This window comes from Parasteatoda tepidariorum, chromosome 6 (genome assembly GCF_982258835.1).
Source record: "Parasteatoda tepidariorum strain Cologne lab strain chromosome 6, Ptep-v5.0, whole genome shotgun sequence".
NCBI classification, from domain to species: Eukaryota; Metazoa; Arthropoda; class Arachnida; order Araneae; family Theridiidae; genus Parasteatoda; species Parasteatoda tepidariorum.
In genome coordinates this window covers 111,977,361-112,049,449 of record NC_141760.1, presented here as the reverse complement: position 1 = coordinate 112,049,449, position 72,089 = coordinate 111,977,361, and the positions used below count along the sequence as shown (strand labels likewise).

The window sequence follows — 72,089 nt, the reverse complement described above, 5'->3', positions numbered from 1 at the left end:
TTTTTTTTTTTTTTTTTTTTGTTATTTTTTTTTTTTAGTTACTAAAAAAATAGTTGGATATTTTAATATAAAGAAATTATATCTAGCATTAGTGCGAAAAATGAATTTCTGATAATGCTGTACGATTTTGTGGTCACCATTTTAATTTCATATGTTGTTGTTAATTTACGTCGCACTAGAGCTTCACAATGGGCTATTAGCGACGGTCTGGGAAACATCCCGGAGGATGATCTGAAGTGATGCCATCACAGTTTTTGATCCTCTGCGGAGGGGATGGCACCACCGTTTCGGTAGCCCGACGACCTGCGCGCGAAGTCGAACACTTTACGATAGCACAGTTTAACGAGGACCAATACCGCACACCCTCGGTCCCTACACTGATCCAAGTGGTCACCCACCCGCACACTGACCGTAGCCAGTGATGCTTGACTTCGGTGATCTGCTGGGAACCGTGTCTTAACGATCAGTCTACTGCGGGACTAATTTCATATGTACTCTGAGTACAGTTTTATACATTTTTAAAAAAATACATCCAATTTACGTCCCTCAGTGGTCTGACACGGTTTCCGGTAGAACACCGAAGTGTAGTATCACTATCTACTGTCAGTAAACGGATGGGTGACCACTTTGATCAGCCTACATAGTGACCAAAGGTGCGCGGTATAGGTCCTCGTTAAACTGTTCTACCATAAAATGCTCGACTTCGCGTACAGATCATCGGGCTATCAAAGCGGAGTCATCCCCTTTTGCAGAGGATCAAAATTGTGATGGCATGTCTTCGGATCATCCTCGGGGATGTCTCCCAGACTGTCGCCAATAGCCCATTGTGCAGCTCTAGTGCGAAGCAAATAAAATTCCTACACACATACATACTATTTGCACTTTTGTAATTGCAAAATGACTTATAAATTTAGACACCGTTTTAAGTATGTTTACCATAAATTGTTGGGTAGAAAGGATTAGTATAAGATTACTTTAAAACAAAGAAACTCCACTTTTAGGTCTAAGACTTTAATTTGGAATAATAACCAAAAATTTAAGAAGGAATTTTTATAATATACTATGATACAATAATATTAATGGTAAACACGTTTTAATTAGTGACAATTCCCGCAGTGGACTGATCGTTAAGACACGGTTCCCAGCAGATCACCGGAGTCAAGCATCACTGGCTGCGGTCAGTGTGCGGGTGGGTAACCTCTTGGATCAGTCTGCGTAGGGACCAAGAGTGTGCGGTATGGGTCCTCGTTAAACTGTTCTACCGTAAAGTGCTCGACTTCCCGTATAGGTCGTCGGGCTACCGAAGCGGGAGTGCCATTCCCTCTGCAGAGGATCAAAACGGTGATGGCATGTCTTCGGATCATCCTCAGGGATGTTTCCCAGACAGTCGCCTATAGCCCATTGTGCAGCTCTAGTGCGACGTAAATTAACTACAACAACAACAACAAATTAGTGACAAAAAAGATTTAGAAAATTCCATGAGTAAAATTTGATTCACAGGTTAAGGATACATAATTTTTTTGTGCTATTTTTAGGTAATGTTTTGCAATATTATGTTCAAACGATATATTTAGAATATTTCAAAGAACGGTTTTTTTTCAAGTGATATCAGTTTTTCTAACATATATAGACGTTCAGTTATAACTCGTGAAAGGCAGCACCGACTTGGATCGTGTTTTTACCATAGGAGATTCAAGATCCGACTTGGATCTTCTATAGTTTGCAAATATTTATGAGGTGGTTTGAAGACAAACATCACTTTCTGTCGTCATTCAGTTCGAATGCAATGTAAGAAACTGGCCTCTAGATGGCACACTAACTTTCTTTTAGGTTTTTTTTGTTTCCAAAGAGAGTGGAGTCGAGATTATTAAAAAAATGATAATGGCGGTATTTTGATAAATGTCTTGGTTAAAATTTTTCTGTGATGTGTCGTTATTTATGTCTGTTTTGTGCATCTCTAACTTGTGAATAAATCATTTAAGATGCAAGTTACTAGTCTTTTTTGCGAAAGTTTAAGAGTCTTTACAGCAATTTTGAAAATACGAAATATCATCATTTAAAACCATTATTACAAATTTATGTATTTTTTAATATCTTTTGAATGGCTTTTCACCGTTGATCAAATATGCTAATTGATTAGTGCAGACGATATTTGAATTTACTAAATCAGACTCAAGAACGTACTTTCTCTGTATAAACATAACTTTTTTCGACGGCTTTCTGTCTCCCCAAAATATAGAGGGTAATCACAATCTGGGAGTGTAAGGAATACAATTTCTTAACCTCATCTTAAATAATCTAGTTTTACTTGGCAAAATATAACATTTGAGAGAAATTGGTTGAGTTGTTCCGGTGAAATCGAATTTTAAAAAAGTCGTATTTCTAAAACTTGATTTCTGAGAAACGATTCAACCGATTTCGCTCAGATTTTGTATCTTGCCATACAAAACTAGATACTTTAAAACGATGTAAACATTTTTACACCTTACAAAATGTTCTCGACTGAAATAAAACAGTAAAAAATAATAAACATTTACTAAAATTTATAAACAACGTGGATATTTCATTAGTCAGTAATATCACCAAAATCATACCGCATTCTCCCGTTTTGACAAGAATTACGACTGTTCGAATTTCTTATACTCTAAGGTAATCGAATCAAACTCATTTTATGATAATATAAAAAAGTTCTAGATGTACATTCCCTGGTCAAATTATTAGACGTACTATAAGATTCTATGTAAAATCTTAATTATCACGTGATACTATACAGCTTTATGGTTTTGCACTTGTTTACGTTCTTGTATCAATTAGTTAAATTAGACAATATGTAATATAAATTCGACGATTGATTAAATTAGACGACATATTATATTAATATAGAACATTTATTATATCAGTATATTATAATAATTACATCAAGTTATTATACGCACTGCAGTTTTTTAATAATGACATGATTTGCACGAATTAATATGCAATACTTTTATATTTAAGCAAACATGTAACGGGTTTTAATTCAAGAGATTATTTTCATATACTTCCCATTTGTATTTATTTTTAACGTATTGCATTACAATGTTAAACCATTGATACGCGAACATAAACAAGTGCATACCGCGTAAAAACAATACAGCTGTATATAGTTTCACCTGATAATTAAGATTTTACATAAAATCTTATAGTGAGTCTGATAATTTGGTCACGGATTGTAACTAAAGATATTAATCTAGGTAATAAAAAAAAATCAGGGTGTTACTTCAATAAATCAGTAAGCAGCAAAAGTAGATGCAAAAACACACACGAAATTTTAGAATATTTTTAATGTGAGAAGAGCTTATAAATGCCTAACGTTTTCATAACTGAACTATAAATCGATATTCGGGACCTCCTCACATTTTCCTAAACAATATTTTTCAAAAAGCTAGACGGAAAAGCCCAATATCAGTCCCAAGCTCAATTCGATTTTCAGAATAAAGAATATATAGTTCCTTTTCGATTCACCCTTCCCAAAGATAACACTACATCACTGTAGAAATGTTCGATTTCTTAGAAGTGAGACTGTTGATTAAGTCTTAGCTTTTCGGTTTATCGAAGAAATACGCTAGGGAATTCCCTCCCTCCTTCCACAGTCGCACACACCCCCGAAGCACAGGGGAAGGGAAGAAAGGAAAAGAAGTTTAACAATATTCAAATCTGTCCAATACTTCACAATAAGGGGATAAAGACACTTATCATAATAATCCTATGCAACGATTTTTAAAAATCAAATACTTTGATTTTAATTCAGAAAAAATTAATAAAGAAAACATGCAAAAATTTAAAAAATATATGATGAAAAAGCATTGTGGTATTTATTTTTTTGCAATATATATACTAACCAACTATGTTTTAGGACTCCATCTTAATGGTTCGAGGGGTTGACCTCAAATATGATAATTAATTGGTACAGTAAATATTTTAATTTCAAATTCAGGCATAAAAAACATATTTTCTCTGAATAAACATACTTTTTTTTCGATGGATTCAAAATTCCTGCCCCCAAAATATAGGGGGCAGGGTCAGTCTGGGAAATAGGGTCCTTATTGTTTGGTCAGGAGACTAATCTAAAATTTGGACCCCCTATTGCTAATTTAATTTTTTACGTATTTCGCCTATCTCGAGAAATTTTTAAGCAAATTGAAAAAAAAATTTCTCACAATTATAAAATTTGCTTATCCAAGGATAATTAACATGCAAAATACAAATTCTAGCAAATATTTATTATTTTTAATTGTTTTATTTTAGTCGAAAAAGTTTTGTAATGTATTAAAACTTATACGTTTTAAAGTATCTAATTTTATCTAAGATGATGTAAAAAATTGTATACCTTGCAATTCAAATTTCTTTTCGAATTATTTACTAACCAACTATTTTTAAAATTAAATACTAAACTTTTGATAAAATTTGATTTCAGTAGTGTGAAAAATAATAACGAAAATATATTTTAAAAAAATTAAAAACTATGATAAGAGCGCATATTTTTATTGATTTGCAGCACTTTGAAGACTTTCTCATTGAAATCCCTCGCAATAAATTTTAAGAGTAAAATACTATAATTTCAAAAATGAATGAAGAAAATAACATAGCAGATAATGAAATTGAAATAATGAAGAAAATAACATAGCAGATTGGTCCGTCATCAAAAACTCAATTACCGCAAATTTTGCACGATTTTGGGCGTAAATTTAATTAGAATGAAGCTACAACATTTTTTTTAACTGTGGCCACGACAACTTATCTGAAAGCCCTTTAGTTTCATTTATATGAACGCAGATTCCGAAGCAAGTAACATTAGTTTTGCGCCCCTTCAGAATTACTCATGCATTTGAACCAGACATGCATTTTTCGACCACCGTCATCTCCTTGGTTGCCACGGTTTCACTTGTTACCCTCATCCATTTGCTTACTTATAATTTTTTTATTTTATATTATAACCGTCGTTGAACAGCCGACCCAATTTTGTGTTTACGACTACTAATGTTCAACCTCGTAGCCTTGTCATTTTGAACCCATCCAGAAGACAAGGAAACTCCCAGATCAGTACCCCCGAAGGCATGATTTGTTACGGGAACAAAGAGGATTTTGTGACTCGACAGATTTAACGTGCATCAGTCACCATTTACTACACGCGGAGTCTTCGGCAGGCGGGGATCGAACCCATGAGCTCTTGGTCCAGTGCCCTATCAACCAGGTTATTCTGGTCCATTTTTTTTATTAACAATTTAATTTTTCTTGCTTCTAACCAGCTCTATTTTCATCATTCATGTGCTTTCATCTAGAAAACGAGCGTCGTATTCAGGCGCTCGAGACTTGTCTTCTTTAAAATTGCAATTAGGAAGCAAAAGAAATTTTTTTCCGATTTTTAAGTATATTTTCCATTTAAGTTTTCTTGAGACTTTAAGAACGTTCTACAAAGGACAAATACCTTGTAAGAATCAATCTCTATAGAGATTCGATCATAGATCTAAAACTGTCAAGAGATTTTACAGTTTTTTTTTTTTCGTTTAATGAATTTCTGATTTTTCCTATTGCAATGTTATTTAATGATTTCCTTAACACATTAAAATTTCGCGAGAAATATATTTTTCTTTAAAGCCAATTTATTTTAATAATCGAAACAATCTTATCTAATATGTTTAATTATATACATAAAGACACTTAAAAATATATATAATATTTAAAAATATTCTTGAATCATTAACAATTCAAAGACATTAAAATTCATCAGACATTAACAATCATTAACAATTCGCAATTCTATCATTTAGCATCTTTCAAATTCTTTTTTTTTTCTATTAGTAGTCATAGATTTTCCCTGCTCAAATTTCTGGAATTGCTCAAATTCTGTCTGGAAATTTTTCTTCTTCCGTCAAATCAACTGTTTAGACGTTTTTTTTTTTTTAAATTTAACGTCTGCTCTCTTTAAAGAACAACTAGAAATGTCTCGAAGATTCTTAATAGAGGAGTTAATAGAGTGGGATTCTTATTAGTGTGAGATTCTTAATAGAGTAGATGTAATAAGGAAGCACAAGAATTAAACTGGAAATGTTTTTATTTTAATTCAAAATATATTAGTAATGATGCGTTTAAAAAAGTTGCAATTTCAACGAATTTGTAGTTTATGCATTATTTAATACCCGTGTCAAAAGTCTTCATTATGACTTTGCATATTGATATTTTTTGTACGAAATAAATTGGGGAATTGTAAAAAAAAAATACCTAAAATTTATTTTATGGTTCATTTAAAAAATTTGTAAATTTCTAGAACACCATGCAAAATGCTAAAAAACCAGAATTTAAACATAGGAGACTAAAAGAAAAACACCACTTTTGTCTAAAATATTATTAAACATTAAGTAAACAAACAAAAAATTACATCTTATTTTTGCGATTTTATTCCCCTTTTTTCAAAAATATTTTCTGGAGTGTTTTCCTAACTCAAAAATACTCTCTTTTTTCAAACTAAAACAATTTAAATTTATTTCGAATACTTTTTTCAGAGAAAATTTCAGAACATTTTTAAAGTACTATTTCAAGAAATGATTCTGCTTGCTTAAAATGTGTAAGTTTTCGAGATACAAAAATAGGAATTTATTTTCTGAACTGCCACACGAAGCATTAAAACTAACTGATTTGAGATTTTAAAAAAATTTCTTCTCAATCTGAACGTGTTATTAAGAAAAATTATTACAGGTTCCAAACATGTTGGCTTCCAAAGGCTAATTTAAAAATTTTATTCCTAAAGTGTCTCTAATAATATTAAATTCAATTTACACTTAAACTTAAAATTTCAGAATCTATATTTACTACACTTTCAAACGAAATCACTGCTCTACACTAAATAAATGGCAATATTTAGTGTTAATGTTTGTTAAAAAAAAAAAAAGTGTTTATCTCCTATAAAAGTTGAAATTTTAACTTGTTACAGTAAAGTGCCAAAGTGTAAAATAACATTTTTAAGAATGAATGCTTCAAAAAATACTCATGCGTGAAAAATGTATCTTTCGCATTGCAAAGTTGCCACCCTCAACATTAAAGCAATGTTAAATTAAAACTCAACATTAAAACTATGTTGAACTATGTCAACCGCGGCCTTCCCCGCTTTTTTGCTCCAGTGGGTCTAAAAAGCAATATCTTTTTTTATTGTATTGTCATCACTCATTCGAATCACGTGGGCCATCCAATTATTTTTATGTATTTAATAATATCGGGTTGTTTATAACTCTTGTACAGTTCAAAGTTAAATCTTCTTCTCCTGTTATTGTTTTCATTTACACCACAGAGTATACTCCGCAAAATCTTTCTCTCAAACAGTGCGATACAATTTTCCTCCAGTTTTGTCATCGTGCAAGCTTCAGAAGCAATGTTTCAATTAAGCTGAAAACTACCGTATTGCGGCATATTTATCCAATTTTTAATTCGATTTACTGGATTTAATACCATTTTGATGCTCTAAGACAGGGATGGCTGGCGAGCCAATGGCACGCATGCCATTTATGGCACGCGACGCAATATTTTGGGCACGCCACCGATCACAATTGTTATTGCACTATGAATTGTTATCACACATTGTGTTATGAAGCATATGTAACAATTAAATTAAAATTCACAAAAAAAATAATAATAAACCAATATTAGTAATAAAATTAACAATTTATGCTAAAAAGAATTAATAACCATAAAAAACAAGCTAACAATAAATAACTAGCAAAAAAAAATTAACAGTTCTGCTTAAACTAACATCTTACAACCTAATATAAGTTATTTGTCATCTAATCTGCAACAACAGAAGTCACACTGATGTTACTTTAAGTTGAATTACGCGTATAACTGAGACATTGCAAAATGTACTTTTTTTTTCAATGTAAATAAAGAGTTTTAGTAATATTTTCCCAGTAATCACGAAGTCAAAATTATTTGACGGCACGTCTATGACCTCATTAAACAATTTTTGTAGAAACAATGGCACGTTGGTGTGTAAAGGTTCGCCACCCCTGTTCTAAGAGAAACTAAAATTGCTTATTTTCTTCTTAAAAAAATAATAAATAAATAAAATAAATAGCTTATATGTTCCTTTCTATTCCTTATTAAATTCCTTAAAGTAAGTATTTCCTAAATACTTACTTTGCCTTACTTACTTCGCTAAATACTTAAGTAACCACAATTTTTAACTTTTATAAAATACAACTTTTTTGCACCGAAAATTCAGAAAAAGTCTTAATTTTATTTTAATTCCTTTTGATTGTCAAAAAGAGATATCGAGAACAAAAATTTTAACCTCTCAATTACTTTGAAAAAAGTAATGGGATTCAAAATGGGATGAGTGTAAACTTTGAAATTCAATACCGTAATAATAAATCATGGAAATGTGTTTAAATTTTTCTAACGTTTTTTTATTAGAAAAAAAAGGTAGCACCACAAAAGAAAACAGATTGTATTTGAAAACAAAGGGCTCAATATTGATTTATACAAACATCCATCAAAATGGAAAGTCACACAATCAAATTGGAATAAAGTGCAACTGAATATTCTATTTCAGAACAGCTCTCCTGCGCTGTTCTTTTTCGATATTCCACACTATATACAGTATCAGGAGAGGCGAAACAGTCATTAAATATATATTTTCTAATACCTCTCTGGATTTGATTTTACAAAAGTTGCGTTTAAAAATTTTTAAATTCTTCAGTGACATTATGTAGAGCGTTTTTGGCAAGTAGACCATAAATTTTGAATACCACAAACTTCAGATTCCGAAACTTCGAAATAATAAATAAAATCAAACTAAATTTTAAATGTTTTTTTAAACAATTTTATTAATTCTCTGATAAATTATAAAAATATATATTATGCATTAATCATATCGGTTAGACCACTACATGAAGAGTTCGTTTCAAAAAATCGGGAGAATGTCGACTTTCACCGATGAATGTCAATAATCACTTTTGTGAATGTCGGAAATATTTGTTATATCTTTTTTTTGTATTAATTTATTCGTTGGTATAACTATATTTATTCGATATTTTAATATCTGCCGAGGATAGACTAGGAGAAACATTAGTGTGCTGAATATCGGTTAAATTCGTACTGAGCAGTGGCACTTGATCTTAAAAAAAGTTGAGGTAGGGCATACCGGGCAAATGTAGACCGGGCAATGGCACTTGACCTTAAAAAAACATATGGCATACCGAGCAGTGGCACTTAACTAGACCTAGTACATTTCGTAGATTTACCAAAGCGACTGTGTGATTGTCAACATTCACCTTGAGAGTGTTAAAAAACAACAAGGTATTTAATTTATTTAAAAACAACCGGATTTAAAACTAATATTGAAAATACTGTATTATCGAATGGTAAACATATAATAAAACATTTGAATTTAAGCAGGAAAAATATTTTGCCAATAGTCAGGACCCAAATTTTTCTTAAAACAACTGCTGCAATTGCAATGTACAATGATCTCAATTTAATATTGTGTTTAGATTATGGCAAATTTACACCATATCTATTCATCCCTTTATCCAGTTTTTATGATAGTGTAACATACCATAATAGGTCAAATGACCGTTTAAGAACGTTTGCATTGAAAATGCGCCTGTCATATTATCGCTTTTGACACATTTGACTTCATGACTTTTTCCAACAATTATATACAGTTAATGTTCCATTATTATTATATCTTTGCATTTTGTTTGTTTGAATATATCTATTACCTATTTCTACCTACACCTATTTCTGCGTATACCTATTTCAACCACAATCGGTCATTTGACTGGGAGTACAATTTATTGCGTTATAAGGTTATGAGATCAAAAGTTACGATGTAATGCGTGTTCAACGTATTGCATTCGATGAGTTGCACATTTATGCAAAGACTGTTGCGTATTTTGTTCAATCAGAATAACTGAATTCAAATTTCAAGAAAGTGCCAAAAATTTTAGATTGGCATTTTTGTGTCAGAAGAAGTGACAAAAACTAAATGTTTTGGTAAGTAGATTATATTTTATTTTGATAGCTTTACTTGATTTTTAATTTAACTATTGGTTTTCACCCAGAAAAATGTCGAAACAATTAAGACAGCACAAGTTAGAAAAAATAATATTAAATACAGGAATAATTACAAGAATTATAGAAATAATAATAAGTAGAATAAATATGTTTGTGGAAAATGTACGATGGAAACACCCTGTATAATGTAAAAAATGCGTTGAGTAATGAATTAAAAATTCTTATTCTTTGTGTTTGTAATGCATAAAAATTGGCAATATACAATTTTGTTTAAATATAATAGATTTTTTTTAGTTTATTTCCTTTCTAACATCCATATTTCATGTTTTCAATCAAGAATCATGTTTTCAATCAAGAATTTCATGTTTTCAATCAAGAAAATACCGTAGCTGGTCATTTGACCAGCTACGGTAGAAATAGGTGAACATTAAGTATTGGTATGTTTAGTGTTAAGCACATATATTTTTAAAACTGCAAAAAAGTTAAACCAGCTTTAAATGTAACTCGGTATATTTTATCTAAACATTTCTCCAAATTTCATTTACACACAAATATTTAAATATAAATTGAATGTGTCCATATGATTTCTCTGTTACGTTTCTTCAACAACAAAAAAAAAACAAATATCCGATTTATTTTGCATTGATTTATTGGAGTCCTTTCAAGTCAAAAGCAACTTTCTGAAATCCCATGCATGATGCATTAAGCTCCCCTAACTCGAATATTACATGTTTTGTGCATCGAATTATTTAAATTAGCGGCTGGTAAACATCAATTTGAATCATCCCACTATAGAAGAAAATGTAAATTTTCTGCTTGCTAACTCACCAATTTTCAGCTTTAAGTTTACAATCTGAAATCAATTTAAATATCTTGCTCGGTATAATTTTGAGTTTCAGTGATTGTATTTTTACAATCTTGTTTTAGTTCAGAATAAGAAATAAGTTTCATCCATTTCACAATTTAAGAATTCTAACTTAAAAATCTCTTTTCATTACAAAACAAATTACACACAAAACAATTATTAACAAACAGAATGAACTAAAAACGTATAATGTTCCTCTTTTTTTCGTTCGGCTACATTTCAACACACTTGTTAGTCTGTATGAAAGCATTAAAAGTATGAAATATGAATGTCAGGAAGGAAATAAACTAAAAACACTTTATTATAATTAAACAAAATTGCATACTACCAATTTTTATGCGTTACAAACATAAAGAATTAGAATTTTTAATTCATTGCTCAACGCTTTTTTTACATTGTACATTTTCCGCAAACATATTTCTTCTAATTATTATTATTTCTAAAATTATTATAATTATAAGAATATATACGAATTATAATTTTTAAAATTATTCTTATAATTAATATTATCTCTTCTAAGTATTTGCGCTGTCTTGATTGTTTCGACATTTTTCTGAGTAAAAACTAACAGTTAATTAAAAATGAAGTAAAGCTATCAAAATAAAACATAAGTTGCTTATTGTGCAATTTATATTATAAACATCTAAATATCCTTAACCAATTTCTTTCATGGTTTCTAAATTTTTTTTTATCAATGCTTGATTTTGGTAAATTAGGAAGAAGGGCCGGGATAGCCTTGTTGGTAGGGCACTGGGTCCTTGTCCAAGAGATTGTGGGTTCGATCCCAGGGGGTACTGATCCAGGAGTTTCCTTGTCTTCTGGATTGGGTTCAAAATTACAAGTTTACGGAGTTGAACATTAGTAGTCTTAAACACAAAATTGGGTCGGCTGTTCAACGACGGTTATAAAATAAAAAACTAGGAAGAATCTAATATTTCCATGTTTACGATTCTCCTTCTTTAAATATAAATATTCCGTCTATCTCGAAAAGTTCCATGAATAAATTTAAGCAGGGGTCAAGATAATTTATGAAAGTTAACTAACATCACACCAGAAAGATTTCAACAATAATCGTCAATCAAACAATAAGACAACAATACTTTAAGTAGCTTTTGCTAAAACGATACTGCGATTGCGAACTGTTCGTACAGCCAACAACATTTATGTTGTTGGCAGTTCAAACAAAACGAAACAATCTACATTATATAACAATCTATCTATATTATATAAAACGCTAATACGTACGTATGTATGTATGTATCAATAAAACCGATGATATTTCTTTTCTCGCGCTGGCAACAGTCTTCATTTTTAATTGATTGGATTCGGCGCGCAAGAGCACGTAGTGAGCAACCAGATAACAATAACAAGAGTCAGCATTATCAGGTTGTTCAATTCAGATTCATGCACTAAAAACATGACAATATTTAATTTAAACTCAATTAGGAATTAATTAATTAATGGAAGTGAGAATGCTTTAAAAGGCCGCTGTTGAATTGATATTTTTCTACTGGGAGCTACCTAAACGTCTAAAAAACGTTTAATTGTTTGTATTGAATGCATTGAATTTTTTTTATATTTCGCGTTTATTTATGCATTGAATTTTCACGCTTTAAAATGCAGAATATTAGTGAAGCAATATTTGATAATTTATTTTGCTAATATGTTTCTTATTTAGCTAATGTTTAGATTTTTTCACCATGTACAATCTAAATAACTAATATACTTTTTTAAAAGCCAATAAGAACATTGGTAGAATTCTTCTACATAAGTACAATACTGTGTCTTTGATGATAAAATACTATGTCTTTGATGATAATATATTATGTCCTTGTGCTAGAACATTGTGTTCATTGGCGAGCGAGCGCAGCGAGCCATGGTTCACGGAGTGAACCACATAGGATTGCGTAGCAATTCTCGGGGGTTGGCGAGCGTTAGCGAGCAGGGGGTGAAGCCTCCTAGTAATTAGTAAACTAAAAATATGAAACAATAGAATATTGTTGGCAGTTCCAAACGAAACAATAATTAAACTACAAGAACGGAACAGCAAAATAAATAAAACGAAATAATTATTTTAATAAGCTTTCAATAATTACGAAAATGATAGTTTGTTAATTTCATTCACTGAAATTGAATGGATGAGGTCGAAAAGCAGTTTCTCCACTTTTTTTCGAAATTAAGATCCTTGCATTTTTAAGTTTAGCTAACGTAGATACATAGTTAAGATATTAAGTTGCACATACGTTATATATTAATAGTTATATATAAGTTATGTATTAAGCGTACATAGTAATATACTAAATTAACATGTCATAAATTTCGTATTTTTAACACAAAGTTCACAAATAACACTGACACTAAGTTGAACATTTATAATAAGCACAAGCTTCCAATTTAAGGTAAAATGTAGGGAGAATTGTTATCGACAATGTCAACTTTCATCTATGAAAAGGTACCCCAACATAGAATAGAGTTAACATGTCTTATATACTATGGAATTGCAATTGTATTTTTTGTAGTGGTATACACACTACAGTACTCCCCCACCTGAATTATAGCTGTGAATTATACTATTCGATGAAGGGATACCACTAGTTGATTCATTGCTATTTTGTGAGACGCCGGGAGAGCTGTATAAAGATCATCGTACTTTTGAGTGCTAATTGTGAGAGCTGTATTAAGTTCACGGTCGTGGTCGCTCTTGTATTGCCATTAGCAATAGAGTGTACACGTTGTACGTTGTGTGTGATCGAAACTGAGTAGCGACAGCATGAGGAGATGGATAATGTCGCAGTCACAAGTAGCAAGTCAACTGTTCAATGTGGATCATCCATCGATGTAGGCGTGTTCAAATCGAAACAGGAGTTTTTGTCAAGACAGTAGTATTTACATCACGTGCAGGTCACCCATAGGGGGAGAGTAGATATCGACAATGTCAACCTTTATCTATGAAAAGATACATAGAATCGAGTTAACATGTCTTATATGCTAGTGAATTGTAACTGTATTTTTTGCACTGGTGGACACACTACATGAAGTATTTAATCCGTTAAGAAATAATGTTTATCAAAGTTTATTTATACATAATATCTATATTTTTCTTCATTTCCTTTTATTTCAAAAAGTTTAAAGAAAAGGTTAAAAGTAAGTAGGATAAAACCTCTCTTAAGTTTTTTTTTTCAACACTCATCTATTTTTTTATCATCATTGTTTTAAAAGAATATCATCACTATTTTAAAGAAGGAAGAAAAAAAAAGAAGAGTTAAGTTTCCGATAAAGCTTTCTCCAAAGATTCGATTACAATAAAAAAGAATTAAGCTTAACTGCAAAGCTGGGCAAAAGAAATGAACGAATATTGTTGAAGAAACCTGAAAGATAGGGAAAAAAAGCAAACATTTTCAGGGACTTATAGAGAAGTGATGTATGGGAGTTGTTCCCCATGCTGACAGCAGGTAAACACCTCTCACAATAATCAATAACAGACTTTGGAAGAGAAATGTATTTTAAAATTCAGGAGCTTTTACATCAGAAACCTTTTTGTTCTATAAAACAGGCAAGAAAAGCATTTGTTAACGTCTGTAACACACAAAAAATAGCATTTGATTTCACAGAATTTTAACTGAAATGTGTAATAAAAAAAACGAAATGCATGGGTAACCTCTAATGATCGAAGTTTCAGGCACAAATCTGTATGTTTCGAGTGGTTGATATTATCAGTGCAATCACCAAAGTGTAGCTAATGTTAAGATTGAGCTGGGATGGCTCAGGGGACAGAGCTTTCGCCTTCAAATGAGGTGAACCGGGTTCGAATCCCAGCGATGGCTGGTCAATACGAAATCCACATCCGGGTTGCACCGACCACAGTGCTGACGTGAAATATCCTCAGTGGTAGACGGATTATGGGTTAGTTTCCCTTGCAGTCAGGGTAACCGTCTGAGGTTTTCGTGGTTTTCCTTTCCATGTAACGCAAATGTGGATTAGTTCCATCAAGAAGCCCTCCGTGAAGGCAAATTTCTCCTAATAGTTGATTTAAGAGTTCCTTTGTTTTCTGGATTGGGTTCAAAATTACAATGCGACGGAGTTGAACATTAGTAGTCGTAAACCCAAATAATTCAACAACGGTTATAAATTAAAATAAAATGTTTTATTAAAAAGGTTTGTTTTATAAAAGATTTATTAACAAGGTTGACCCTTTAAATGACCAGAAATTCTTTCATTTCTTAAATTATCTAGTTAATCTGCACATTACCGAGATGATGTGCGCATTAACTATTAGGCCCTCGTTAAAGTGAAAGTAAGATAATAGCTGAAACAGCGGCAACGTTTCTGCGTGCTTAAATTAACATAATAGTATTATTTTTTTCACTATTAAGAGAATCAAATTGTTACAAACAATTAATGAGTATGAATCAGCAATCACTTTAAAAACAATAATACAAAGCATCAAAAATAGTTTGAAATATTATTACAACTAAGGAAATTAACATCACACCATTTATTTGTTTATCCATATCTAAAGAATCGAGTCATTCAAACATTATTACAACTAAGAAAATTAACATCATAACATTTGTTTTTTCATAGCTAAAAAACCGAGTCATTCAAACATTATTACAACTAAGAAAATTAACATCATACCATTTGATTTCTCATAGCTAAAGAATCGAGTCATTCAAACATTATTACAACTAAGGAAATTAACATCATACCATTTATTTGTTTTTCAATAACTAAAGAATCAAGTTGTTCAAACAATTAACAAATTAGTTGATAAAATAAGATAAGTAAACCTTTAAACTTTAACGTTACGAAAAAATTCAATGTTCACATTAACTAGGTAAATATCCATCATTCTGCACTTTAACTTATTACTCTAGCTAATCGGCAGATTAATTAAGTAATGTGCATAATAACACCCCCTTCCAGCATTAAAGGTCACAAACAAACATATTATTAAAACAAAAACATTCTAAATTTCGAAGTCAAGAGCAAACGATATTTTCTCTGAATAAACATTTATCCTTTTTGGGCAGATTTTTCACTTTCAAAATTAGTAATTTTTACCTCAATCTGATTTTTAATGTAGTTTATTTAGGAAACCAGGTGAAATTTACTTGCCAGTGTTCCAATGTTGAACAGTGTACAAAATAAAAAATGAACCACCCTGAATAACTTTCGATCTAATGATCGGATCTTACCGCTCTCTTAGACTCAATCTTAATGGTTTGAAGAGGTGAACTCAAATATGCAAATTTAATTGGTGCTGACAGCATTGTAAGTGACGAAGTCAGACACAAAAACGTACTTTCTCTAAATAAACATACCTTTTTTTTCGATGGATTTCTGACTCTCAAAATATAGTGGTAGCCGCAATCTGGGAAATATGGTCCCAATAGTGTGGTCAAGATAGCGTCCAAAGTTTGGGCCCCTTAGAGTTAATTTTACTTTTTGCGTATTTCGCCGCATCTCAAAAACTTTCAAAGCAAACTGAAAAATAAATTCCTTATAATGAAGTGAAAAATTGCATTCAAATTTTTTCGACTATTAATAAATAAAATAGTAAAAACTAATAAATGCTTACTAAATTTGTTTTACATGGAATTATCTTTGGATAAATAAATTTTATGAATGTGTGCAAAAATTTCTCGATTTGCTTAAAACATTCTGGAGATATGACATAAACGCAAATGGTGAAATTAACATTAAGGTGTCCAAACTTACAACCGCTATCCTGACTAAACTCTTGGGTTTATAATTTCCAGATCGCGTCCCCCCCTGTTATGAGGATCAGAAATCTAAATATTTAAAATATACATATATTTAGAGAAAGTGGTTTTTGTGTCTGATTTTGTTATTTAAAATATCGTCTGCATCTATTAATTTACATATTTGTACTCACCCCTCGAACTTATAAAATTGAATCTTAGAACGTGAAGATCCGATCATTAGATTGAAAATTATTCTGGAAGATCAGTTTTTATTTTGCTCACTGTAGTTTTGGTTTTGAGAAATTAATTCTATTGAAAATCAAAATTAGCATTAAAAAGCTAATCTCCTTAGTAAAATTTCGTCACATACGAGCAAATAGACAGACAGATTTACAGTTTTTTTCTTTAGTACATACATAAAAAATTGTTAAAGAATAATTGAAAAAACTTCAGCGAAGTAATTAGCAAAATTGCAGAAGTTATATTTAATCAGTTTACTTCTGAAATATGCGGTGTTAAATTAATGAGCAATAGTTATATTCTACTAATGTTACATTTGTGAAAAATGTATATTTTTTGTTTATACTAATAACTCGAAAAAAGATGGATTTCTTTACTTTAAATATTTAAATCTTAATTTTCCTATATTTAAAACTAGTATATTTGATTTTTTTTTGTATAGTTTATTCCCTGTTAAGGAATAATAAAAGTTCAAAACCTCGTTTAGGAGACAGAACATTTAATAGCAATCCCGCCTGCGTTTTTAGAGTAAAAAATGGCTTTTATATTAAAATAATCTCATTAACTTATTCTGCAGCGAAAGGAACATTTTAGCTTAAAAGCAGATTTTAACGAATAATTCGTTAAGAAAATAAAAGAATAGGTAGGAAACTCACGAAAAGATTTTGGAGCACTCATTAAAGATTAATTTAATTTCTAAATATTGGGGAAGAATTCTTTGAGAGAAGATTATTCTTATTTTTGTTTAATACCTCTCTGCCTACAAAACAGCAAAATGTAACAATTAGATTTTTGAAAAATTTCCTCCTCTTTCAACTGAACTATAAAAATAAGAGAAAAATAAAAGTTTAGCAGTATAGCATTTTTTAAAATTAACCTTTCACAAAATAATTGAATTTATGGCTCTGCTATAATGTTGATCGTAGATTTAAAATTTGCATATTTCGTAACTTAAAAAAAAAAGGACAAAGACGGAATATAAAATTCTGGAATATAGATTTATACGGCAAATAAATAATAAAGCATTTAAAAGCAAATTAAAAAGTAAAGGGAATATTCACCTCATATCCTAAAATCTCGAAAATTTTAACTTAAAGTGAAATAAATTTTTTTATGAAATGCATATCGTATACCGTTATTTTAAATGAGTATAAATGTGTTTAAAGCTACAAAAAAATTGAGTCAAAGAACAACTTCATTTAAACGTTTATGTGCTGAGTTCAAAATGCAATCCCTAAAACTTTATCATTTATCTATACATAATAATAAACGCGGCTGTGTGTGTGTGTCTGTAATCACAATATATCGCCCCAGAAGCCTCGCCCGGGCACGAAACTCGGCCCATAATTGTGTTTTGACATAATAAAGAAGTATTTTTTTTCTTTTTCAGAAATTTTGATTAGTTATTTAGTTATCAGTCATTTTGCAAGTCTATGCTTTTCGTCTGCTTTTTCGTCTTCAAAGAGCCATATTCAAAAAACTATTAAAAAATACATATACTTTTCCCCACTCTTATAAATGTATGCTAATGCGAACCTCACAATTGAAATATTAATTTTCGACAACTTAAACCAATAATATACGAAGGAATTAATAATTTAACTGTTAAGTTCGCATTAGTTTACATTTATTAAAGTGGAGAAAAGTTTAACTTTTGTATTAAAAATGTGGCAACATATTCGATACGTAAATAGAACGCTTCGCTTTGATATATTTGTCGCTGTTCATAATTGTTATAATAAGTTTTTCTTCTTCTTTCCACGCTCTATTTTTTTTTCTTAAGGCCTGGTTTCTTAGGACAGGACGCCGTCCGCTGGAAATCAGCGCTAACCTCTGATTGGTCCATTTGTGAGTTTGATAGTATACGTCATCGAACGCTCATCTTGAACTACAATTGCCGTCCAACTCAACTGCAGTTGGATTACAACGTGACGTTAACCACAGAAGCAATGGCGGACAACATCCAACAGCACATTGAAATCAGCCAAGATTTTGATTTTGACATTAAACATAGCTTCTTCATTAAACATAGCACTCTTCAGTTAGCTCAGCTATAATGTGTTTTTTCTTAGACAAAGTCATTATTTGTTCTCTAAAACGCTGGTCGACAATAACAAAATCAATGCAAATTCAAAATAAATATTTGTTTACGTTATTAACGCATGCGCAATGAGAGAAAATGTCTGCGTTGGACCGACTGCTCACGCTGAGCTAACAAAAAAGTATTTTTTTGGCGTCAGATCTACGTCAACTTTCCGCTGACGCCCAGATAAGGCGCTAGTTCTAAGAAACCAGGCCTTGAGCTAACAAACCAGTATTTTGTTGGCGTCAGCGTGACGTTGACGTCCCGCTGACGCCCAGATAAGGCGCTTGTCCTAAGAAACCAGACCTTTAAGCGAAGACGATAATTTTTATAGCGATATTGTAGTACTTTGTACAACTAAAAATTCTTTTCACAACACTTTAAAAATATTTACTTTATTTTCTTTATATATACAGAGAACAGTCGGCAAAGAATTCGATTAGGTTGAAAATCATTTCGCTAAAAAGGAACGAATTCCAAAAGAAAAAATAAACAACTTAAAGAATAAAAATGCTGATGCCAGCCAATTTTTTGAAAGTTAACTTAGAAATAACAAACCAAACGATGTTAAATAACAAACCAAACGATGTTCACAAAATGACGTAGAAAGCGCAACTAGATCAAAATTATACAAGCGCAACTAGATCAAATTATAATACCTGAGTGCTTGACGTAACAGATATAGAAATAGAATTTGATACCATAAAAAATTATATAGAAATAGAAATTGATACCATAAAAAATTTATTCGTTTTCGTGTTCTTTTCATATATTTAGCATTTTAGTTTTTTTTTTCCTTAAGCGTTGTAGCTATATAATTTCAAACATCCTCAAGAGCTATAACACATCTGCAGCAGAACTGGATATGAAGACAAAATTGCTGGACAGGAACACGTTAATTGTCCACTAATCTTCAGATTTCCTGCTATGTTTTAAAAAACTTTATTTGTGAAAACCTTCAGCGTGGCGGACAGATGGCCGCCTTAGGCGGCTAGTTTAAAAATAAAATTAAACAATTTTAAAAAAGAGATATTAGTTTGTTTGTTTTTTCGTAAAAGTTCTGATAGAGATTTCTACGAAAATGGACTCTAGTTTTTCTTCCCTAATAATACAGAACGTAGACTGAATGACGCGCCTCTTTAATTTATGAAAATCAAAAATTTCTACGATAAGAATTTTTATGCAACATGTGTCTAAATTGTAGCAAGTTTTTGCAAGAAAAAAAATAAAATATATAACCTTATGACATCATTGATCACTGTTACGTTTTGCAATAAGAATTAGATAATTTTTGTATTGTGGAGAATGAGGTAAAAGCGTTTTTTTTATGTCTTCAATAACTTTAAACTTGTACAATAGAACTCTAGTTTATGTTTAGAAATATGTAGAAATTCTTGTATTTCTTTTAAGAATTTGGTTAAATAAAATATAGGAGTGGAAAAAATAGGGTATATTTCTTGCCGTACTCAACAATCATAGTTAATGTTATTTTAAATTATAAGCTCTCAAAGCGGAGAATAAAGGACCACGATAAATATGTGTATCAAAAGGGACGTTCTTATGAAATGTGCGGAAGGGTCTCTAGAAATGGAAGGAGAACTCAGCCGGTGGTTAACCACACATTGCTTTATAAAAATACGGACTGAAATTTATAGGAAGCAAATGATTCGTTATTATCTTCTTTGTATTGATACCAATAAAAGAAATGTCTTCCATCAAAATCTCATTGCTCACTTAAACAATAGAATGTATAACCTAAAAAAAAAATTTGTAACAGCAAAAGCCAAGTAATGCTTAACTCATTTTATTTTATAACCATCGTTGAACAGCCGACCCATTTTTTTTAGGTTTTTAGGTGTTTTTTTTTTAGGTACGACTATTAATGTTCAACTCCGTAGCCTTGTTATTTTAAACCCAATCTAGAAGGCAAGTTTTGAGAGAAATTTGCCTTTCGTGGAGCAATTTTTGATGAAATTAACCCCTATTCATGCTACATGGAGAGGAAAAACTGACAATTAGCCTGACGGCAAGGGAGCTCTAACACATGATCCATCTAACACTGAGGATATTTTACGTCAGCACTGTATTCGTTCCATGCCGGATGCGGAATTCGTATCGACCAACCATCGCTGGGATTCGAAGCCGGTTCACCTCATTGGAAGACGAACGTTCTATCCCCTGAGCCATCACGGCACATGCTTAACTCATAATTGAAATGCACTATTTGTACCCTTAAAATTGGAATTTTGGCAATGACTTGGAAATTTAACGTAATAGCAAACTTCTCGCGCATTAAATCAAGCTTTTAATACATGTGAAATTCAAGACAATATCTTACAAATTCTGTAACAGCGATTTTCCATCGTAAAAAAATAATTATTTTTTAATTTTGCTACCCATTATGTTCTTCCAACGAAAATAAATTTTGACCAGTTTGGCAACTATGTGTAAATTTAATGACCGCGTCGAGTCAATATACTAATACTAACAAATTATGATCAAAGGCAAGTTTAGAAAATAAGTAGTTGTGCTTTATTCATAGAATATATGTCAGTTTGATTTATTCCTCCACCGATTTTTAATATGTATTTAATAATAAAAAAAAGTTGAACTTGAACTCTTGATTAGCCAGATTAGCAATAAAAAAAAACTAATTATAATATGACTTACCTTATTATGCTTGTCACAAAACGCGAAGTGAAAAATTATCTTCAATATTACCCTTACAAAAATTTAGGTATTTTTGAGGTTAATATGAGGTTGTTTTGAGGTGTCAAGGTTGATTTAAGGTTTATTTGAGGTATTAAAAAAATCCTTAAGAGATCAACCTCCCAAGGTGTATAAAATTGTTCACACTTCACTTGATTGAAACTTGAGGTTGATTGAAATCTACTTTAGAGCAACCAGCTTAAGGAGGTTGTTTTAGAGGTGCAGGTTATTTTTTCTACACGTCAAGCAAACAATTATATCTGAGGTGCGAATAATTTTACCTCAACTAAAAGTATTGCTCAGTTATACATGCCGTTCATTTTATGAACTGTAAATGAAGTTGTGAAATTGTTGTTCATTAACTAAGTTATTTTTGGCGTTGAACATTTCATACTTCTGGGAAATTTTTTACATCTGTCAACCTCAAAAGCACGTTATTTTTTTTGTAAGGGTAAAACAAGGTTGCAGTTTTATTTAAAATTATTCAAGCAGCAAAAATCCGGCAGAACCACCATGAAATACGACGAGCATGCTGGAGAATTTTATGCCATAAATCGCATGGTCTTGCAATTTTTTAAAAATTTATTTATGGTAATGCATTTGTTGTCAGAGCACGCACAGGGGATGGTGATAACTTTTACGACGAAAAAATATTTTTTATCAAATGCAGTTCCGTCTCGATACAGTAAACAACTGAAAAAATAATTAGTTGTAATACAGCCTAAGGTACATCATCCGTATACAACAACATAGTAAACGTGAATTAGTGAAGTGACGACTACTTTTAACAATATATGATTTTTATACAAATTTAGTTATGGTACGCACAATGAATAACGTCACTTACGTTATCTGTAAAAAAAATATGCCTGTTGCCAACACAAGACCGAAATTTAATTATGTTAATTCAATAAGCTCAGAGAAGTAACATAACACTCCAACAATATATAAAAACAAATACATCGTTTGTTCTTGCATCTCTACACTTTAGTCATCGCAAATATTAACATACTTTAATTTAAAACAGTAAAAATAACAAAACCACAATTGATTACGGTTTATAAAACAAAAAAAAGTTCTAAATCGTGTGATTTTTAAACAGGTGTGTGGCGTGGGTAATGTTGCTCGCCTCCGTGACTTTGGTTCACAGGTGCCCACTGGGTAACGTTAAATGAGTAACAACTCCGGCATCTTCTTAGGCAAAGAAAAAAGTTTAGTGCCTGCCGTTTGAAAAGAAAATAATAATTTGTCCAGGGACTGTATATTAATCCTATAAGTTATGTATGGTTTATAATTCAGAAGTTATTTATTTAAAAAATTTATTCTGCTTCTCTTAGGAATAAGAACAATTTAGATTCAGTGCATAAATAATAGCTGCTTCTCAATGACCACTCTTAGGAAGTATATTTTTAAATTTTCAGCGGAGAAAAAAAAAAAAATGTGAGAAGAAAAAAAAGCTATCAGATTTAACTTAGCAACAGTGAAGAAGGCGAGACTGATAATGTCACAACTTGTTTGATTGCTGGAAAAAATACAGTAAACTCCTGATTATCGGTTCTTCACTATTTTTCTTTTTTTTTTTTTGAAATGATGAATAATATAGCATATAGACAGTCCCTGGTCAAACTATTAGACGCACTGTAAGATTCCATACAAAATCTTAGTTATCAGGAGATACTTTACAGCTTTATTGTTTTTACGCGACTAAACCCGATCTGCACTTGTTTACCCTCGTGTATGAGATCGAGGATTTAATACATACGATATATTATATAAGTATATAATATTTATTATATCAGATATTGTATTATTATATTGTAGTAATTAGACGAAATTATTAGACACACTGCAGTTCTTTTAATAATTCACGAATTTGATTTTTCAGAAAATTAGCATTTGTTTTTATTTTTTAAATTACACGATTTAAATATAAATAAAATATGAAAAAACGGAATTTAAAAAAATACCATCTAGTATAGTATAATATTAAAATTACTTTTATTATATCACCACTAGCAACAAACGAAATATTCCAAACAAAACTCAGTCGCCAATATCCTTCAACTGCGAAACAAAAAAAAAAAAAAAAAAAAAGGCTTTCTTCTCTTATATTCACTTCAACTTTCATTTTACCCTTTGCGTCACTCTATAGTACCGGCATTTTCGGTATTTAGTAATGTTATTTTTAATCAGTGAGTGAGAGTATTTTTAGGTATTTATAGAATGTAATTAATTATTATTTTTGACAGGTATGTCCAGCAGAAGATTAAGCTCTACAACTGAGCCTGAGAGTTAAAGATTTTAAAATTATGTGGGCAGAAATTCCATCAGATCCTGACAAATCTGAATGCAAAATACACAATGACGAATGCAAAAACTTTAAAACTACAAATCATAATGAGGTTTTTTACGACATAACTCTGATTCAGTCACCATTTACTCCACGGGGAGCCTTCAGTTGGCGGGGATCGAATCCACGACCTCTTGCACATGGACTCAGTGCCCTACCCACCAGACTATGCCAGCCGCTCTACTTTCGCCAAAATACAGTAAAACTAAGTATATACAGTAAGTTCGGGGCTTGGTGGAAAGAAAAAAAAAAGTAAAACTAAGTAATAAAATCTAAAAGTTTATTTTCGCTAAAAACCGTTCTGTTTTGACTTGAAGTGTGTGAAGGAGAAACCCGGGTACTTAAAAGCTATTAAAATTCAAACATTGAATATATTGCGGAGAATCATCAAGGCATTCAGTACATCAAGACAAACCTTCGCCGTGACTGCTTGGCCAGTATATTTGTTTTATATTACTGCAAAGCTGATGATGGTTTGTGAATTTTTTAACTTCAGAGAATCAAGTACCAATTTTTTGTAAACATTTCTAAAATTACCCAATTATTAGATTACCCAAAGTTTAAAAATTTTTTTAACAATCATCATGTAACTATAATTATTTCCATCTTATTAGTCAGTGTAATATATAGATCGCGAAAATCACGAAAATTTAAATTTTTAGCTAATTATTGTATTGCAGCAAGATCTTACGACTTTAACCAGGTTTTTTTAGCAATAGTATGTGAACAAATATTTAAAAAAAATGATTGAAAAATAAATATTAAATAAATTAAAATAAAAATATGAAATAAAACGATAAATTATTTTAATACTAAATTAATTCAAGAATTTAATTTAGGAATGCCAGCATAACAAAAGAATTTTAAAAAGAAAATACTCATATAAAGATACTCGTGAAACAAAAGCATGCTAAAGAATAAAATATTAACTATGTTAAAGACTTTAATAAAAAAAAACATTACATTTTCTTCTGCTGAGAGCATTCTGAAATATTAAAATCTGAGTCTCAGTAATATTAAAACAATATCCAAAAACCATAGTGGGAATATATATGTAGATTTTACTAGCCGTAACACACTGATTGTTGTGCTGGCCTATTTTGCATCATTTGGTATAATGGAGTTGATTTGTTTATTAGCTTCTTTCACAGTTAATTTGATTGAACTAATTACGCAACTGCTTTTGCAGAAATGTGCCACTACTCTAATGGCAGACATCTTTTTAAGGGTGGTTAACTAGAAACATTTGATGACACAGGACTCGTCTCGGAGAAGGTGTGCTCGGTCTCTAAGATGTTATTTTGAGTCTCCCCGGGGCAGATGGACACCTGCCCGGGCTGTGTGGAGGTGTTCGGCACTAAAATAAATTCATAATATTAAATAGAAAATATTAAAACAAAAATGAGACACAATCAAGAACAAGAGTATGGCGAAAACCGGCAATTATATATTAAATTCGGAACTGAAATAAAACTATATATATTAAGTATATAAATAAATAAATATTTTGTTACCTTCAAAATTTTCAACATCGTTTTCATTACAATATGTACAACTCTCATGTTCAGCATTAAACCATTCTCGAGTGTTATACCAAAGAGCTGTGTCAAGTTTCTCTTTATCCACACCTTCCAATGTTAATAAGTTCAGCTCATGTATCACTTTAAAAAAAAAAATTATTATTAACCAAATAAATATTTAAGTAACTGATTCAAGGGAATTAATATATACTTACGGACAACAAGAGTAGTTTTATTGAACCGGATGGCCTCAAAATAATCTTTATGTGCTCTGTAGAATGACGGTTGGGCGATTAATTTTATAATTCTAATTCTTCTCATCAGTGCCTCCGGAAAAGATAAGTAATTAGATGTTATCATTCCCGGAGGAAAATATTGTGTGACGGGATCCCGGTTTTTTCGCTCCAAAATAATTTCGTGATGTCCGTCCAAATAGTCCCTCATATTATCATCTAAATTTTTAATGCCAATATCACGGACATCATCAAAAATTACAAATCGGTGGCCAATCGCCATTCCCAATTGAAACATCCTGCGGGTATCATCTTTTAAATTAATATTGATAGTGACACCCCCAAACAAATCTTTAAATCCTCCCGCTAATGTTGATTTACCCGCGTCGAAATCCCCAACCAAAGCAAGCCATCTATTTTTAGGTTTAGCATTTTGAAAAGAATTTAACGCGTTTATGACTAATTTCATCAAATTCACTCGACCATATAATTTAATTAATAATGTTGCATAGGCATAATGTTGAACTCTAATCTCTATGTCCAATTGAGAATAATTTGAAATTATTTCATTGATCTCTTTCATTAAATAATTAACATTTGAGATCCGTGAAATCATTTCTGTAGCATACGAAAGAACAACTTTCGTCGCAGCCCCCGCATGCTTCAAACGATCGGCCATCGCGACAAATAATTTTGAATTTTCAAAATGTTGTGTGAACTCATCATGAAATGTGGTGGTTTCATTGCATATTTCTGAATATTCATAAGTTAAAGTCATCGGGTTAGTAATATTACGAGCAAGAGCAAAGTCAGTGAACATTTTAAAGCTAAAGGTTAGTTTCTCGGCAACCATATATGGAGTAAAGTGATTAAGTGGTACTCCTCTACTAGCATTAGATACATAAGCATACAAAGCATTGAAATTCTTAATATACTCACATATGCATGGTGAGCTCACAATAATTAAATCATCCTCAAGTTTTTTTTTCAGTTCGAGATTCTTCATCGGTACAGTTAATTCTACAACAATGAAGCCGATATCAATATCATTACGATTATATGAACCAGAAGCAATTCTTTTACTCCGAGGAGTAAAGAATTCGATAAGAATTTCGAGCTTTGGTAATAAAAATGACAAAAAAAACCAGCGACAAGCCCTCTGGTTCATACCTGAACGAAGGAAGGGCTGGACAAAAAGCGGCAGTTCAATTTCTAAACGTCTAGGTGAATGTGAGGAATTAGTTCGAGAATTTACCTCAATACCAGAATCCACGTCAGTAGCAGCCGATGTTGAGGGTTGAGGAGAACTTGGGTGTTCCATAACGAAAATAATAAATAAAATTAAATTAAATTAGCAAAATCTGTTACTTAAAAATTAACCAAAATGAAGAATAAATTAAATTAGATATTTTATTTAATGTTTTTTTAAGAAATACTTATTAGAAAAAGAATAATTTCATGAGCAACTGCCAAGAGCACATAGAAATAAAATGCTATTTAAATTTCCCTCTATTTATATATAAATCTGAGGGTGAAAAAAAAACCGTTAGAGGATTATTTTTATAATTGCATTTCAGAATCTAACTCGAAAAGCCTCCACAGCAACGCTAAAAAAAATTTTCGCCTTTGATTACGTCACAACCTACATCTAACTTTGTCTGAGAAAGATATTAGTAGGTCGTCGTCGTTAAAAAATATGATAAAAAGTCCTCTCGCCCCACCCATTTTACGTCATAGCGATAGCTTTTCCCCTTTGCGCGCGAAATCATCCTTCTTAGCCCATGAGAAATAAGTTTACATTTGTTAGGTCCTTCCTTTTTGCGCGCGAAATCATCATTCTCAGCGAATGAGGAATAGCATTTAAATATTTGAATGTTTTGTTGATAGAAATAAAAGTAAACTAGTGTAACATATTAAATGCTTTTCAAAAGAATGAAAGAATCAGAATTTCTACGTTTTAATAAGATGATGTTATTCCCATTTGAATTTTTAGTTTCATTTTTATTATTTTAAATATTTCATACATTATAGTAAAATTTTTTGACAAAAAATGTGTTATATTTAATGTTCAGAATTTGAATAAGAATTCTCTCAAAGTAATATTTATTAATTTTTGAACAAATCAGAACTCATCTATTTTATTATTGAATGTGACAAAGCTCCCATCACAATGCCTTGAAACATAGAAATATTTATTCCGTTAAATTTAATTTTCAGTTTTGTTTTCTATATTAAATGCGTGGTAATAAGAACTCTCATCCTGATAAACGGAATTATCACGGATTTATAGTGTTTACGATACATCGAAAATATATTTTTAAATACTGTCACGATTATCACGATCATTAAAGAATATAGATATTTTGAGACGTATCGGCTCAGCTTTATTGTAATGCCCTATTTCGTTTTATTAAAGAAAACAGAATCGCAAAAGACATTCAACTTACCTTTTATTGGTTAATTAACCGAAATGTAGTTGTAGTAGGTAAATACAAACATAAATCAAGTTAGAGACATCAGATGAAGATAAATTGCTTTTGTTTCGAAATTGTCTTCTAAACATGTAATGTTTACATTATTATTGTCTTTTGTTCCTCCATTCCTGATAAATAACTCGAATTCCAGTTTTAATTTTTTTTTTCATGTATGGAGTCTAATTTCATAGTGTTTTATTTCATGGAGTAAGTCCTTTTACAGATATCAAAGAATTTATAAAAGAAAAAAACGAAACTGAATATTTTGATAATATTTAACCCTTTCTAAAGCCGTGGTAAGTATACTTACCACCAATTTTTAAAGTCTATGGGAAACTTTTTTACCACTTTAAATTTACGTTTCCATTTGTCAATAACTTCAGCTTTTTTGAAGTGCCTTTGAATAACATTGACAACCATTTGTTAGTTTAAGAAAATGTATAAAAGTTATAAAATGCATTATTACTTTTGAAGATGGTAGCATTTTTAAATTTTATTTTATAAATAAAGAAAAATAAAAGGCAATAAGTTCCTAATAGGTCGTGTTAAATATACTTACAACCAAAAAAATGGCATTTTTATAAACTAAATTAGTTCTTCTTTCTTATATCAATTACTATTCTTATAACTATTCCAATTCCAAAAATTTTTTAATTTACCTTTACTAGAAATAAATGGCCCATTAAAAGGTTAATCTTCTGGTTTTAAAAATATCTTATGATTGGATATTACACTGAGAAAAAAAGTATGGTCAAAACTATCAGAATTTGGTAATATTTACCATATTTTTGGCTCTATGGGATCGTCAAAAAGCACGGTAATTTTTACCGAAGCTCTCGTGTAATAACTTTTGGGAAAATTAACTAAAAAATACGGTTTATGATTTGCTGTTTGATTTTATCATGATTCATTAGATCGCAGCATAAAGAATATTTATTTGGTTAAACTTAATTTTCAGTTTTGTATTTTTACTAAATGTGTAGCAATAAGAGCTTTATTTTTTAAAACCAGAATTTTTTGTTTCGATCCGAATGGAAAAATGACTGAATGAATGCTTAAATACCGTATATTTTGATCCTATTACCAACATTATGGATTTTTTTTTACTGGAAATATCACTACCGCCAAGTACGATGATTTTACCAGAACTTGTTTTTTCCATGCAAAACAAAGCTATACTTCACTGTGTTAAATGATTAAAAAAAAACTTTCGAACAAAAAACAAAGAAAATTTTTTATTAACTGTTTACTTGTGGGAAGACATATTCGGCACGTTATCTATATATATATATATATTTCTCTTATACGGCGACAAAAAAAAGCCTCATTACAACTCCCCGAGTTGGCGAGCGTTAGCGAGCAGGGGGCGCAGCCCAGTAGTATTTTATAATTTTTTACCGCTGTCTCGTCTTGTTTTTCAGTCTAATTCTATTTAAAATAGGGTTCGAATCAAAGCGTAACCATAATTGTGCAACAGTAGCTTCGTAATTACAAAGAAACCCACAGATGCATATAAATAAGCAGACAGACAACGGAACAGAAGTAATAACTTTTTATTTTTCAAAAACCTGAAAACCGTAGAAGTAATGTAATAAGAGACGCGCTATGGAGCGCTATTACCTAACTCAATATTTTCATCACTTTATAATCATCATTTACCATTCAATGTAAATTCATTTTCATCTATTTGCAATTAAAACCAATAAAGGTTTATGAATAATCAAATTGGCGGTCTAAAGGAAAGTGGAACATTTTCCACTATTCATATAGAAAGCAAGAATTCATTTTAGATTGAACACTTTATGGCGCCCGAACAGGGACCGCCATTAAGAGATTTCTTGCTTATTTTCAATTAGAAATTTAGTTTCATAGAATAGTGACTTTAAGTGTATAAGTAGTTCGTTTATATATTAAGATGGAGAAATCCAAACAAAACCGTACTACGATAAGGTCATTAACAACTAAGTTATGGACCAAAATCGAAAACATATATCAAGATGATAGATGAATTGCATGAGTTAGTGTCTGAATTAATGTTAAAACAAGAACAATTGAAAGAAATTGATCTCGAAATTCAGATGGGTATTACGGATGTAAATGAAATCGATGCAGAAATTATAAAGTGTGATGAATATTTGACAAATATTATACGAAGTAGAAGCAGATTAAAAAGAAAAATAGGAAAACTTTCGACTTCGGTAGTGTCTCCTGAGTTAAATTCGAACATTTCCGAACCGAAGATAAATATGAGAATAAACGAAACTTCATTTGTGAAACTGCCTCTTTTAACTATGGAGAAATTTTCTGGCGATACTTCAGACTGGCAAAGATTTTACGATCAGTTCGAATCTGCCATAGATAAAAACACTGATTTGTCGAATGTTGAAAATTACTTGAAAACATATTTAGTGGGATCAGCTTCAGATGCGATTAAAGGATTCAGTTTAACAAATAATAATTATGTATCAGCAATTGAAACTTTAAAAGAACGCTTTGGCAAGAAAACGTTGATAATTAACTCTCATTTGAATAAATTGTTGAGTTTAACCCCAGTAGAAAAATTAACAGATATTTTTTCATTAAGAAAACTTTTTGATTCTTGTCAAACTGAAATAAGGAATTTAGATTCTTTGGGAATTAATCAGGAAAATTATGGGGCTTTACTCTGTCCTATACTTATTAAATTACTTCCCTCAGACATAGTGTTAGAAATAACTAAAAAATATAGCGATGATGATGAGTGGAAAGTATCAGAGATCCTAGATATTTTAAAAACAGAAGTAATTAGCCGAGAAAAAGCCACGGCCTTGAGTTCGTCTATAACACGTGTTTCAGAATGTTTCCCCTTCCCCTCCTCAAAGCGTAGCAGTGGCGGCGAAAATTCGAATAAACAAAATAAGAATCGCATATCAACGGCGTCAGGTTTATTGAATGAATCGTGTAATAAGAAAAATAAATGTATTTCTTGCAGTAACGATAGACATAATTTATGGGGTTGTAATGAAGGCACTGAGTTCGTGTGCAAGAGGTCGTGGATTCGATCCCCACCAACTGAAGGCTCCCCGTGGAGTAAATGGTGACCGAATCACGTTATGTCTGTCGAGTCACTAAGTCCTCCATGTTTAAACCGGTTTCATTCGAGTAAAGATTATACAGCTGTATAACATCGACTGATAATTATAATTTGACATAAAATCCTACAGTGCGACTCATAATATGGCCAGGGACTGTAATTTGGCGAAAATGGAGCGGCCGACAAAGTCTGGCTGGTAGGGCACTGAGTTCGTGTGCAAGAGGTCGTGGATTCGATCTCCACCAACTGAAGGCTCCCCGTGGAGTAAATGGTGACCGAATCACGTTATGTCTGTCGAGTCACTAAGTCCTCCATGTTTAAACCGGTTTCATTCGAGTAAAGATTATACAGCTGTATAACATCGACTGATAATTATAATTTGACATAAAATCCTACAGTGCGACTCATAATATGGCCAGGGACTGTAATTTGGCGAAAATGGAGCGGCCGACAAAGTCTGGCTGGTAGGGCACTGAGTTCGTGTGCAAGAGGTCGTGGATTCGATCCCCACCAACTGAAGGCTCCCCGTGGAGTAAATGGTGACCGAATCACGTTATGTCTGTCGAGTCACTAAGTCCTCCATGTTTAAACCGGTTTCATTCGAGTAAAGATTATACAGCTGTATAACATCGACTGATAATTATAATTTGACATAAAATCCTACAGTGCGACTCATAATATGGCCAGGGACTGTAATTTGGCGAAAATGGAGCGGCCGACAAAGTCTAGCTCTAAATGATAAAGTGATTTCCGTAAATTTTATTGCGTATTATTAAGCAAGATCAACATTGTGGATGATCATCTCTCTTAAATATAAAATTTCTTTCAGATGTTTTCTTTGCAAATACCATTCCATTTAGGAGTACGGACGATTGCCGTGCGGTATTATCATTTTTATTAAATTTTATTTTACCATAGAAAATGCAATCAATGCAAAAAACCCTTATTATTTAGAGCTTCATTTAAAAAAAATCAAAAACATTTTAGAGAATTACTAGAAACTTCTTAAACTTTCGTGATATTCTAATCGAACTTTCTTCAGTAGTTATCAGATAAGTTTCACTACAATATTAAGAGGAAAAAAATTCATTTTTACCCCGTGATTGGCTGCATAAAAGAACAACTTTAAGTCCCCAAGTCAAACTTTTTGATGGTTTTCCATTTATGGACCAACATAATCTGATGGTAAACATCCATGATTACATTATGAACCATTATATTTTTTGATGGTAACCAACATAAGTAACCATCACTTCAATGTAAGAATTCGATCTGATTTATGATGGTCCAACATAATAGCAACCTATGTTTTGATGGTTTGTTCATGTTGAGCCATCATGAATTTCCATCATACTATCCGTGAAACCAAATCTTAGAGCGATCATGAACAACCATCATCTTAATGTAGGATTTCGGACCGATTTATGACGGTCCAACATAAAGAATCCAAATTTTTTAATGATATATTCCTGAGAACCAAAAAGAATTCACATTAAACCATCATGGAAATGTTTAGTTAGACCATCATGGTTTGTTAGACCATGAGAATCAACCATGAAACCATGAGAGTCTCTTGATAACCATCATAGTATTAAAGTAGCATTTTCCATCATTCCACGATAGAAGTTTGTTGCATATAAAAACCCAGGAACACTTAATGGAAATAGTTGGATGATGGTGACCATCAAACGATGTTGGACCATCATGAATCACACTGAAACCAACATAAACCATCAAACAGTTTGATGGGACCATCAAGAATTGAACTTGGGTACTCTCGTCTAGCGCAATTTTCAGAATTATAATTTTATAACTCAATAAAAATTACTCTAAAAATTTTGTTTAATTTTATTGAGTACCTCGAAAATTGTAGAAAAAAAAAGTTGTTTTTTTTCATAAAAAGGGTCATATTTTCATAAATAATAAGCTGGTGAATGAAATTTTATGCAGTTACTGCAAAAAATTGCAATCAAAGTTATCGGAACAAATTTCAAGCTGTTTGTTATATTTTCTGGCATAGGGTGCTCAAAAATACTTTTTTCTGTCCTCCTAATTCATCATCCATTGGCAAAACGGGTGTTGTTTTGGGTTTGATGGCGTGTTCACCTTATTTGGACGTCACACTTTTCAACTATGTTCATGAGTAATAGTAAACAGTGCGCATGCGTCGTTATCGCATGCGTTGCTATGGCGACCGTTGCTGTTTGATAATTTTTTTAGAATTCTTTTTTTTTTTTTTTTTCACCAGCAGGCATTTTAGATGCATTTACATCATAATAATTTAAAGTATTTTTATATTATTCTTATTATGAATTTATAATTACTGTTTTGTATTTGTGTTAATATAAATATGAATACTGAAGGAGGAAAAGTATTTCATGACAAAGTATTTCTATTATTATTATTTCTTTGCATTTTGTTTGTTTGAATATACAGATGGATGACAAAATAATACGAGCACCTGTGAAAAAGTGTGGCTTATTTCACACCTGCAGTACAGCCACGCCACCTGCAACAGAAGTCTGCCACCTAGTGAGAGTGAAGAGGAAGCTATCAGTCTCTTAACATTAGTCACCTGTGTTGCATGAGTTTATCTAACTAGCTTTTATAAGGTGAAATGTCTGACCTGTCAGAATTCCAAAGAGAGATGATTGTTGGGGCGCGTTTAAGTGGAGCATCTGTGACAGAAACAGCAAACCTTTTGGGGTTTGCAAGAAATACTGTATCAGCCGTTATGACAGCATACATGAAAGAAGGTAAGACAAAGTCTTCAAAGCAAAACAGTGGCCGAAAGTCAAAGCTTGATGATAGGGATAGACGTGTCTTGCAGCGCGTAGTAGCTCGAAAACACAAGCAATCGTGATCCGAGATAACATCAGACATGAACAGTCATCTTCAGGACCCCGTTTCAACAAGAACTGTTCAAAGAGAACTTCATGCAGCGTACATTTATGGGAGAGTGGCATTTCGTAAACCCTTGGTGACAGCAACCAATGCTTTCAAGCGCAGTCAGTGGTGTAGAGGTCACAAAGGCTGGTCCCCACAGCAGTGGCAGCAGGTAATATGGTCCGAGGAATCATCCTTCACCTTATTTCAGACCACCGGACGCGTTTATGTCTGGAGATCACCTAAAAAAGCGTTTGATCCTGAATGCCTCTTACCAACTGTGAAACATGGAGGTGGCTCCATTATGGTTTGGGGTGCAATATCTTGGCGTGGTCTTGGGCCACTAGTACGTCTGCATGGGAGAATCAAATCTAATGACTATCTAAGCGTTCTAGCGGATCATGTTCATCCTTTTGTACAGACTGTATTCCCTGGAGAGTGACCGATTTTTCAAGACGACAACGCCCCTATCCACACCGCTAGGTGCGTTTAAACATGGTTCGAAGATCATGACAATGAAGTTGAGCATCTCGCCTGGCCCACTCAGTCTCCGGACTTAAATATTATTGAACATTTGTGGCAATATTTGGAGTCTAAACTTCGTTCCCGATTCCCACCTCCATCAAATCTTTTGGAATTAGAGGCTGCTTTGCAAGAGAAATGGCTTAATATCCCTTTAAACGTTGTCCATGACCTTTATGCATCGATCCCACGTCGTATTAAATCTGTAATTCCGTCAAAGGGTGGTCCAACTCCCTATTAATAAAGATTTTCTGATATTTCACAGGTGTTCGTATTATTTTGTCACCCATCTGTATCTATTACCTATTTCTGCCTACACCTATTTCTACGTATACCTATTTCAACCACAATTGGTCATTTGACTGGGAGTACAATTTATTGCGTTATAAGGTTATAAGATCAGAAATTACGATGTAATGCGTGTTCAACGTATTGCATTCGATGAGTTGCACATTTCTGCAAAGACTGTTGGGTAGTGAGTTCAGTCAGATAAACTGTAAATTCAAATTTCAAGAAAGTGCCAAAAATTTTAGATGGGCATTTTTGTGTCAGAAGAAGTGACAAAAACTAAATGTTTTGGTAAGTAGATTATATTTTATTTTGATAGCTTTACTTGATTTTTAATTTAACTGTTGGTTTTCACCCAGAAAAATGTCGAAACAATTAAGACAGCACAAGTTAGAAAAAATAATATTAAATATAGGAATAATTATAAGAATTATAGAAATAGTAATAAGTAGAATAAATATGTTTGTGGAAAATGTACGATGGAAACACCCTGTATAATGTAAAAAATGCGTTGAGTAATGAATTAAAAATTATTATTCTTTGTGTTTGTAATGCATAAAAATTGGCAATATACAATTTTGTTTAAATATAATAGATTTTTTTAGTTTATTTCTTTTCTAACATCCATATTTCATGTTTTAAATCAAGAATCATGTTTTCAATCAAGAATTTCATGTTTTCAATCAAGAAAATACCGTAGCTGGTCATTTGACTAGCTACGGTAGAAATAGGTGAACATTAAGTATTGGTATGTTTAGTGTTAAGCACATATATTTTTAAAACTGCAAAAAAGTTAAACCAGCTTTAAATGTAACTCGGTATATTTTATCTAAACATTTCTCCAAATTTCATTTGCACACAAATATTTAAATATAAATTGAATGTGTCCATAGGATTTCTCTGTTACGTTTTTTCAACAAAAAAAAAAACAAATATCCGATTTATTTTGCATTGATTTATTGGAGTCCTTTCAAGTCAAAAGCAACTTTCTGAAATCCCATGCATGATGCATTAAGCTCCCCTAACTCGAAAATTACATGTTTTGTGCATCGAATTATTTAAATTAGCTGCTGGTAAACATCAATTTGAATCATCCCACTATAGAAGAAAATGTAAATTTTCTGCTTTGCCAACTCACCAATTTTCAGCTTTAAGTTTACAATCTGAAATCAATTTAAATATCTTGCTCGGTATAATTTTGAGTTTCAGTGATGTATTTTTACAATCTTGTTTTAGTTCAGCATAAGAAATAAGTTTCATCCATTTCACAATTTAAGAATTCTAACTTAAAAATCTCTTTTCATTACAAAACAAATTACACACAAAACAATTATTAACAAACAGAATGAACTAAAAACGTATAATGTTCCTCTTTTTTTCGTTCGGCTACATTTCAACACACTTGTTAGTCTGTATGAAAGCATTAAAAGTATGAACACTTGTTTACCCTCGTGTATGAGATCGAGGATTTAATACATACGATATATTATATAAGTATATAATATTTATTATATCAGATATTGTATTATTATATTGTAGTAATTAGACGAAATTATTAGACACACTGCAGTTCTTTTAATAATTCACGAATTTGATTTTTCAGAAAATTAGCATTTGTTTTTATTTTTTAAATTACACGATTTAAATATAAATAAAATATGAAAAAACGGAATTTAAAAAAATACCATCTAGTATAGTATAATATTAAAATTACTTTTATTATATCACCACTAGCAACAAACGAAATATTCCAAACAAAACTCAGTCGCCAATATCCTTCAACTGCGAAACAAAAAAAAAAAAAAAAAAAAAGGCTTTCTTCTCTTATATTCACTTCAACTTTCATTTTACCCTTTGCGTCACTCTATAGTACCGGCATTTTCGGTATTTAGTAATGTTATTTTTAATCAGTGAGTGAGAGTATTTTTAGGTATTTATAGAATGTAATTAATTATTATTTTTGACAGGTATGTCCAGCAGAAGATTAAGCTCTACAACTGAGCCTGAGAGTTAAAGATTTTAAAATTATGTGGGCAGAAATTCCATCAGATCCTGACAAATCTGAATGCAAAATACACAATGACGAATGCAAAAACTTTAAAACTACAAATCATAATGAGGTTTTTTACGACATAACTCTGATTCAGTCACCATTTACTCCACGGGGAGCCTTCAGTTGGCGGGGATCGAATCCACGACCTCTTGCACATGGACTCAGTGCCCTACCCACCAGACTATGCCAGCCGCTCTACTTTCGCCAAAATACAGTAAAACTAAGTATATACAGTAAGTTCGGGGCTTGGTGGAAAGAAAAAAAAAAGTAAAACTAAGTAATAAAATCTAAAAGTTTATTTTCGCTAAAAACCGTTCTGTTTTGACTTGAAGTGTGTGAAGGAGAAACCCGGGTACTTAAAAGCTATTAAAATTCAAACATTGAATATATTGCGGAGAATCATCAAGGCATTCAGTACATCAAGACAAACCTTCGCCGTGACTGCTTGGCCAGTATATTTGTTTTATATTACTGCAAAGCTGATGATGGTTTGTGAATTTTTTAACTTCAGAGAATCAAGTACCAATTTTTTGTAAACATTTCTAAAATTACCCAATTATTAGATTACCCAAAGTTTAAAAATTTTTTTAACAATCATCATGTAACTATAATTATTTCCATCTTATTAGTCAGTGTAATATATAGATCGCGAAAATCACGAAAATTTAAATTTTTAGCTAATTATTGTATTGCAGCAAGATCTTACGACTTTAACCAGGTTTTTTTAGCAATAGTATGTGAACAAATATTTAAAAAAAATGATTGAAAAATAAATATTAAATAAATTAAAATAAAAATATGAAATAAAACGATAAATTATTTTAATACTAAATTAATTCAAGAATTTAATTTAGGAATGCCAGCATAACAAAAGAATTTTAAAAAGAAAATACTCATATAAAGATACTCGTGAAACAAAAGCATGCTAAAGAATAAAATATTAACTATGTTAAAGACTTTAATAAAAAAAAACATTACATTTTCTTCTGCTGAGAGCATTCTGAAATATTAAAATCTGAGTCTCAGTAATATTAAAACAATATCCAAAAACCATAGTGGGAATATATATGTAGATTTTACTAGCCGTAACACACTGATTGTTGTGCTGGCCTATTTTGCATCATTTGGTATAATGGAGTTGATTTGTTTATTAGCTTCTTTCACAGTTAATTTGATTGAACTAATTACGCAACTGCTTTTGCAGAAATGTGCCACTACTCTAATGGCAGACATCTTTTTAAGGGTGGTTAACTAGAAACATTTGATGACACAGGACTCGTCTCGGAGAAGGTGTGCTCGGTCTCTAAGATGTTATTTTGAGTCTCCCCGGGGCAGATGGACACCTGCCCGGGCTGTGTGGAGGTGTTCGGCACTAAAATAAATTCATAATATTAAATAGAAAATATTAAAACAAAAATGAGACACAATCAAGAACAAGAGTATGGCGAAAACCGGCAATTATATATTAAATTCGGAACTGAAATAAAACTATATATATTAAGTATATAAATAAATAAATATTTTGTTACCTTCAAAATTTTCAACATCGTTTTCATTACAATATGTACAACTCTCATGTTCAGCATTAAACCATTCTCGAGTGTTATACCAAAGAGCTGTGTCAAGTTTCTCTTTATCCACACCTTCCAATGTTAATAAGTTCAGCTCATGTATCACTTTAAAAAAAAAAATTATTATTAACCAAATAAATATTTAAGTAACTGATTCAAGGGAATTAATATATACTTACGGACAACAAGAGTAGTTTTATTGAACCGGATGGCCTCAAAATAATCTTTATGTGCTCTGTAGAATGACGGTTGGGCGATTAATTTTATAATTCTAATTCTTCTCATCAGTGCCTCCGGAAAAGATAAGTAATTAGATGTTATCATTCCCGGAGGAAAATATTGTGTGACGGGATCCCGGTTTTTTCGCTCCAAAATAATTTCGTGATGTCCGTCCAAATAGTCCCTCATATTATCATCTAAATTTTTAATGCCAATATCACGGACATCATCAAAAATTACAAATCGGTGGCCAATCGCCATTCCCAATTGAAACATCCTGCGGGTATCATCTTTTAAATTAATATTGATAGTGACACCCCCAAACAAATCTTTAAATCCTCCCGCTAATGTTGATTTACCCGCGTCGAAATCCCCAACCAAAGCAAGCCATCTATTTTTAGGTTTAGCATTTTGAAAAGAATTTAACGCGTTTATGACTAATTTCATCAAATTCACTCGACCATATAATTTAATTAATAATGTTGCATAGGCATAATGTTGAACTCTAATCTCTATGTCCAATTGAGAATAATTTGAAATTATTTCATTGATCTCTTTCATTAAATAATTAACATTTGAGATCCGTGAAATCATTTCTGTAGCATACGAAAGAACAACTTTCGTCGCAGCCCCCGCATGCTTCAAACGATCGGCCATCGCGACAAATAATTTTGAATTTTCAAAATGTTGTGTGAACTCATCATGAAATGTGGTGGTTTCATTGCATATTTCTGAATATTCATAAGTTAAAGTCATCGGGTTAGTAATATTACGAGCAAGAGCAAAGTCAGTGAACATTTTAAAGCTAAAGGTTAGTTTCTCGGCAACCATATATGGAGTAAAGTGATTAAGTGGTACTCCTCTACTAGCATTAGATACATAAGCATACAAAGCATTGAAATTCTTAATATACTCACATATGCATGGTGAGCTCACAATAATTAAATCATCCTCAAGTTTTTTTTTCAGTTCGAGATTCTTCATCGGTACAGTTAATTCTACAACAATGAAGCCGATATCAATATCATTACGATTATATGAACCAGAAGCAATTCTTTTACTCCGAGGAGTAAAGAATTCGATAAGAATTTCGAGCTTTGGTAATAAAAATGACAAAAAAAACCAGCGACAAGCCCTCTGGTTCATACCTGAACGAAGGAAGGGCTGGACAAAAAGCGGCAGTTCAATTTCTAAACGTCTAGGTGAATGTGAGGAATTAGTTCGAGAATTTACCTCAATACCAGAATCCACGTCAGTAGCAGCCGATGTTGAGGGTTGAGGAGAACTTGGGTGTTCCATAACGAAAATAATAAATAAAATTAAATTAAATTAGCAAAATCTGTTACTTAAAAATTAACCAAAATGAAGAATAAATTAAATTAGATATTTTATTTAATGTTTTTTTAAGAAATACTTATTAGAAAAAGAATAATTTCATGAGCAACTGCCAAGAGCACATAGAAATAAAATGCTATTTAAATTTCCCTCTATTTATATATAAATCTGAGGGTGAAAAAAAAACCGTTAGAGGATTATTTTTATAATTGCATTTCAGAATCTAACTCGAAAAGCCTCCACAGCAACGCTAAAAAAAATTTTCGCCTTTGATTACGTCACAACCTACATCTAACTTTGTCTGAGAAAGATATTAGTAGGTCGTCGTCGTTAAAAAATATGATAAAAAGTCCTCTCGCCCCACCCATTTTACGTCATAGCGATAGCTTTTCCCCTTTGCGCGCGAAATCATCCTTCTTAGCCCATGAGAAATAAGTTTACATTTGTTAGGTCCTTCCTTTTTGCGCGCGAAATCATCATTCTCAGCGAATGAGGAATAGCATTTAAATATTTGAATGTTTTGTTGATAGAAATAAAAGTAAACTAGTGTAACATATTAAATGCTTTTCAAAAGAATGAAAGAATCAGAATTTCTACGTTTTAATAAGATGATGTTATTCCCATTTGAATTTTTAGTTTCATTTTTATTATTTTAAATATTTCATACATTATAGTAAAATTTTTTGACAAAAAATGTGTTATATTTAATGTTCAGAATTTGAATAAGAATTCTCTCAAAGTAATATTTATTAATTTTTGAACAAATCAGAACTCATCTATTTTATTATTGAATGTGACAAAGCTCCCATCACAATGCCTTGAAACATAGAAATATTTATTCCGTTAAATTTAATTTTCAGTTTTGTTTTCTATATTAAATGCGTGGTAATAAGAACTCTCATCCTGATAAACGGAATTATCACGGATTTATAGTGTTTACGATACATCGAAAATATATTTTTAAATACTGTCACGATTATCACGATCATTAAAGAATATAGATATTTTGAGACGTATCGGCTCAGCTTTATTGTAATGCCCTATTTCGTTTTATTAAAGAAAACAGAATCGCAAAAGACATTCAACTTACCTTTTATTGGTTAATTAACCGAAATGTAGTTGTAGTAGGTAAATACAAACATAAATCAAGTTAGAGACATCAGATGAAGATAAATTGCTTTTGTTTCGAAATTGTCTTCTAAACATGTAATGTTTACATTATTATTGTCTTTTGTTCCTCCATTCCTGATAAATAACTCGAATTCCAGTTTTAATTTTTTTTTTCATGTATGGAGTCTAATTTCATAGTGTTTTATTTCATGGAGTAAGTCCTTTTACAGATATCAAAGAATTTATAAAAGAAAAAAACGAAACTGAATATTTTGATAATATTTAACCCTTTCTAAAGCCGTGGTAAGTATACTTACCACCAATTTTTAAAGTCTATGGGAAACTTTTTTACCACTTTAAATTTACGTTTCCATTTGTCAATAACTTCAGCTTTTTTGAAGTGCCTTTGAATAACATTGACAACCATTTGTTAGTTTAAGAAAATGTATAAAAGTTATAAAATGCATTATTACTTTTGAAGATGGTAGCATTTTTAAATTTTATTTTATAAATAAAGAAAAATAAAAGGCAATAAGTTCCTAATAGGTCGTGTTAAATATACTTACAACCAAAAAAATGGCATTTTTATAAACTAAATTAGTTCTTCTTTCTTATATCAATTACTATTCTTATAACTATTCCAATTCCAAAAATTTTTTAATTTACCTTTACTAGAAATAAATGGCCCATTAAAAGGTTAATCTTCTGGTTTTAAAAATATCTTATGATTGGATATTACACTGAGAAAAAAAGTATGGTCAAAACTATCAGAATTTGGTAATATTTACCATATTTTTGGCTCTATGGGATCGTCAAAAAGCACGGTAATTTTTACCGAAGCTCTCGTGTAATAACTTTTGGGAAAATTAACTAAAAAATACGGTTTATGATTTGCTGTTTGATTTTATCATGATTCATTAGATCGCAGCATAAAGAATATTTATTTGGTTAAACTTAATTTTCAGTTTTGTATTTTTACTAAATGTGTAGCAATAAGAGCTTTATTTTTTAAAACCAGAATTTTTTGTTTCGATCCGAATGGAAAAATGACTGAATGAATGCTTAAATACCGTATATTTTGATCCTATTACCAACATTATGGATTTTTTTTTACTGGAAATATCACTACCGCCAAGTACGATGATTTTACCAGAACTTGTTTTTTCCATGCAAAACAAAGCTATACTTCACTGTGTTAAATGATTAAAAAAAAACTTTCGAACAAAAAACAAAGAAAATTTTTTATTAACTGTTTACTTGTGGGAAGACATATTCGGCACGTTATCTATATATATATATATATTTCTCTTATACGGCGACAAAAAAAAGCCTCATTACAACTCCCCGAGTTGGCGAGCGTTAGCGAGCAGGGGGCGCAGCCCAGTAGTATTTTATAATTTTTTACCGCTGTCTCGTCTTGTTTTTCAGTCTAATTCTATTTAAAATAGGGTTCGAATCAAAGCGTAACCATAATTGTGCAACAGTAGCTTCGTAATTACAAAGAAACCCACAGATGCATATAAATAAGCAGACAGACAACGGAACAGAAGTAATAACTTTTTATTTTTCAAAAACCTGAAAACCGTAGAAGTAATGTAATAAGAGACGCGCTATGGAGCGCTATTACCTAACTCAATATTTTCATCACTTTATAATCATCATTTACCATTCAATGTAAATTCATTTTCATCTATTTGCAATTAAAACCAATAAAGGTTTATGAATAATCAAATTGGCGGTCTAAAGGAAAGTGGAACATTTTCCACTATTCATATAGAAAGCAAGAATTCATTTTAGATTGAACACTTTATGGCGCCCGAACAGGGACCGCCATTAAGAGATTTCTTGCTTATTTTCAATTAGAAATTTAGTTTCATAGAATAGTGACTTTAAGTGTATAAGTAGTTCGTTTATATATTAAGATGGAGAAATCCAAACAAAACCGTACTACGATAAGGTCATTAACAACTAAGTTATGGACCAAAATCGAAAACATATATCAAGATGATAGATGAATTGCATGAGTTAGTGTCTGAATTAATGTTAAAACAAGAACAATTGAAAGAAATTGATCTCGAAATTCAGATGGGTATTACGGATGTAAATGAAATCGATGCAGAAATTATAAAGTGTGATGAATATTTGACAAATATTATACGAAGTAGAAGCAGATTAAAAAGAAAAATAGGAAAACTTTCGACTTCGGTAGTGTCTCCTGAGTTAAATTCGAACATTTCCGAACCGAAGATAAATATGAGAATAAACGAAACTTCATTTGTGAAACTGCCTCTTTTAACTATGGAGAAATTTTCTGGCGATACTTCAGACTGGCAAAGATTTTACGATCAGTTCGAATCTGCCATAGATAAAAACACTGATTTGTCGAATGTTGAAAATTACTTGAAAACATATTTAGTGGGATCAGCTTCAGATGCGATTAAAGGATTCAGTTTAACAAATAATAATTATGTATCAGCAATTGAAACTTTAAAAGAACGCTTTGGCAAGAAAACGTTGATAATTAACTCTCATTTGAATAAATTGTTGAGTTTAACCCCAGTAGAAAAATTAACAGATATTTTTTCATTAAGAAAACTTTTTGATTCTTGTCAAACTGAAATAAGGAATTTAGATTCTTTGGGAATTAATCAGGAAAATTATGGGGCTTTACTCTGTCCTATACTTATTAAATTACTTCCCTCAGACATAGTGTTAGAAATAACTAAAAAATATAGCGATGATGATGAGTGGAAAGTATCAGAGATCCTAGATATTTTAAAAACAGAAGTAATTAGCCGAGAAAAAGCCACGGCCTTGAGTTCGTCTATAACACGTGTTTCAGAATGTTTCCCCTTCCCCTCCTCAAAGCGTAGCAGTGGCGGCGAAAATTCGAATAAACAAAATAAGAATCGCATATCAACGGCGTCAGGTTTATTGAATGAATCGTGTAATAAGAAAAATAAATGTATTTCTTGCAGTAACGATAGACATAATTTATGGGGTTGTAATGAAGGCACTGAGTTCGTGTGCAAGAGGTCGTGGATTCGATCCCCACCAACTGAAGGCTCCCCGTGGAGTAAATGGTGACCGAATCACGTTATGTCTGTCGAGTCACTAAGTCCTCCATGTTTAAACCGGTTTCATTCGAGTAAAGATTATACAGCTGTATAACATCGACTGATAATTATAATTTGACATAAAATCCTACAGTGCGACTCATAATATGGCCAGGGACTGTAATTTGGCGAAAATGGAGCGGCCGACAAAGTCTGGCTGGTAGGGCACTGAGTTCGTGTGCAAGAGGTCGTGGATTCGATCTCCACCAACTGAAGGCTCCCCGTGGAGTAAATGGTGACCGAATCACGTTATGTCTGTCGAGTCACTAAGTCCTCCATGTTTAAACCGGTTTCATTCGAGTAAAGATTATACAGCTGTATAACATCGACTGATAATTATAATTTGACATAAAATCCTACAGTGCGACTCATAATATGGCCAGGGACTGTAATTTGGCGAAAATGGAGCGGCCGACAAAGTCTGGCTGGTAGGGCACTGAGTTCGTGTGCAAGAGGTCGTGGATTCGATCCCCACCAACTGAAGGCTCCCCGTGGAGTAAATGGTGACCGAATCACGTTATGTCTGTCGAGTCACTAAGTCCTCCATGTTTAAACCGGTTTCATTCGAGTAAAGATTATACAGCTGTATAACATCGACTGATAATTATAATTTGACATAAAATCCTACAGTGCGACTCATAATATGGCCAGGGACTGTAATTTGGCGAAAATGGAGCGGCCGACAAAGTCTAGCTCTAAATGATAAAGTGATTTCCGTAAATTTTATTGCGTATTATTAAGCAAGATCAACATTGTGGATGATCATCTCTCTTAAATATAAAATTTCTTTCAGATGTTTTCTTTGCAAATACCATTCCATTTAGGAGTACGGACGATTGCCGTGCGGTATTATCATTTTTATTAAATTTTATTTTACCATAGAAAATGCAATCAATGCAAAAAACCCTTATTATTTAGAGCTTCATTTAAAAAAAATCAAAAACATTTTAGAGAATTACTAGAAACTTCTTAAACTTTCGTGATATTCTAATCGAACTTTCTTCAGTAGTTATCAGATAAGTTTCACTACAATATTAAGAGGAAAAAAATTCATTTTTACCCCGTGATTGGCTGCATAAAAGAACAACTTTAAGTCCCCAAGTCAAACTTTTTGATGGTTTTCCATTTATGGACCAACATAATCTGATGGTAAACATCCATGATTACATTATGAACCATTATATTTTTTGATGGTAACCAACATAAGTAACCATCACTTCAATGTAAGAATTCGATCTGATTTATGATGGTCCAACATAATAGCAACCTATGTTTTGATGGTTTGTTCATGTTGAGCCATCATGAATTTCCATCATACTATCCGTGAAACCAAATCTTAGAGCGATCATGAACAACCATCATCTTAATGTAGGATTTCGGACCGATTTATGACGGTCCAACATAAAGAATCCAAATTTTTTAATGATATATTCCTGAGAACCAAAAAGAATTCACATTAAACCATCATGGAAATGTTTAGTTAGACCATCATGGTTTGTTAGACCATGAGAATCAACCATGAAACCATGAGAGTCTCTTGATAACCATCATAGTATTAAAGTAGCATTTTCCATCATTCCACGATAGAAGTTTGTTGCATATAAAAACCCAGGAACACTTAATGGAAATAGTTGGATGATGGTGACCATCAAACGATGTTGGACCATCATGAATCACACTGAAACCAACATAAACCATCAAACAGTTTGATGGGACCATCAAGAATTGAACTTGGGTACTCTCGTCTAGCGCAATTTTCAGAATTATAATTTTATAACTCAATAAAAATTACTCTAAAAATTTTGTTTAATTTTATTGAGTACCTCGAAAATTGTAGAAAAAAAAAGTTGTTTTTTTTCATAAAAAGGGTCATATTTTCATAAATAATAAGCTGGTGAATGAAATTTTATGCAGTTACTGCAAAAAATTGCAATCAAAGTTATCGGAACAAATTTCAAGCTGTTTGTTATATTTTCTGGCATAGGGTGCTCAAAAATACTTTTTTCTGTCCTCCTAATTCATCATCCATTGGCAAAACGGGTGTTGTTTTGGGTTTGATGGCGTGTTCACCTTATTTGGACGTCACACTTTTCAACTATGTTCATGAGTAATAGTAAACAGTGCGCATGCGTCGTTATCGCATGCGTTGCTATGGCGACCGTTGCTGTTTGATAATTTTTTTAGAATTCTTTTTTTTTTTTTTTTCACCAGCAGGCATTTTAGATGCATTTACATCATAATAATTTAAAGTATTTTTATATTATTCTTATTATGAATTTATAATTACTGTTTTGTATTTGTGTTAATATAAATATGAATACTGAAGGAGGAAAAGTATTTCATGACAAAGTATTTCTATTATTATTATTTCTTTGCATTTTGTTTGTTTGAATATACAGATGGATGACAAAATAATACGAGCACCTGTGAAAAAGTGTGGCTTATTTCACACCTGCAGTACAGCCACGCCACCTGCAACAGAAGTCTGCCACCTAGTGAGAGTGAAGAGGAAGCTATCAGTCTCTTAACATTAGTCACCTGTGTTGCATGAGTTTATCTAACTAGCTTTTATAAGGTGAAATGTCTGACCTGTCAGAATTCCAAAGAGAGATGATTGTTGGGGCGCGTTTAAGTGGAGCATCTGTGACAGAAACAGCAAACCTTTTGGGGTTTGCAAGAAATACTGTATCAGCCGTTATGACAGCATACATGAAAGAAGGTAAGACAAAGTCTTCAAAGCAAAACAGTGGCCGAAAGTCAAAGCTTGATGATAGGGATAGACGTGTCTTGCAGCGCGTAGTAGCTCGAAAACACAAGCAATCGTGATCCGAGATAACATCAGACATGAACAGTCATCTTCAGGACCCCGTTTCAACAAGAACTGTTCAAAGAGAACTTCATGCAGCGTACATTTATGGGAGAGTGGCATTTCGTAAACCCTTGGTGACAGCAACCAATGCTTTCAAGCGCAGTCAGTGGTGTAGAGGTCACAAAGGCTGGTCCCCACAGCAGTGGCAGCAGGTAATATGGTCCGAGGAATCATCCTTCACCTTATTTCAGACCACCGGACGCGTTTATGTCTGGAGATCACCTAAAAAAGCGTTTGATCCTGAATGCCTCTTACCAACTGTGAAACATGGAGGTGGCTCCATTATGGTTTGGGGTGCAATATCTTGGCGTGGTCTTGGGCCACTAGTACGTCTGCATGGGAGAATCAAATCTAATGACTATCTAAGCGTTCTAGCGGATCATGTTCATCCTTTTGTACAGACTGTATTCCCTGGAGAGTGACCGATTTTTCAAGACGACAACGCCCCTATCCACACCGCTAGGTGCGTTTAAACATGGTTCGAAGATCATGACAATGAAGTTGAGCATCTCGCCTGGCCCACTCAGTCTCCGGACTTAAATATTATTGAACATTTGTGGCAATATTTGGAGTCTAAACTTCGTTCCCGATTCCCACCTCCATCAAATCTTTTGGAATTAGAGGCTGCTTTGCAAGAGAAATGGCTTAATATCCCTTTAAACGTTGTCCATGACCTTTATGCATCGATCCCACGTCGTATTAAATCTGTAATTCCGTCAAAGGGTGGTCCAACTCCCTATTAATAAAGATTTTCTGATATTTCACAGGTGTTCGTATTATTTTGTCACCCATCTGTATCTATTACCTATTTCTGCCTACACCTATTTCTACGTATACCTATTTCAACCACAATTGGTCATTTGACTGGGAGTACAATTTATTGCGTTATAAGGTTATAAGATCAGAAATTACGATGTAATGCGTGTTCAACGTATTGCATTCGATGAGTTGCACATTTCTGCAAAGACTGTTGGGTAGTGAGTTCAGTCAGATAAACTGTAAATTCAAATTTCAAGAAAGTGCCAAAAATTTTAGATGGGCATTTTTGTGTCAGAAGAAGTGACAAAAACTAAATGTTTTGGTAAGTAGATTATATTTTATTTTGATAGCTTTACTTGATTTTTAATTTAACTGTTGGTTTTCACCCAGAAAAATGTCGAAACAATTAAGACAGCACAAGTTAGAAAAAATAATATTAAATATAGGAATAATTATAAGAATTATAGAAATAGTAATAAGTAGAATAAATATGTTTGTGGAAAATGTACGATGGAAACACCCTGTATAATGTAAAAAATGCGTTGAGTAATGAATTAAAAATTATTATTCTTTGTGTTTGTAATGCATAAAAATTGGCAATATACAATTTTGTTTAAATATAATAGATTTTTTTAGTTTATTTCTTTTCTAACATCCATATTTCATGTTTTAAATCAAGAATCATGTTTTCAATCAAGAATTTCATGTTTTCAATCAAGAAAATACCGTAGCTGGTCATTTGACTAGCTACGGTAGAAATAGGTGAACATTAAGTATTGGTATGTTTAGTGTTAAGCACATATATTTTTAAAACTGCAAAAAAGTTAAACCAGCTTTAAATGTAACTCGGTATATTTTATCTAAACATTTCTCCAAATTTCATTTGCACACAAATATTTAAATATAAATTGAATGTGTCCATAGGATTTCTCTGTTACGTTTTTTCAACAAAAAAAAAAACAAATATCCGATTTATTTTGCATTGATTTATTGGAGTCCTTTCAAGTCAAAAGCAACTTTCTGAAATCCCATGCATGATGCATTAAGCTCCCCTAACTCGAAAATTACATGTTTTGTGCATCGAATTATTTAAATTAGCTGCTGGTAAACATCAATTTGAATCATCCCACTATAGAAGAAAATGTAAATTTTCTGCTTTGCCAACTCACCAATTTTCAGCTTTAAGTTTACAATCTGAAATCAATTTAAATATCTTGCTCGGTATAATTTTGAGTTTCAGTGATGTATTTTTACAATCTTGTTTTAGTTCAGCATAAGAAATAAGTTTCATCCATTTCACAATTTAAGAATTCTAACTTAAAAATCTCTTTTCATTACAAAACAAATTACACACAAAACAATTATTAACAAACAGAATGAACTAAAAACGTATAATGTTCCTCTTTTTTTCGTTCGGCTACATTTCAACACACTTGTTAGTCTGTATGAAAGCATTAAAAGTATGAAATATGAATGTCAGGAAGGAAATAAACTAAAAACACTTTATTATAATTAAACAAAATTATATACTACCAATTTTTATGCGTTACAAACATAAAGAATTAGAATTTTTAATTCATTGCTCAACGCTTTTTTTACATTGTACATTTTCCGCAAACATATTTCTTCTAATTATTATTATTTCTAAAATTCTTATACTTATAAGAATATATAAGAATTATAATTCTTAAAATTATTCTTATAATTAATATTATCTCTTCTAAGTACTTGCGCTGTCTTGATTGTTTCGACATTTTTCTGAGTAAAAACTAACAGTTAATTAAAAATGAAGTAAAGCTATCAAAATAAAACATAAGTTGCTTATTGTGCAATTTATATTATAAGCATCAAAATATCCTTAACCAATTTCTTTCATGGTTTCTAAATTTTTTTAATCAACGCTTGATTTTGGTAAATTTGGAAGAAAGGCCGGGATAGCCTGGTTGGTAGGGCACTGGGTCCTTGTCCAAGAGATTGTGGGTTCGATCCCAGGGGCTACTGATCCAGGAATTTCCTTGTCTTCTGGATTGGGTTCAAAATTACAAGTTTACGGAGTTGAACATTAGTAGTCTTAAACACAAAATTGGGTCGGCTGTTCAACGACGGATATAAAATAAAAAACTAGGAAGAATCTAATATTTCCATGTTTACGATTCTCCTTCTTTAAATATAAATATTCCGTCTATCTCGAAAAGTTCCATGAATAAATTTAAGCAGGGGTCAAGCAAATTTATGAAAGTTAACTAACATCACACCAGAAAGATTTCAACAATAATCGTCAATCAAACAATAAGACAACAATACTTTAAGTAGCTTTTGCCAAAACGATACTGTGGTTGCGAACTGTTCGTACAGCCAACAACATTTATGTTGTTGGCAGTTCAAACAAAACGAAACAATCTATATTAAATAACAATCTATCTATATTATATAAAACGCTAATACGTACGTATGTATGTATCAATAAAACCGATGATATTTCTTTTCTCGCGCTGGCAACAGTTTTCATTTTTAATTGATTGGATTCGGCGCGCAAGAGCACGTAGTGAGCAACCAGATAACAATAACCAGAGTCAGCATTATCAGGTTGTTCAATTCAGATTCATGCACTAAAAACATGACACTATTTAATTTAAACTCAATTAGGAATTAATTAAGTAATTGAAGTGAAAATGCTTTAAAAGGCCGCTGTTGAATTGATATTTTTCTACTGGGAGCTACCTAAACGTCTAAAAAACGTTTAAGTGTTTGTATTGAATGCATTGAACTTTTTTATATTTCGCGTTTATTTATGCATTGAATTTTCTCGCTTTAAAATGCAGAATATTAGTGAAGCAATATTTGATAATTTATTTTGCTAATATGTTTCTTATTTAGCTAATGTTTTGATTTTTTCACCATGTACAATCTAAATAGCTAATATACTTTTGTAAAAGTCAATAAGAACATTGATAGAATTCTTCTACATAAGTACAATACTATGTCTTTGATGATAAAATACTATGTCTTTGATGATAATATATTATGTCTTTGTGCTAGAACATTGTGTACATTGGCGAGCGAGCGCAGCGAGCCATGGTTCACGGCGTGAACCACATAGGATTGCGTAGCAATTCTCGGGGGTTGGCGAGCGTTAGCGAGCAGGGGGCGGAGCCTCCTAGTAATTAGTAAACTAAAAATATGAAACAATAGAATATTGTTGGCAGTTCCAAACGAAACAATAATTAAACTACAAGAACGGAACAGCAAAATAAATAAAACGAAATAATTATTTTAATAAGCTTTCAATAATTACGAAAATGATAGTTTGTTAATTTCATTCACTGAAATTGAATGGATGAGGTCGAAAACCAGTTTCTCCACTTTTTTTCGAAATTAAGATCCTTGCATTTTTAAGTTTAGCTAACGCAGATACATAGTTAAGATATTAAGTTGCACGTACGTTATAAATTAATAGTTATAAATAAGTTATGTATTAAGCGTAGATAGTAATATACTAAATTAACATGTCATAAATTTCATATTTTTAACACAAAGTTCACAAATAACACTGACACTAAGTTGAACATTTATAATAAGCACAAGCTTCCAATTTAAGGTAAAATGTGGGGAGAATTGTTATCGACAATGTCAACTTTCATCTATGAAAAGGTACCTCAACATAGAATCGAGTTAACATGTCTTAAATACTATTGAATTGCAATTGTATTTTTTGTAGTGGTATACACACTACAGTACTCCCCCACCTGAATTATAGCTGTGAATTATACTATTCGATGAAGGGATACCACTAGTTGATTCATTGCTATTTTGTGAGACGCCGGGAGAGGTGTATAAAGATCACCGTACTTTTGAGTGCTAATTGTGAGAGCTGTATTAAGTTCACGGTCGTGGTCGCTCTTGTATTGCCATTAGCAATAGAGTGTACACGTTGTACGTTGTGTGTGATCGAAACTGAGTAGCGACAGCGTGAGGAAGTGGATAATGTCGCAGTCACAAGTAGCAAGTCAGCTGTTCAATGTGGACCATCCATCGATGTAGGCGTGTTCAGATCGAAATAGGAGTTTTTGTCAAGACAGCAGTATTTACATCACTTTCGGGTCACCAATGTGGGGAGAGTAGATATCGACAATGTCAACCTTTACCTATGAAAAGGTACCCCAACATAGAATATAGTTAACATGTCTTATATGCTAGTGAATTGTAACTATATTTTTTGCACTGGTGGACACACTACATGAATTATTTAATCCGTTAAGAAATAATGTTTATCAAAGTTTATTTATACATAATATCTATATTTTTCTTCATTTCCTTTTATTTAAAAAAGTTTAAAGAAAAGGTTAAAAGTAAGTAGGATAAAACTTCTCTTAAGTTTTCTTTTTCAACATTCATCTATTTTTTTATCATCATTGTTTTAAAAGAATATCATCACTATTTTAAAGAAAGAAGAAAAAAAAGAACAGTTAAGTTTCCGATAAAGCTTTCTCCAAAGATTCGATTACAATAAAAAAGAATTAAGCTTAACTGCAAAGCTGGCAAAAGAAATGAACGAATAGTGCTGAAGAAACCTGAAAGATAGGGAAAAAAGCAAACATTTTCAGGGACTTATAGAGAAGTGATGCATGGGAGTTGTTCCCCATGCTGACAGCAGGTAAACACCTCTCACAATAATCAATAACAGACTTTGGAAGAGAAATGTATTTTAAAATTCAGGAGCTTTTACATCAGAAACCCTTTTGTTCTATAAAACAGGCAAGAAAAGCATTTGTTAACGTCTGTAACACACAAAAAATAGCATTTGATTTCACAGAATTTTAACTAAAATGTGTAATAAAAAAAACGAAATGCATGGGTAACCTCTAATGATCAAAGTTTCAGGCACAAATCTGTATGTTTCGAGTGGTTGATATTATCAGTGCAATCACCAAAGTGTAGCTAATGTTAAGATTGAGCTGGGATGGTTCAGGGGACAGAGCTTTCGCCTTCAAATGAGGTGAACCGGGTTCGAATCCCAGCGATGGCTGGTCAATACGAAATCCACATCCGGGTTGCTCCGACCACAGTGCTGACGTGAAATATCCTCAGTGGTAGACGGATCATGGGTTAGAGTCCCCTTGCCATCAGACTAACCGTCTGAGGTTTTCGTGGTTTTCCTTTCCATGTAACGCAAATGTGGATTAGTTCCATCAAGAAGCCCTCCATGAAGGCAAATTTCTCCTAATAGTTGATTTAAGAGTTCCTTTGTTTTCTGGATTGGGTTCAAAATTACAAGGTGACGGAGCTAACATTAGTAGCCGTAAACCCAAATAATTCAACGACGGTTATAAAATAAAATAAAATGTTTTATTAAAAAGGTTTGTTTTATAAGAGATTTTTTAACATGGTCGATCCTTTAAATGACCAGAAATTCTTTCATTTCTTAAATTATCTAGTTAATCTGCACATTACCGAGATGATGTGCGCATTAACTATTAGGCCCTCGTTAAAGTGAAAGTAAGATCCTAGTTGAAGCAGCAGCAACGTTTCTGCGTGCTTAAATTAACATAATAGTATTATTTTTTTCACTATTAAGAAAATCAAATTGTTACAAACAATTGATGAGTATGAATCAGCAATCACTCTAAAAACAATAATACAAAGCATCAAAATAGTTTAAAATGTTATTACAACTAAGGAAATTAACATCATACCATTTATTTGTTTATCCATATCTAAAGAATCGAGTCATTCAAACATTATTACAACTAAGAAAATTAACATCATAACATTTGTTTTTTCATAGCTAAAAAACCGAGTCATTCAAACATCATTACAACTAAGAAAATTAACATCATACCATTTGATTTCTCATAGCTAAAGAATCGAGTCATTCAAACATTATTACAACTAAGGAAATTAACATCATACCATTTATTTGTTTTTCAATAACTAAAGAATCAAGTTGTTCAAACAATTAACAAATTAGTTGATAAAATAAGATAAGTAAACCTTTAAACTTTAACGTTACGAAAAAATTCAATGTTCACATTAACTAGGTAAATATCCATCATTCTGCACTTTAACTTATTACTCTAGCTAATCGGCAGATTAATTAAGTAATGTGCATAATAACACCCCCTTCCAGCATTAAAGGTCACAAACAAACATATTATTAAAACAAAAACATTCTAAATTTCGAAGTCAGGAGCAAACGATATTTTCTCTGAATAAACATTTATCCTTTTTGGGCGGATTTTTCACTTTCAAAATTAGTAATTTTAACCTCAATCTGATCTTTAATAGTTTATTTAGGAAACCAGGTGAAATTTACTTGCCAGTGTTCCAATGTTGAACAGTGTACATTCAAATTTTTTCGACTATTAATAAATAAAATAGTAAAAACTAATAAATGCTTACTAAATTTGTTTTGGGTGGAATTATCTTTGGATGAATAAATTTTATGAATGTGTGCAAAAATTTCTCAATAGATATGACAAAATTTTTGTCACATCTCTAGAGATATGACAAAAACGCAAATGGTGAAATTAGCATTAAGGTGTCTAAACTTACAACCGCTATCCTGACAAAACTCCTGGGTTTATAATTTCCAGATTGCGTACCCCCCCCCCTGTTATGAGGATCAGAAATCTAAATATTTAAAATATATGTATAGAGAGAGAAAGTGGTTTTTGTGTCTGATTTTGTTATTTAAAATATCGTCTGCATCTATTAATTTACATATTTGAACTCACCCCTCGAACTTATAAAATTGAATCTTAGAACGAGAAGATCCGATCATTAGATTGAAAATTATTCTGGAAGATCAGTTTTTATTTTGCTCACTGTAGTTTTGGTTTTGAGAAATTAATTCTATTGAAAAGCAAAATTAGCATTAAAAAGTCAATCTCCTTAGTAAATTTTCGACGCATACAAGCAGATAGACAGACAGATTTACAGTTTTTTTTAGTACATACATAAAAAATTGTTAAAGAATAATTGCAAAAACTTCAGCGAAGTAATTAACGAAATTGCAGAAGTTATATTTAATCAGTTTACTTCTGAAATATGCGGTGTTAAATTAATGAGCAATAGTTATATTCTACTAATGTTACATTTGTGAAAAATGTATATTTTTTGTTTATACTAATAACTCGAAAAAAGATGGATTTCTTTACTTTAAATATTTAAATCTTAATTTTCCTATATTTAAAACTAGTATATTTGATTTTTTTTTGTATAGTTTATTCCCTGTTAAGGAATAATAAACGTTCAAAACCTCGTTCAGGAGACAGAACATTTAATAGCAATCCCGCCTGCGTTTTTAGAGTAAAAAATGGCTTTTATATTAAAATAATCTCATTAACTTATTCTGCAGCGAAGGGAACATTTTAGCTTAAAAGCAGATTTTAACGAATAATTCGTTAAGAAAATAAAAGAATAGGTAGGAAACTCACGAAAAGATTTTGGAGCACTCATTAAAGATTAATTTAATTTCTAAATATTGGGGAAGAATTCTTTGAGAGAAGATTATTCTTATTTTTGTTTAATACCTCTCTGCCTACAAAACAGCAAAATGTAATAATTAGATTTTTGAAAAATTTCCTCCTCTTTCAACTGAACTATAAAAATAAGAGAAAAATAAAAGTTTAGCAGTATAGCATTTTTTATAATTAACCTTTCACAAAATAATTGAATTTATGGCTCTGCTATAATGTTGATCGTAGATTTAAAATCTGCATATTTCGTAACTTAAAAAAAAAGGGACAAAGACGGAATATAAAATTCTGGAATATAGATTTATACGGCAAATAAATAATAAAGCATTTAAAAGCAAATTAAAAAGTAAAGGGAATATTCACCTCATATCCTAAAATCTCGAAAATTTTAACTTAAAGTGAAATAAATTTTTTTATGAAATGCATATCGTATACCGTTATTTTAAATGAGTATAAATGTATTTAAAGCTACAAAAAAATTGAGTCAAAGAACAACTTCATTTAAACGTTTATGTGCTGAGTTCAAAATGCAATCCCTAAAACTTTATCATTTATCTATACATAATAATAAACGCGGCTGTGTGTGTGTGTGTCTGTAATCACAATATATCGCCCCAGAAGCCTCGCCCGGGCACGAAACTCGGCCCATAATTGTGTTTTGACATAATGAAGAAGTATTTTTTTTCTTTTTCAGAAATTTTGATTAGTTATTTAGTTATCAGTCATTTTGCAAGTCTATGCTTTTCGTCTGCTTTTTCGTCTTCAAAGAGCCATATTCAAAAAACTATTAAAAAATACATATACTTTTCCCCACTCTTATAAATGTATGCTAATGCGAACCTCACAATTGAAATATTAATTTTCGACAACTTAAACCAATAATATACGAAGGAATTAATAATTTAACTGTTAAGTTCTCATTAGTTTACATTTATTAAAGTGGAGAAAAGTTTAACTTTTGTATTAAAAATGTGGCAACATATTCGATACGTAAATAGAACGCTTCGCTTTGATATATTTGTCGCTGTTCATAATTGTTATAATAAGTTTTTCTTCTTCTTTCCACGCTCTATTTTTTTTTCTTAAGCGAAGACGATAATTTTTATAGCGATATTGTAGTACTTTGTACAACTAAAAATTCTTTTCACAACACTTTAAAAATATTTACTTTATTTTCTTTATATATACAGAGAACAGTAGGCAAAGAATTCGATTAGGTTGAAAATCATTTCGCTAAAAAGGAACGAATTCCAAAAGAAAAAATAAACAACTTAAAGAATAAAAATGCTGATGCCAGCCAATTTTTTGAAAGTTAACTTAGAAATAACAAACCAAACGATGTTAAATAACAAACCAAACGATGTTCACAAAATGACGTAGAAAGCGCAACTAGATCAAAATTATACAAGCGCAACTAGATCAAATTATAATACCTGAGTGCTTGACGTAACAGATATAGAAATAGAATTTGATACCATAAAAAATTATATAGAAATAGAAATTGATACCATAAAAAATTTATTCGTTTTCGTGTTCTTTTCATATACATATTTAGCATTTTAGTTTTTTTTTTCCTTAAGCGTTGTAGCTATATAATTTCAAACATCCTCAAGAGCTATAACACATCTGCAGCAGAACTGGATATGAAGACAAAATTGCTGGACAGGAACACGTCCACTAATCTTCAGATTTCCTGCTATGTTTTAAAAAACTTTATTTGTGAAAACCTTCAGCGTGGCGGACAGATGGCCGCCTTAGGCGGCTAGTTTAAAAATAAAATTAAACAATTTTAAAAAAGAGATATTAGTTTGTTTGTTTTTTCGTAAAAGTTCTGATAGAGATTTCTACGAAAATGGACTCCAGTTTTTTCTTCCCTAATAATACAGAACGTAGACTGAATTACGCGCCTCTGTAATTTATGAAAATCAAAAATTTCTACGCTAAGAATTTTTATACAACAAGTGTCTAAATTGTACAAGTTTTTGCAAGAAAAAAAATAAAATATATAACCTTATGACATCATTGATCACTGTTACGTTTTACAATAAGAATTAGATAATTTTTGTATTGTGGAGAATGAGGTAAAAGCGTTTTTTTTATGTCTTCAATAACTTTAAACTTGTACAATAGAACTCTAGTTTATGTTTAGAAATATGTAGAAATTCTTGTATTTCATTTAAGAATTTGGTTAAATAAAATATAGGAGTGGAAAAAATAGGGTATATTTCTTGCCGTACTCAACAACAATCATAGTTAATGTTATTTTAAATTATAAGCTCTCAAAGCGGAGAATAAAGGACCACGATAAATATGTGTATCAAAAGGGACGTTCTTATGAAATGTGAGGAAGGATCTCTAGAAATGGAAGGAGAACTCAGCCGGTGGTTAACCACACATTGCTTTATAAAAATACGGACTGAAATTTATAGGAAGCAAATGATTCGTTATTATGTTCTTTGTATTGATACCAATAAAAGAAATGTCTTCCATCAAAATCTCATTGCTCACTTAAACAATAGAATAACGTAAACAAAAATTTGTAACAGCAAAAGCCAAGTAATGCTTAACTCATTTTATTTTGAAACCATCGTTGAGCAACCGACCCATTTTTTTAGGTTTACGACTATTAATGTTCAACTCCATAGCCTTGTTATTTTAAACCCAATCTAGAAGGCAAGTATTGGGAGAAATTTGCCTTTCGTGGAGGACTTTTTGATGAAATTAACCCCTATTTATGTTACATGGAGGAAAAACTGACAGTTAGTTAGATGGCAAGGGAGCTCTAACACAAGATCCATCTAACACTGAGGATATTTTACGTCAGCACTGTATTCGGTGCAAGCCGGATGCGGAATTCGTATCGACCAACCATCGCTGGGATTCGAAGCCGGTTTACCTCATTGGAAGACGAACGCTCTATCCCCTGAGCCATCACGGCTCATGCTTAACTCATAATTGAAATGCACTTTTTGTACCCTTAAAATTGGAATTTTGGCAGTGACTTCGAAATTTAACGTAATAGCAAACTTCTCGCGCATTAAATCAAGCTTTTAATATATGTGAAATCCAAGACAATATCTTACAAATTCTGTAACAGCGATTTTCCATCGTAAAAAAATAATTATTTTTTAATTATGCTACCCATTATGTTCTTCCAACGAAAATTAATTTTGACCAGTTTGGAAACTATGTGTAAATTTAATGTCCGCGTCGAGTCAATATACTAATACTAACAAATCATGATCGAAGGCAAGTTTAGAAAATAAGTAGTTGTGCCTTATTCATAGAATATATGTTTGATTTATTCCTCCACCGATGTATGTGTTTAATAATAAAAAAGTTGAACTTGAACTCTTGATTAGCCAGATTAGCAATAAAAAAAACTAATTATAATGTGACTTACCTTATTATGCCTATGTCACAAAACGCGAAGTGAAAAATTATCTTCAATATTACTCTTACAAAAATTTAGGTATTTTTGAGGTTAATATGAGGTTGTTTTGAGGTGTCAAGGTTGATATAAGGTTTATTTGAGGTATTAAAAAAATCCTTAAGAGATCAACCTCCCAAGGTGTATAAAATTGTTCACACTTCAGGTTGATTGACACTTGAGGTTGATTGAAATCTACTTTAGAGCAACCAGCTTAAGGAGGTTGTTTTAGAGGTGCGGGTTATTTTTTCTACACGTCAAGCAAACAATTATATCTGAGGTGCGAATAATTTTACCTCAACTAAAAGTATTGCTCAGTTATGCATGCGGTTCATTTTATGAACTGTAAATGAAGTTGTGAAATTGTTGTTTATGAACGAAGTGATTTTTGGCGTTGAACATTTCATACCTCTGGGATATTTCTCACATCTTTCAACCTCAAAAGCACGTTATTTTTTTGTAAGAGTAAAACAAGGTTGCAGTTTTATTTAAAATTATTCAAGCAGCGAAAATCCGGCAGAACCACCATGAAATACGACGAGCATGCTGGAGAATTTTATGCCATAAATCGCATGGTCTTGCAATTTTTTAAAAATTTATTTATGGTAATGCATTTGTTGTCAGAGCACGCACAGGGGATGGTGAATGAACGTGATAACTTTTATGACGAAAAAATATTTTTTATCAAATGCAGTTCCGTCTCGATACAGTAAACTGAAAAAATAATTAGTTGTAATACAGCCTAAGCATATAAGGGTAACATGGTACATCATCCGTATACAACAACATAGTAAACGTGAATTAGTGAAGTGACGACTACTTTCAACAATATATGATTTTTATACAAATTTAGTTATGGTATGCACACAGAATAACGTCTCTTACGTTATCTGTAAACAAATATGCCTGTTGCCAACACAAGACCGAAATTATGTTAATTCAATATGCTCAGAGAAGTAACATACCACCATATATGGCAACGTTACTTTTAAAAAGTAACGAGTAAAAGTACAGGTATTTTTAAAATAAAATAACGAGTAAAAAGTAAAAAGTTCTTATTTTAAAAAGTAACGAGTAAAAAGTACAAGTACTAAGCAAAAAAAGTAACGATTCGAAAATTCAAAGTAACCTAAAATTTTATTGAATAATATTCTTACGTTCTTTAATGTTTTTGCAAAATTGTTGTTATTTATTTAATTATTTTTAATTTTGAAAGTTATGGACATTAATTTATTTTTAAATTCGGAAGAATATTATAATATAATTTTATAATATAATCGTATAATATAATTTTAAAATCAAATATAATTTTAATATCAAACTTTTTATGGATTTGCAAGAAAAATACATTTTATCTATTAATTTTAATTTTTAGTTTATTATTTTTATTTATTTAAATTGCCATTGATTTAAAATTGTTTTACTCTATAATAACGCGTTTTAAAAGCACAAACATAAACAAAGCAAACACGCGGTTTCAGATAGCTTTGTGATCTTTGAGCTAGTAAAAAATAATTGAATGTGCAGTATAAGTTGAAACAGAACAGTCTACAGTTTTATTTGTCACAATGGCTAATGCTGAAGTCATGCGAGAAAATCATTTTCCGAACATTTCTGCCTAACGGAATAATTAAAATTTGTAAACGAATTTTAGTATCAGCGGTTAAATTAATACATTCGAGTTTTCAAGAGTTAAAATAGTAATTATAATAGTTTTCAATAGCACAAATAGTTCTGAGATTTGACTGGGCTTTGTTTGACAAGGTCGGGCATAAACATAATTTTAGTAAAAAATGTACTAGGTAAAAATGTATTTAGTAAAAAATATATTAAGACAAAAATGTATTATTAATGACGGTTTTGGGCACATAATTCTAGAGAGCACTCCATTCATTCACAATGATAGTTGCAGTCAAAAAAAGATCAAAAGAGCCGTCTTTTCCCTTTCAGGAATGACAATTTTAAACGGTCAAGTATTCAAGTTGTCAAACGGTATTTAAACACGAAGTTAGCTGTGAATGCATATATATTGCACATTAATTTCATAAATTAAAAAAACATAAGCTCTTTTTTAAATTTAATTTTTCTTCTTTTTTTTAGAAAGCTTACCGAGTTTTAGAAAAAAGTAACGATTTCATTCGACATTTCCGTTACAAATATACTTGTACTTTTTCCCTAAAAAAGTAATGAAAGTACAAGTAATAGTACTAAATTTAAAAAGTAACGAGGTAATAAATAAAAGTACGTACTTTTTACATGTACCGGCGGAACAAGTAACGAAAGTAAAAGTACTGCCATACCACTCCAACAATATATAAAAACATCGTTTGTTCTCTACAGTTTAGTCATCTTAACATACTTTAATTTAAAACAGTAAAAATAACAAAACCACAATTGATTACGGTTTATAAAACAAAAAGAAAATTCTAAATCGTGTGATTGATTTTTTTAACATGTTCGTTATTTTAGTGACTATCTCTCATTGACGCGGGAAAAAAACATTGCCTTTGTACTTGGTTTTAACACGTGTAGCTTTCAAATATAATACAAAGGGAAAAATAACTCGCATTCTATATACACGGTAGCTCAGGAGATTGAGCGACCGCTTCTCAATGAGGTGCTCCAGGTTCAAATCCCATCTGTGGTTGATCGATTTGAATTCTACTATAAACTATTGCGGTTTCATTATTAAGCACGTAGTAATTCGATCGTTATAGATCGATAGATCGTTATAGTTAACAAAGGTAAATTGTTTTCGCTCTATATAAGTAATAGAATTTACCGAACTGTAAACCTGGTGTAATGTTTTCAACATATCAAATGGCAAACAATCTATGGCAGGATTACTACATCACTGCGTAATCCGAGGTAAATTCGTCACATTTTATTTACATTTTTATATTTTGAAACGTTTATCCAGCATTCGAAATTACATGGTTTATTCCAGGTTAACCCGAAAACTTTTTTTGCAATACTAAATATTTCAATTTACCAAAGAAGATATGTTGTTGTAGTTCATTTACGTCGTACTAGCACTGCGCAATGGGCTATTGGCAACGGTCTGGGAAATATCCCTGAGGATGATCCAAAGACATGCCATCACAATTTTGATCCTCTGCAGAGGGGATGGCACCCCCACTCCGGTAGACCAACGACCTGCACGCGAAGTCGAGCACTTTATGGTAGAACAGTTTAACGAGGATCAATACCGCACACCCTCGGTCCCTACGCAGACTAATCCAAGTGGTCACCCACCCGCACACTGACCGCAGCCAGTGATGCTTCACTTCGGTGATCTGGTGGGAACCGTGTCTTAACGATCAGTCCACTGCGGGATTTACAGAAGATAAAGATCAGCTGTACAGTATTTAGTTACAGCTATAAAGTTTTTCATAAGCAAAACCGGTAAACTTTATGTTGGTAGGTACTTTATTTACGTCACACTAGAGCTGCACAATGGGCTATTGGCGACGGTTTGGGAAACATCCCTGAGGATGATCATCTGAAGACATGCCATCTCAATTTCGATCCTCTGCAGAAGAGATGGCTCCTTTGCTTTGGTAGGCCGACGACCTGCTCGCGTAGTCAAGCACTTTACGGTAGAACAGTTTATCGAGATCCGATACCCCGCATTCTCGGTCCCTACGCAGGCTGATCAAAGTGGTCACTTACCCGCTTACTGACCGCAGCCAGTGATGCTTGACTTCGATGCTCTACTGCGAACCGTGTCCTTATGATCAGTCCAACCTCTATGCAAAATATATTTTTGCAGGCTTTTTTATTATTGTAAACTTTCTTCATATTTCCATTTTCAAGGTGAATAAATGTTCTTCCCCAAAACAGAAGAAAAACCCTCGGAACTTCTAAATATTGTTTTTCATGATCTTACTAGTATCCGTATTTTTAAGCATCATTCTGTACATTCCAACCCATTCCTTCTGGAATTAAATCTACCATCAAATTCGCAATGCTTACATGTTGATATTTTCAGGAAGTAATTAGTGTTTGAGTTAAGTATATGGAGACTTTACTTTGAACTAAAGCCCACTAGTCTTCGCGATAAATTTAATTATAAATTTTCCGAAGGATTTCATCAAGTATGCAGATGTGGTTTCTGGATGCTTTAGTCTTAGATAAAAGGAAGCGAAAACCTTTAGAAAATCCTTTCTTCATTTTATTGGTAGGCTTAAATGGGGAGCATTTTTCCGAAATTCCTATTTTGATCTCGTCCTATGCTTTTAATTTAGCCTACTTCAATCTGTTTCGTTTGAGTATTCGAAAACAAAGGTAAATATATTAAAACTTATAAAGCGATACATTGGAAATGGGTGAAACCATGTCATGAAGCATTTTAAAATGTATTCAAAATTAAATGAAACTTTACGGAGAACAGCCCTATATAAAAGTTGTTAGAAGTTAGTTTAAAAAAGTAATAAAAAATTTGCACAAATTACTGCGAAGAATTTATCAAGAATATTTCTTTCAAACACAGATTGTTACAAGAATTTTTGCTGACATCTTCGAACAACATTTTAATATTATGTTATTAGGGTTTACAAACAACGTATTCAAGCTTTCGGCTTAGTACAACAACGACCAGTTCTTCTCTTTATAATTTCGAATTCAACTCTGCAAACAGTCGACTGTTTTGTATGGTGGTAAAGGAGCTGATCTCGTGTCAGAAAGACTCCGGGTTTGCATCCAGGTCAGAGGCATGGATGTTTTTTCTTTCCTTCCTACTATTGTGAGATTCCAATTATGCAAAAAAAAAACTACTCTGAAATACCATAAAATTTCTTTTAATTATTTTCAAAATCTTCTTACCAGAAGAATCTTACATAATCAAACTCTCTAAATTCGCAGGAAAGATTTTTAAATATCAGATACTACACAAATGCGATCCATTCGAGTTAACAACAGTAGTATTTCTTCTAAAAGACTGGGCCCCTTTTCTAGACAATCGGTGTATCAAATACTGGTCTTACTAGAGTTGTAAAGTGTTCTTTAAAAACCCCTCTGTGTGGCAGGTTACAATAAACGTTATCAATTTACCGGAAGAATCTTAGATAATCACGGTCTTCTTTTGCGATTGCAATTCGCAGGAAAGGTTTTTTTTAATATCAGGTACTACAACAATGCGATCCATTCGAGTTAACAATAGTGGTATTTCTTCCAAAAGACTGGGCCACTTTTTCATGCAATTGATATATCAAATAATGGCCTTACTCGAGTAGTAGAATGTTCTGTAAAAGCTCCTCTGTGTGGCAGGTAATTATGAACGTTATCAATTTAACAAAAAAATATTAGATAATCACGGTTTTCGTCTTAACAGGAACTCTTTTGCTTGAAATGTTCCAATTCAATCTTCTCCTTCTTTGAAAACGGATATTTCTTATCTACCATCAGTTTCGAGCTTGTTTAAAGTTGCAATGCCTCAGCAATAGACTTCTCTTCCTGCAGAGAGTGTTTAACTTCGCGTGTTTAATTTTTTTAAGAATAATCGAAAGCGAATTTTAAAAATAATCGAAACATCTAATTCTTTCGAGTCTTGACGGGATCTCTCCGCGCTCAAAATGTCTATGTCCCAAAGTTTCGATATGCTGCAGGTTTGATATTATGGTGTTATTCGATTTGATTTCTTCCCGTAAACTCATCCCCTAGCCCAGGGATGGCGAACCAATGGCACGCGTGCCATTTATGGCACGCGACACAATAATTTGGGCACCCCACCGATCACAAAGTTCACTATGAGGCATATTTACAATTGAATTAAAATTCACGAAAAATTAACAAAAAAATGCACAATTAATGCCAAAAAAGCAATTAATAACCATAAAAAAACAAGCTAACAAAAAAAATTAACAGTTCTGCTTAAACTAACATCTTATAACTCTAATCAAGGGTCTGTTTAGAAGAAATTTGGGTCCGTTAACGGACCCTTCACAAAATATCTTTTCATAAAAACGGACCCTTCACAAAATATTTTAACTTAAAAACGGACCCTTCACAAAATGATTTTTCTTTTAATCGGACCCTTCACAAATTTGTTTATCTTCGTTATTGTTTTGTTAATCGAATAAACCCTTTCCAGGGCGAGAAAACAAGAAAGATGGATGTAAACGAATTAGGTTTTGTCTTCGGCAGACGATTCTTCCATTATTCGTCCGAAATGAATATTCTGCATTCAGCAGTATTGGCTAAAAACCAAATATTTGTATGTTGCATCTCTAATTTAGAAACAGCAATTGTTGTTTATTTTTAAAATTTAATTTTTTTAATTATAATTTTACAGTGTTGAGCATAATCTTGTATGTCTTTACAATTTAAAAACTCCTTGAAAAAGTTTTTTTTTTTTTGCAATAACGGACCCTATTTGAACAAATTCATAAAAGCGGACCCTGGTTGAAAGAATACGAGTAATTTTTTCACAATTTCACGAAAAACGGACCTTTTACAAAATGTCTGGACAGACCCCTGCTAATGTAAGTTATTTGTCATCTAATCTGCAACAACAGAAGTCACACTGATGTTACTAGAAGTTGAATTACGCGTATAACTGAGACATTGCAATATGTTTTTCTTTTTTCGTTGAAAAGTAAAAATTTTGTAGTCAAGTTTTGAGTTGATAGTATGTTGTATTATTATTTACCCTATAATCACGAAGTCAAAACTATTTGTCGGCACGTGTATGATCTCATTAAATTTTTTTTAGAAAAAATGGCACGTTGGTACATAAAGGTTCGCCACCCCTGCCCTAGCCTGATTTAGTTTCGATAACCGTTAAACTACATCTCAGCCCATGTTTCTTTCCAGTGAAGAGTTAAACTCAAATGCCAACTCCCAAGAGTAATTCAATTTCTGGTTGTAACCTTCACCGTAATCATCCAAATTTTCAAATCTTATTCCCAAGGCAGCTTTCCACCTACAGTCGCTGGCCAAATTATTACACGCACTATAAGATTCTATGTAAAATCTTAATTATCACGTGATACTCTATACAGCTTTACTGTTTTTATGTGACTGTTTGCACTTGCTTACGTTCGTGTAGCAATGGGTTAACATTGTAATACAATACATTAAACATAAATACAAATAGAAAGTATATAAAAAAATCTCCCGAATAAAAATCCATTACATGTATGTTTAAATATAAAAGTATTGCATATAAACTCGTGCAAAACATGTCATTATTAAAAAACTGCAGTACATCTAATAATTTGATCTAATCATTACAATATACTAATGTAATACCTGACGTAATAAATATTCTATATTTGTATAGATCGTATAATTTATCCAATCGTTGAATTTATATTATGTATTGCCTAACTTAACAAATCGTTACACGAACGTAAGCAAGTGCAAACCGGTTTCAGTCCCGTAAAAACAATAAAGCTGTATAGTATATACTGATAACTAAAATTTTACATAGAATCTTATAGTGCGATTAATAATTTGGCCATGTACTAGTGTCGAAAGCTATTTTTTATCCAACTTTATAGTTCTAGAAAAACTTTTACAGTTTTAGAATCTGGTTAAAAGATTACTACCCAAGTACTTTCAGAATTTCATCACATTCTATTTCCGCCTATACCGTTTTCAAATTTTTCATAACTTTCAGTTCAAAAGAAACTATAAAAACTGAAAAGAACGTTGAAAAATCGAATTACGTTTCTGTTCTAGAAACTCTGCGTCATTCACGGTTGCGGAGCTTTAAAATATCCTTTTACGGTGCTTTAAAATTCCCTATTTTTTTCCATAATCTTTTAGTTCGAAGTTTAGTTCCCCTTTGTACCTCAAAATGTTTTTCAATTTTATTTTTGTATTCGTTTTATCATATATTGATTAGTATCGATCGTTAGATATATTTTTCTTCCAAATAAAAATTAAATACCATAACTAAAAAGTTCAAAACTATTTATTTTGGAAAAACCACTGAAATTTCAATAGTTTTTATTTCTTACGTCTTATTATCCATCACTTTAAAATGTAAGAATATAAAGATGAAATGAAACATTTTTGACCTGCATACGATGACTTTAGATTTTTTATCTCCAAAATTTCGTCCGGAGCTTTTTTGGCTCCTAAAAGGGTTAAGTTGAGCTGTTTAAGTATTTGTTGAAATTATTTCATGCAGCTGAAACTCTCTGCAAGATTGAATTATTTCTAATAGTAGTACAATTAAGCCGGGATAGCCCGGTTGATAGGACTCTGAGCCCATGTCCAAGAAAGTTCGTGGGTTCAATCCCAGCAGCCGAAGACTCCCAGTCTAGTAAATGGTGACTGATGCACGTTAAATCTGTCGAGTCACAAAGTCCTCCATGTTCCCATAACAAATCAATACCTCTGGGAGTACTGATACAGGAGTTTTCTTGTCTTCTGGATTGGTTCAAAATTACAATGCTACGGAATTGAACATTAGTTGTCGTAAACCCAAAATTGGGTCGGCTGTTCAACTTCGGTTATGATAAAATAAAATAGTACAATTAGAGCCGTGGTGGCTCAGGGGATAGAGCGCTCGCATTCCAATGGTGAACCGGGTTCGAATCCCAGCGATGGTCGATACAAATTCCGCCCTCGACTCGCACCTTCCACAATACTGACGTAAAATATCTTCAGTGGTAGACGGATCATGGGTTGGAGTTCCCTTGCCGTTAGACTAACCGTGGGAGGTCTTCGTGGTTTTCTACTCCATGTACTGCAAATGAGGCTTGTTCCATCAAAAAGTCCTCTACGGAGGCAAATTTCTCCCATTACTTGATACAGGAGTTCCCTTATCTTTAGGATTGGGTTCAAAATCACAAGGCTACGGAGTTGAACATTAGTAGCCGTGAACCCAAAAAATTGGGTCCGTTGTTCAACGATGGTTATAAAATAAAATAATAGTATAATTATTCTGTTTACTTAAATGATTTGATTTGAAATTCATTTTGAGCAAAATGAAATCTGAATTTCTTTAATTTGAAATTCATTTATTTATACTCATTGTAAATTGAATTGATATGCGTCACAATGTTGCATAATTATATTTCGAGTCACAAATTTCAAGTTGCATAACAACAAAATACACCATTTCTGAACAAAGTCGATAGAACGAAGTAAAAAAATGAAAAGGAACAAGAGAAATTATTTAGAAGTGGTCCGCAAGTACTGGTACCTTAAACGAATAAAGGAATTTCAAAGCGCAGTTTATTAGTTTTATTTTATAACCGTCGTTGAACAGCTGACCCAATGTTTTGGGTTCATGACTCTACAACTACAGTAACTATCTGCTGTGTTGGTGACCATTTCAGATTTTTCACGACACTTACAAGAAAACTTTATTTCAGCAGCTGAACATTTTTTTCATTCCATTTGATTTGTGAATAAAACATTATAGTATGGTGTGTCTACAGTAAGAACTCCCCCCGCCACTAAGCTATGGAAACAAAAATAGAGCATTTCACTCTAGGGCTAACACAGTAGGCCGAAGAAAATATTACCAGTCTCTTGCTGACCCAAGCCAAAACCTGCCTCGACCCCAGACGCCTACTTGAAATAGTTATACCTCGTCACCATAGTCACCGCCACGGGACCAGACGAATGGGTTCTTTTACTTTAGACCAGAGGTCGCCAAAGTGGTCTATATAGACCCCCAGGGATCTATTTAACAAAACTGGGGGTCGATCTGAGCCAGGGGGTCAAATGGGGGTCGATCCGAATCGGAAGGGTCGATTGGGGGTCGAAAAGAAAACAGTTCTTAATAGGTAAATCCCAAATATCTAATTGAGTATGCAAAATTTGTGAATTTTTTTTATAATTGACTTAATATCAGTTTCTTTATAGAACTTAAATTAATTAACGCATCATCAAAAACGTGGACATCAACCTGCAAGATGAGTTTGCTGAATTATTATCGGATCTTGAAGCAAAGACACTTTTTAAAAATTTAAGAATAAGTAAATTTCAAAGAAATATAAATACAATGCAAAAATATGTAGAACTTTATGAAATAGCTCAGCCTTTTTATGCTAGCTTTTCCAAGTTCCGATATGGTTGAAGCCGGTTTCAGTCACGTAAATTCAATCTTAACTAAGTACAAAAATAAATTAAATGTGGAGTTACCAGGGGGTTTAAAATTAAAATTGACCAATTTTGAACCCAATATAGCGAACCTTGCAAAAAACACCAGACACACTCATCTCATTGATTAAGAAGCAATAAATCTGTAGTTACTTTACTTATTATTTCAACTTATTTATAATTACTTATTATTTTATAAATATTAAGGTATTTAAATTTCAAGATTAATATATTTTTCATAAAACTATTGTTACACAATGTACTATTACTTTAATAAATGTTTAAATTATAAAATAAATGCACAAACACAGTATCTAATAGAGTTTTATCTTAATTAACAGAAAATTACTTTTATGGGGGTCGATGGAGATTTCGAAAAATTATATAGGGGTCGATGATCAAAAAAATTTGTCGACCCATGCTTTAGACAAACTATACTTACATCCTAGATCCTGCTGATAAGCGATTGAGTGTAAAGAGTTCGCTCAAGTAGCGATGCTCGAGTTCCGAGAAGTGGAAATAAACAGGCGCCAGGCTATACGTAAATATTATTCATTGAGACATATTTTTAAAGTGACACAAAATCGTTGGGCTCCTGAATAAAAAGTTAGGGAAAATCTTGCACAGTAAATTCGCAAAAATTTTTCTTAGTAATTACAATTGGTCCGTTAAATAGGTACAGGGAAAAAGTGAAATACTTAATACCCATGAAATACTTAAAGGGATAATCGCTAAAATGCAAATTAATGCATACTTGAACTAACAATAGATTAAAAGACAAGATGTGCATTTTTAAATGTGAAAAAGAGCGTTCGCTTCAAAATGTAGAGAAAACGTGGAAAAATTACAGAACAATGAAAAAAGGGAAAAAGAAAAATAATAAAAATTGTTAAAAAAAATAAATCCGGAAACAAATTTTTTTCGAAAAAAGGAAAACAAATTTATAAAAATCCGGAAAATAAAGGATATGATCTTTTCATCAGCTCACACGATTATATCCGCAAAAAGAAGTGCTTTCTAATATTGTATCCATATAGCCAAAGCAAAATATATCAATACAATAGTGTGAGGAGCACTCAAAAAAATTTTGCACAAAATTTACAACAAATAAAATAAAAACACAATGTTTAAAAAATTATGTTAGTATTCTTATAATATATCTTCTCAGAAATTATTCAACCGTTTTCTTTCATTTGCTTGAAATGTTTGAAATTATGAATATAAAGATTTTGCTATGTCAAGTGACCCCTCAACAATAAACACTTAAATTGTAAGTTTTTTGTTGTTGCTGTCGCAATCCATTAAGGCAAGGTGTACGATTCTTCTTGTTTTCCAGTGGCGTCATCTATGTTCGACTATCTAGATGATATCTAGAATTCGACTTCTGCCACACCCATACATCACACCCGTTTATAGGACAGACCTATTCATACGTTCATTCACCCACAGATCGTAATTTTGACCTGAACCAGAAAACGATCCATCTCCAATTCTCCCCAGGGGTATAATTTGTTACGGGAACATAGTGGACTTCTTGACCCGACAGATTTAACGTGCACCAGTCACGATTTACTACACGGGGATTCTTCGGCCGGCTGGATTCGAACTCCTATCCTCACAAACGTGATTCCAGTGCCCTTCCAACCAGGCTATCTCGGCCCCATTGTAAGTTTTATACAATACATATTTAAAAGAGCAGCAATGGCTCAGGGAATAGAGCGTTCGCTTTCCAGTGAGATGAACCGGGTTCGAATCCCCAGTGATGACTGGTCGAAACGAATCCGCATCAGGCTTGCACCAACCACACAGTGCTGGCAGGAAATATCCTCAACTGTAGACCGATCATGGGTTAGAGTCCCTTTGCCGTCAGACTAACAGTGGGAGGCTCTCGTGGTCTTTGTGGGTAATTTTCATCAAAAAGTCCTCCACGAAGACAAAATTTCTCCCAACACTTGACACAGGAGTTTCCTTGGCATACATATTTAGATTATTGGTAATCTGCAATAACATGTTTATGTTATTTATTTACAAATTCTCTTTCCTTAGCACTGATAAACAGTTACAATTTCTGTAATTTTTTTTTATATTATTGTCATTTAAAATAGCTTTACCAAGAGTTTTGTTTAAAATATGAATACTAATAGTTTTGATAAAAACATGGATACTAATAGTTTTGTTTTATTTTTTTTTAAAGTTAATTAACTTTATCAGAAATAGGGTTTAAAAGTAAATAACAAAATATTTTTTGAACTGCACTATTTGTAAAAAGCGCCTGATATGCATTTCAGATGAAAAAACTAATATATTTGTAAACTTTAAAACACACTATAAGCTTCTTTTTTTTCTCTCTCTAAAAAAATTCTCCTGTAAATTTTGTTTCAAAGTTTGATACAAAATAAAAGGTCAACACGGTCGCTGCTTCGAAATCCCCTTAGAGAAATAAAACTTCAAAAGAATAGAATCTTCTTTCTGGAGTTTCTTTTTTTTTTAAACTTAAGACGGGAAGAAGAAGATGAAAGTTGCCCAAGGTGTGGTATAAAAAAAGTTTTTTTTTAACTAGTTTAAAATATTTTATTATAAATATTTTTCTCTGAAATATTTAGCTCCTCCATTTTGGCATAAATGAATTTTCTAATAAAAATGAACTGTTTCTAGAATATTCGCTCGTAGAATAAAATCCAAAAGTATTTTCCCATTTTTTTTACTATTTTATGAACATAAAATCTGCAATTAAATGTTATTATTATCTAGTGTTTTGTTTTGATAAAAGAAAAAAGAGAAAGATTAATTTCCAAATTTTGATGTGTACATAATTATTTTTACATTAGTTGCGCGACAGATTGAGATATTCAAAAAAAAAAAATTATAATAATAATAATTTACAAACTAATAAATTTAAGACATAAATTAAAGTATATATCCGTTACTGTTATACTGTGTGATTATCTGTAAACATAGGAAGTTTTTACTGTATGACAGAATTTCATGTTTTGAAGTAAGCAGCTTTTTCTGTTTTTAAACGTTTTTGGGAAGATTTCAAGAAACAACTCTTAATTATTGCTTTATCCTTAGTTGGGTAACAGGACCAG

The 72,089-nt window shown here is 31.9% G+C and overlaps 4 protein-coding genes across 6 annotated transcripts; 2 read left to right on the top strand and 2 right to left on the bottom strand.

The window, feature by feature from the left end:
* Window positions 1–24,921: 24,921 nt before the first annotated feature.
* On the bottom strand, window positions 24,922–27,122 carry LOC147808291 (uncharacterized). Of its 2 annotated transcripts, none has more exons than XM_087166665.1 (3): window positions 25,738–26,806; window positions 25,517–25,663; window positions 24,922–25,359 (listed from the first exon to the last, which is right to left on the bottom strand). In XM_087166665.1, the coding sequence occupies exons 1-3, from the start codon at window positions 26,759–26,761 to the stop codon at window positions 25,235–25,237; spliced, it is 1,296 nt and encodes a 431-aa protein (XP_087022791.1). In that variant the 5' UTR covers window positions 26,762–26,806; the 3' UTR covers window positions 24,922–25,234. The 2 variants fall into 2 exon arrangements, with proteins under 2 accessions (XP_087022791.1, XP_087022792.1); XM_087166666.1 differs by lacking the exon at window positions 25,738–26,806 and adding an exon at window positions 26,926–27,122 and having other exon boundaries at window positions 24,932–25,359.
* A 3,104-nt stretch (window positions 27,123–30,226) lies between these two features.
* Window positions 30,227–33,867, top strand: LOC147808290 (uncharacterized). The gene is made up of 2 exons (XM_087166975.1): window positions 30,227–31,009; window positions 33,739–33,867. Exons 1-2 carry the CDS (start codon window positions 30,227–30,229, stop codon window positions 33,865–33,867), a joined length of 912 nt encoding a protein of 303 aa, XP_087023101.1.
* Window positions 33,868–37,985: 4,118 nt separating this feature from the next.
* Window positions 37,986–40,186, bottom strand: LOC147808289 (uncharacterized). Of its 2 annotated transcripts, none has more exons than XM_087166662.1 (3): window positions 38,802–39,870; window positions 38,581–38,727; window positions 37,986–38,423 (listed from the first exon to the last, which is right to left on the bottom strand). In XM_087166662.1, exons 1-3 carry the CDS (start codon window positions 39,823–39,825, stop codon window positions 38,299–38,301), a joined length of 1,296 nt encoding a protein of 431 aa, XP_087022788.1. In that variant the 5' UTR covers window positions 39,826–39,870; the 3' UTR covers window positions 37,986–38,298. The 2 variants fall into 2 exon arrangements, with proteins under 2 accessions (XP_087022788.1, XP_087022790.1); XM_087166664.1 differs by lacking the exon at window positions 38,802–39,870 and adding an exon at window positions 39,990–40,186 and having other exon boundaries at window positions 37,996–38,423.
* A 3,104-nt stretch (window positions 40,187–43,290) lies between these two features.
* On the top strand, window positions 43,291–46,930 carry LOC147808288 (uncharacterized). The gene is made up of 2 exons (XM_087166974.1): window positions 43,291–44,073; window positions 46,802–46,930. Exons 1-2 carry the CDS (start codon window positions 43,291–43,293, stop codon window positions 46,928–46,930), a joined length of 912 nt encoding a protein of 303 aa, XP_087023100.1.
* The last annotated feature ends 25,159 nt before the right edge of the window (window positions 46,931–72,089 follow it).

Coding starts and splice junctions, on each gene's coding strand:
- LOC147808288 (XM_087166974.1), top strand. CDS start 43,291: ATGATAGATGAATTGCATGAGTTAGTGTCTGAATTAATGTTAAAACAA. Junction 44,074..46,801: donor TAGATATTTTAAAAACAGAA/GTAATTAGCCGA, acceptor TTGAATATACAG/ATGGATGACAAAATAATACG.
- LOC147808291 (XM_087166665.1), bottom strand. CDS start 26,761: ATGAAGAATCTCGAACTGAAAAAAAAACTTGAGGATGATTTAATTATT. Junction 25,664..25,737: donor TAAAACTACTCTTGTTGTCC/GTAAGTATATAT, acceptor TTTTTTTTAAAG/TGATACATGAGCTGAACTTA. Junction 25,360..25,516: donor CGATGTTGAAAATTTTGAAG/GTAACAAAATAT, acceptor AATTTATTTTAG/TGCCGAACACCTCCACACAG.
- LOC147808290 (XM_087166975.1), top strand. CDS start 30,227: ATGATAGATGAATTGCATGAGTTAGTGTCTGAATTAATGTTAAAACAA. Junction 31,010..33,738: donor TAGATATTTTAAAAACAGAA/GTAATTAGCCGA, acceptor TTGAATATACAG/ATGGATGACAAAATAATACG.
- LOC147808289 (XM_087166662.1), bottom strand. CDS start 39,825: ATGAAGAATCTCGAACTGAAAAAAAAACTTGAGGATGATTTAATTATT. Junction 38,728..38,801: donor TAAAACTACTCTTGTTGTCC/GTAAGTATATAT, acceptor TTTTTTTTAAAG/TGATACATGAGCTGAACTTA. Junction 38,424..38,580: donor CGATGTTGAAAATTTTGAAG/GTAACAAAATAT, acceptor AATTTATTTTAG/TGCCGAACACCTCCACACAG.